The sequence below is a fragment of the Zootoca vivipara genome, chromosome 14 (genome assembly GCF_965207765.1).
Source record: "Zootoca vivipara chromosome 14, rZooViv2.hap1.1, whole genome shotgun sequence".
In the NCBI taxonomy this organism is placed as follows: Eukaryota; Metazoa; Chordata; class Lepidosauria; order Squamata; family Lacertidae; genus Zootoca; species Zootoca vivipara.
In genome coordinates, this window is record NC_142597.1 from 7517809 (window position 1) to 7573699 (window position 55891).

Consider the following 55891-nt stretch of genomic DNA (forward strand, 5'->3'; position numbering starts at 1 on the left):
GGGCAAAAAAGTCTTCCTAGGAGGTCTGAACTGGCAGTGACTGACCAGGAATGAGACCATGGCTTCATGGTGTATTGCTCAATGAAGATGTCAACCGGAAAAAGACGCATTCCATGCTGGAGATTATTGGGGGGGCAGGGCCAATTTAAGCATACCTGGCGCCGTGGTGCGGCGGATCCCTCCGGCGCGCCCCCGCCCCGTTTCCCAGAGGGGCGGGCGGGCGCAGCGCGGCTGCCACATGGAGGGCCAGCGCCCTGCGCCACCCAGCCTCGCCGTAGGGCCAGCCCTGGGCCAGGGGGCGCTACCCGCCCCCTGTTGTGACGCCCCTGCGCACAGCGGAGGCGGCCCAAGGATTGCGCGCACCTCTGGAGAGCGGCCTGAAGCCACTGAACAGCTGAGAGGCGCATCTGGGGCTGCATCCGGTGCGCCTGGGGCGGCCTCCGCCGCGCCTCTCAGCGAGCGCAGCGGGCACAGCGGCGCCCCGGTGGCCTGGCGGCCTGGTGCCCCGCGCCACCGGACCCGGGCCTAGAGACGGCCCTGTTGGGGGGGTTTGAAAATAAAACTCCTGATATCATAATACTGTTGTTCAATTTTACGATGCAATTACACATGGGATACCAAAATGATATTGTAGAGCTGGAAATGGTTCAGAAAAGGATGAGCAGAATGATCAAAGGTTGGGGCTTTTACTGTAAATTTAGAGGGCAGGGAGAGATGTGATAGAAGTGTGTAAAAAGTTTTACTCCGTATCATAGAATTGTGGAGTTCCCTTCTAAGGTCCCTTCTAATAACAGAAGAACTCAGAAACACCCAGCAAAGCTGAAGGTTGGAAGATTTGAGACGGACAAAAGAAAGCATTTCTTCACACAAAGCATACAGTAGTTAACCTATGGAACCCTCTTCTGCAGGAGGCAGTGATGGCTTTGAGAGAGGATTAGAGAAGTTCAGTGAGGAGAGGGTTGTTGATGGCTCCTAGCCTTGATGGCTGTGCTCTGCTTCATGGTTAGAGACTATCTCAGTTTCAGTTGCCAGAAACCACATGAAGGGAGAAGGCTCTTGTGCTCGAATTCTGCTTGTGGTTTTCCCACAGGCCTCTGGGAGGCATGATTTCTCCCGTTGCATTTAGGTAGAGTGTGTTTTTAATATTTTGTTGGAAGCTGCCCAGAGTGGCTGGGGCAACCCAGCCAGATGGGTGGCAAACAAACAAACAAACAAACAAACAAAAGTAGCTGCTAGACATGTCATAATTTGTTCACTTGTACTATATATTAATATATAGACGCGGGTGGCGCTGTGGGTTAAACCACAGAGCCTAGGGCTTGCCAATCAGAAGGTTGGCGGTTTGAATCCCCACAACGGGGTGAGCTCCCATTGCTCGGTCCCAGCTCCTGCCAACCTAGCAGTTCGAAAGCACGTCAAAGTGCAAGTAGATAAATAAATACAGCGGGAAAATAAACAGCGTTTCCGTGTGCTGCTCTGGTTCGTCAGAAGCGGCTTTGTCATGCTGGCCACATGACCTGGAAGCTGTACGCCGGCTCCCTCGGCCAATAACACGAGATGAGCGCCACAACCCCAGAGTCGGTCACGACTGGACCTAATGGTCAGGGGTCCCATTACCTTTACCTTACTATATATTAATATATATTAATAAAATTAAAATTGTCTCCCCCCAACTAAATCTTTTTTAGTCATTTTTGCATGGTAATACCACAACTTTTTGGTCTATTTCTTACCTGTGTTCTCCAAAAATAAGACACCGTCTTATATTTATTTTTCCTCAAAAAAAACACTATGGCTTATTTTCAGGGGGTGTCTTATTTTTTCCCTCCTCCTCCTCCTGCCGCGGCCGGCATTGCTGCTGCGCCTATCACTATGTCTTATTTTCGGGGTATGGCTTATATTCCTTGAATGCTTAAAAATCCTGCTATGGCTTATTTTATGGATATGTCTTAAAATATGAGAAACAGGGTAGTAGACATAAAATCCATGGCTTATTAGGGACTACGCCTAATTTTCTTCAAAAAATTGCTTTGCTCAGGTAACTACCATAGAGTTATCAAAAAATTTCAAAAGTAGGGGATCCGTGACCTGGCTTTTGAAAAACAGGGGGTCCTCAGTAATTAGTTAATTGGGAACCACTGATAATACAGTTTTGCAATGCACAGCTCAAATAACCAAATGGGCTATTCCATCTATCACCATTATCCTCTGCATAGTCCATCATGTTTCAATGGAAAGTGAATTAACCCCCAACATTTCAACTCTAAGCAAAGCATTTGGAACAGCTTTGTCTTTTTTTTTTTTTCATCATTTTTTATTTTATTTAAACATTTCTAAGTTAGGTACATACAGCAATAAAATTAATATACATACAGAAATAAAAACAAACATACAAATCTGTGTACCTCTCCAATAAACTTACATTTGTACAATCAAACTTTGGTTGTGTCATATTTATCTTTACTTCTCTTATAGCGTTCATCTTCTCCACTTATTCTTTCGAACTGGACTTCCTCCTGTTTTCTTTCTTGGTTTTATTTATAATTTCACCGTTTTCGGTGCCATACTCTTTCTTGCCTGTCCATTTCCCTTTATATATATATATATGTTCTTTCCATTTATTCTCATCTGTATTTAACACGTAGTTTTACTTATATTTTTTGTGGACAATGGCTTTATAATTCTTTGTTGTATTTTAAATGTAATTCTACTAGTGTTTTTAATCATCTGACATAATCCTTCAAATATTTCCTAAACTTATTCCATTCTTTTCGGTACCTTTGTTCTTTTTGGTCTCTTAAACTTCCTGTCATTTTGGCCAACTCTAAATATTCTGTCATTTTCTCTCTCCACTCGTCTACACTTGGGACCTCTGGTGTCTTCCACTTTTGGGCTAAGACGATTCTCGCAGCCGTAGTAGCATACATGAAGAGGTTTTGGTCTTCCTTCTTAATCTCCCTCCCCAGTATACCCAGCAGCATTTCTTCAGGTTTCTTTGGGAAAGTGTAACACAATAATCTTTTTAATTCATTGTAGATTAATTCCCAATAGATCTTTACCTTGTTGCACGTCCACCAAAGATGGTAGAAATCCCCATCTTTTATATTACATTTCCAACATTTCTTATTATTTGTTTTATATATTTTAGCCAGTTTGACGGGCGTGAGATGCCACCTGTACATCATTTTCATGATGTTTTCCTTCAATATTATACAGGCAGTGAACTTGAGGAACAGCTTTGTCATGAGCCAAAGATCCTGCCAGCCAAGCAAAGGCAAATTTTGTTTATGAGACACCTGCCCAGAGTTTACGTCCCTTTGTTCATCTAGCTTTGTGCTCATTTTTGCAGATCCTGTAGCACCGCAAAGAATGATTTCCCTCCGGTTTAAACAGCAGGGATGCGCGCTTTGAACAATTTGCTTGCATAGGAAATGAACCCCTTGATTTCTGTTGACATTTGCAGGCAAGGTGTAGGTGGTGCTCGTAACATTTTTCAAAGCTTCTTGGCTGTGTTTGTTCAGATACTTTCATGCAACTGTGAAACGCGATAATGCCAGGCAATGGGTTCAGGGAATGGCATTGATGTCCCTCTAGGAAGCAGCAGATTTTCAGAGTTCTCTGCATGTAACAGTGGTTTTTGTCATTACAAATCCCCACTCCCTTGCCAGAGCAGCTCTTGTACACATGGTGCCTTAATTGCCAAAGCACCGAGCAGCGTGCCTCTGCATTCCCCCATACTTTAAAACAACTTTAAAACAAGCAATGAAATGGCTGCCGTGGATTGTTATCGCAGGGAACTTCATAATATAAATGTGAAGAACGCTCCCCCAGTTATCACAACAGCAGGAGGCTTAGAAAAGTTTCAAAGCTTGTGCTTGGAACACTTCTGCCAGGCCCTGTCAGTGGTAAAAAGGATTGTGTTCTCAGAGATTAGGCAAACCCATGAAAAGCACCAGGCAGAGGAGAATGTGGAAGTCATTGCTCAAAGTGAAGCTCTCCTCTACCACAGGTGTAGGTGTGTGTGTGTGTGTGTAAAGGACCCCTGGATCAGGCATCGGCAACGTTTTCCAGCTATCGTCCGTGGGCCAGATATGTGCAGGGACATGCACAGAAGCCATTTCTGGTGTCCTGGAGATGGGCAATGCGGCACCAGAAAAGGCTTCTGCGCATGTCCGTGGCTGCGCGGAAGCAATTTCCAGCACCACACTGCCCATGTCTGGGACGCTGGAAATGGCTTCTGCACATGTCCACAGCTGCGCAGAAGCGATTTGCAGCGTCCCGGAGATGGGCAGCGCGGCACCGGAAATCACTTCTGCGCATGTCCGCGGCTGCACAAACGTGATTTCCAGCGTCTGCGCAGGTGCCATTTTTGGCGCCGCTCGACAAGTCCTCTAGCCGCGCTTTACTGTTTTAGCGCAGCGTGCGGGGGACTCGCCGAGCAGGCCGCTCGGTTCACGAGCAGTCCATGGGCCTGATAAATGGCCTTTGTGGGCCGGATGTTGCTGACCTATGCCCTGGATGGTTAAATCCAATCAAAGGCAACTATGGGGTTGCTGCGCTCATCTTGCTTTCAGGCCAAGGGAGCCAGCGTTTGTCCACAGACAGCTTTCCGGCCATGTGACCAGCATGACTAAACTGCTTCTGGCGCAACGGAACACTGTGACGGAAACCAAAGCACACAGAAATGCCGTTTACCTTCCCGCCACAGCGGTACCTATTTATCTACTTGCACTGGCATGCTTTTGAACTGCTAGGTTGGCAGAAGCTGGGACAGCAATGGAAGCTCACCCCGTCGCAGGGATTCAAACTGTCCATCTTCTGATTGGCAAGCCCAAGAGGCTCATTGGTTTAGACCACAGTGCCACCCGCCCTTCACAGACTTATATGCTCCAGCAGTTCTTATTCTTGGTTAATCAATGCCATCTCCACTTTTGCCTTTCAGTTAGATTTTGGAGATGGGTTTTACAGATTCCTCCAATGTGCACATTGGGAAGATGTCATAGTTTAGTGGCAAAGTTCCATGTCCAACCCCCAGAATCTCCACACAGTGCCCTCCAGCCCTGAAACCTTGGAGAGCTGCTTCCAGTCAATGTAATCAATAATGAACTCAGTTGAATCATAGAATTGTGGAGTTGGAAGGGACCCCCAAGGGTCATCTGGTCCAAGCCCCTGCAGTGCAGGGATGAGTGGACCAATGACCTGAGGCCATGTGAGGTATGCTGCAACAAACTGGAGTGGCTTGTCTCAACACACACAATGAATTGCATTTCTTGTCCCCACATGAATTGTATATATAGTACTGCAAGCCATCCTAATCTCTGAGCGGTGTGAGATTCTAGGGTTTCCTGGCACTTACCCAGGGTTTGTTCTTTGTTTTGGAAATGAGGCACAATGGAGACTGCAGTGTCTTTAGGATATATGGTTTATTTAAACATATATATATACAACCTGAGCCTACAATGGAGGAGTTCATAGCATCAGCATCCAAAGAGGGTCTTGTTTCTCCCATAACCACAGCCTTGGATTCAAGCAGAGATCTGGCATGGTGTTTGCCATCTCTCTCTCTCTCTGCTTGCTTCTTTGCTTCTAGGTCACATTCATAAAAACTATCATAGAACTGTAGAATTGGAAAGACCATGAGCGTCATCTAGTCCTGCAATGCAAGAATCTTCTGCCCAACGTGGGGCTCAAACTCATGGCCATGAGATTAGGAGTCTCATGCTCTACCAACTGAGCTATTGTGCAAACTCTCTAAATTCAACCTTTGTCCTTCTAACTATCTCTGAGTTAAGGGAGAGAGGGTGGACCCACCCATTTCCCATCTCACACCGAGCCCCCTTTCCTTTGTTCTCTTAATGGAAACTGTGCTGCTTGTGGTGAATATAGGTCATAATGGAAATTGCTGCCTTCTTACCTTAGTTGTGAATGAAGGGGAGGGCAGGGAATAAAAGCTTCTAGCTGTTACCTCTACTGCAACTCAGCACCCCTTGCTTACATACAACGTCAAATCTACACATTTTTCTCATCTCATTGTGTAGCTTCACTCAAAAGAGCCCCCCCTGCTCTGAAAACCTCACAGGTGATCCAGAGAGAGAGAGAAGAAGAAGAAGCTATGTCTTTATTAAGCAGGACTAAGGGGGAAGCATGTGTTTCTCATCACACTTTAAAATTTTATTTTTAAACCTTTCTCAGCATGTTATGACTCCACTGATAACGCATCCTAATTTTCCCCCTGCAGCCACACCATGGTTGTGAGGGAGCCAGTGTTATTACATTTCTACGCTTTGGAACAATGAAGTAGCATTCACCCTTTGACAGTCTTCCTTACTATTGAAATACAAGGGAATGCTGACATCTACAGGCCACCAGCTTCATTACAGAGTGCAAGGCAATTCTGATGTTTCTGTTTCTTGCCTCCCATGTCATTATAGGCACAACCAGCAAAGGCAGGTGAGGGACTTAAAATTTTAAGATCAGCAGCACCTGGGGGTAGCCAGGATTTTTCTTATGGGGGCCAGGACTTTTGTTAGAGGAGGCGGAACTGACCTAATTGGTCAGTTAGTTGAGTATTTCTATTGTTTTACAGTGGTACCTAGGTTTATGAACACAATTGGTTCCGGAAGTCTGTTCATAAACTGAAGTGTTCATAAACTGAAGCGAACTTTCCCATTGAAAGTAATGGAAAGTGAATTAATCCGTTCCAGATGGGTCCGCGGCATTCGTAAACCGAAAATTCGTAAACCGGGGTGTTCATAAACCGAGGTTCCACTGTACTTGATCTTGGGGGGCAGCTGCCCCCTGGCTATGCCTTTGGGGGGATGAGACCCACACACACACACCATTCCCCAAAATAAACTGATGAGTGCCCCCCAAAAAACCCATGATTTTCTGTGTGCCTTCAATTTGATTGCCAGATAAAGGTTGTCTTCTTTCTTAAAACAGTATTGCACATTTACACCATCTTGTGATGCTATAAGGAATATAACAAGTAGAAACTTCCTTATACTAAGTCAGATGGTGTGTTCCTCTTACCCAGTATCATTGGGCACTACAATTGGCAGGTGAGGTGGCAGTCCTTGGTGTTGATCCAGGACAGGGCCTTTTCAGTGGTGGTTTCCCCATTTCTGGAATGCCCTCCCTGGAAAGTTGCATCTGCCAGGAGGAGATAGAAAGCATTCCTGATTACCCAGGCATTTGATGGCTGAAAGACACTGTTCCTGGCAACCCTGAAAGCACTGGATGTGAAGATGTTTTTCATTGTGGGTGCATTTGGACGTGGCGATTGTTGCGCTAGTTTTCCTGATTATAATGCTGGCAATTCCAACCTGGATTCTAACACTCCTTGTATGCTGCGTTACCTGTTGCATATTGGAACTGCGGCTTTTCCATCAATATACTGCCATGTCACACTAAATTTTAAACGGCAGGAAATAACTGTATGGTGGGATACTGCCCCAAATTTCATCGTATGAAATTGCCATGAGAAACTCAAGTCAGCTGTAGTTTCCAGACAGTCTTCAACGCAGTCTTAGGCAATGTGGATAGGGTACCTTTCTCAGCCCACGGGCTGCATTTCCTCTCGGGCAGCCTTCCAGTGGCGGCCAGGGCCAGAGGCAAAAATGGATGGAACAACAAATGAAAACGTTTCCTTTACACAGTAGGCTAATTTCTACATGCATTCCAACTAGGTAAAAGCAACTGGAGTGTGCAAAGCCAGTGAGGGGTAGGTCCTGGGAAGAATATTGGAGGGCTGCATTCAGGCTCCAGACCTGAGGTTTTTGCTCACCTTTTAAGCATGAGCCTTCCTAATCCATATAGAAACTAATACATGAAGCAGAACACAGTTAATGTTTTTTTAAAAAAAATGCAATGCACATCTCCAACTAAAAGTGGGGAAAGTGTACAAATGCATACATTAGAGGAAATAAATATCAAAATGCATATAACCTCCAAATTAGATTACTGCAACATGTTATACATTGGGCTGCCTCTGAAGATGGTTCAGAAAGTTCAGCTGGAATTCAGCAGCCAGGTTGCTCACTGGGGCAAGGCGGTATGAGCACATAACGCCAATTCTGGCCCAACTACACTGGCTGCCAAATAGCTTCCGGGCCCAATTCAAAGTGCGGGACCGCAATACCTCATATGAACCGATTGGGACACTGAGATGAGGCCATTCCTCATGTGCCTCCACAAGAAGTCCGGAGGGTGGCAACATGAGAATGGTACTTTTCTGCAGTTGCTCCCTGCTTGTGGTATGCTCTCTTTAGGCGCCAGGCAAAAGCATTCCTCTTCTCTCTCTCTCTCTCTCTCTCTCTCGTGTGTGTGCGCGCTATTTGTATATATATTAGTAAAAATAACATACAAAACTGAATTATATCAGGGGAAATTGCTTGCCCTAATTACATCAGGGCAAACATGCAGCTTAGGGGAAATTGCGCACAAAACTAGGAGAAATCTATATAAATAAAAATGTAAAATGCCAGGTTGTGTGTGCTCAGCTTGCTCCGAAACCGCTTGACCGAATGAGTTGAAATTTTGACACAACGTTGCAGTCGAATACGGGAATGTTTGTATAAACTTCGATTGTACAGATGTCACACCTATCACAGGTAAAAACATGGTTTTTGGGGGGAGGGTGGAAAAACCAGAGAAACAGGAACAGGAAAAGTTGCAAAACATTGCCCTCTAGCGGCAACACCACTGGTACTGCAGCTAGAAAAGCTTCCCTCTCCAAAGCAGCTCAGCTCAGGTTTGCTGACTGGGCTGAGTGGAGGTGCAGGCTCGCCTGGGTGGGGGTGGGGGGAGGACGGGATCGGGATTGGGATAGGCCATGGGTTGGGACGGGGTGGGGGGAGTCACAGGGATGAGCCACAGCAATGCGTGGCTGGGTACTGATAGTGTGTAATAAAATGCTGACAAATTTCCATGAGAACATAAGAAGAGCCTGCTGGATCAGGCCAGTGTCCCATCTAATCCAGCATCCTGTTCTCCTAGTGCTGGACCTGAGCACAACAGCCTTCTCCCCCACCTCTTGGGTGTCCAGCAACTGATGTTCTGAAGCATGCTGCCTCCGACTGTTGACTTCTTATTTCAAAAACTTGCAAACTGATGTGATAATGTGGCAAACTTAATTTATCAATGGGGGGGATGTGAAACGCAGAAACAGACATTGTCAGATTCATCCATCCCTCGCAGCCACTGTGCAGCCTGTCCCCCCAGCATCCTCAGGCAGCTGCTCTCTCCCCACTCTTGCACCAGAACATGCAGCCTGCCTACACTCGGTTAAATGAAAACACAAACCTGGTCGCCCAGAGCAAGCGCTATTCCCTGTGCAGCCAATGCAATTCACTGCATGGTTACGTAAAAGTAAGCCCCATGTTTAATGGGGATTATTCCCTGGCAAGGATATTTAGAGTTGCCACTGAATGGAACATTCCCTTTGGACAACATGTAGATATATCAGAATATTAGCAACATACATTAATATTGCACAGGATGGAAAACACTGCTTGGAGCCTGCAAAGATTGATCATCTGGGAAACAGTTTAAGCACCAGTACAGAAGCCCCCATGTGCAGAATTAACTTCCCAATTACTGCCTACTACTCTGAACTTTATGTAGAGATACAAGAATTAATGTTATTGATTCAGCAGTTAATCATCAAGGTGAATCTCCGACATATTATTTCCAGGTTCCCTAATGGCTGAAACATTTGTGTGTGAACATTCATGCATGTATAAAGCCAACTTGTTGTGGGAAAAGAAGAACTCTGTTTCCTCAAGCTTGCTCACCTTGTTCCAGTAAGATCGTGTCCTGCTCTTTCCATGCACTATTAACATAGACTAGGCTAGAGAAGACTAGAATAGAATAGAAATTTTATTTAAGATGAAGTGCCCTAGTGGACTCTAGTGCAGAGCACCTATGGTCCTCCAGATATTGTTGTACTACAACTCTCTTGAGGTTGATAGAAGATGGAGTCCAATAACATATGGAGGGTCACAGGTTTCCCCACCCCTGCTCTGCTACTTCCGCCACAAAGGGATGCAGGTGGCACTGTGGTCTAAACCACTGAGCCCCTTGGGCTTGCTAATCGGAAGGTCGGCGGTTTGAATCCACATGACAGAGTGAGCTCCCATTGCTCTGTCCCAGTTTCTGCCAACCTAGCTGTCACAGTGGTCGGATGGGACTACTTCAGAGTAACGACTCTCCACCGCTCTGCATTTTATCTTTTTATTGGTGCTGCGTATTTACAGTGCTAAAGGTAGAGCTATTTACAGAGACACATCTTTTCAGCTTTCATCAGAACCTCCGAATGGCTTTTGGCGCGTCTTGCGCCAGCATAACAACTTGGGGAGCCCCATCCTCTTCCCCCGACGCTTTCTGCGAAGTTCCGGAGTTGGGGGGATGGGTCTCCCCCCCTCTTTCCTCCTTCCTGTCCCACCTGGGACGCTGGCTCTTCTACCCTGCCAGAGCCTTGGATCCCACTTCCTGTTTCCCCACTGGAGCTGGAGCTCTCCCTGCTCTCAGTCGTGCTCTGGGCTGGGCTGGAACTCAGGAGGGGAGTGGCTTCGCGATACCCCTTGCCCCTCACACTAGCAGTTCAAAAGCATACCAGTGCAAGTACATAAATAGGTATTGCTGCAGTGGGAAGGTAAACGGCATTACCGTACGCTCTGGCATTCATCACAGTGTGTCCCGTTGCACCAGAAGTGGTTTAGTCATGCTGGTCACATGGCTGGAATGCTGTCTGTGGACAAACGCCGGCTCCCTCGGCCTGAAAAGCGAGATGAACACTGCACCCCATAGTTGCCTTTGACTGGACTTAACCGTCCAGGGGTCCTTTACCTTTTACCTTACTCCTGCCACTATGAATCTGCTGTGGTGTTGTTGTTGTCTTTTAAAAAGTTATCTTGAAAATTCATCTGCATTTTGGGAGGATTAAAGACCAGCTCGACCCTCTCAACAATATGCACAACCAGCATCTAATTACCTTTTCTTCATAGCATTAAATAGCAAACAGAGTGGTCCTTGTGAATTAAATGCAGTAAGAGGACTGACCTCATTGTTTTATAAAGGTTTTGTCTGTCTTCATCCTGAGACACATGGACAGAACAGCTGTGGTTGTGAGTTGCAGATCTGTGCCAGCTGTATTCAGCTGGCAGCTTTAATTTATTCTAATTTTTGCAATGCCCATGCTTGTCTATAGATGTCAGCATTGCCACAGAAATGCACACTGTATTGGAAGGGAGGAACAGAAGGGAGACAGCAGACGTTCTCAGGGTACCATGGAATAGAGTAGTAGGCCCTTTCCAGACCTTTGGGTGCAGCATTCACAAAGCAATCCAATATGTCTACTCAAAAGGAAGACCCATTTGGGGCATTGTCCTCATTTAACTGAGCTTTTAACTGCGGCCTCACTTTTCCGGTTCCTCTCCAGTATCTACAGATTAAGAACTGAAGAGGGTACAAGGAGCAACTCTTTCAGCAGGATTCACCAAACAGCAATGTCCAATGGGAACACCAGGAATGTAGCCGATCTGTATAATGGGCATGGAGTTACTGAGACCACCCTTTGGAGGCAAAGCAGGGACAAACTCATGGTTTCATTGCCAAGCGGCTGAAGCACAGAGAGCAAATGACATATCTGGGGATGTTCGTTTCTAAGATTTCTTTCAGGCCTATCCCATTCCAGCAAAAACCGTGCAGGCAATTCATGCCAATAGCGGGCAATAAATAAAGCAATCCCAACAACAACCGTGAAGTAACTATAACAAAATATAATGAAAACGGTGCATAAAGCAGAGGCTGGGACACATTTTCGGCCTAAATGGCACATTTCTTTGTGGGCAACCGCTCAGGAGCCAAATGCTGGTGATGGGTGAGGCCAGAAGCAAATGTAGGTGAGGCAAAGTTTCGTTCCGTAGGCTGGTTTCTGTGCACACTTCGCTCTCTCCTCCCTCCAGGCAAGCAAGAGGCATTGCCACCACAGTTGAAGGAAACATCCCAGCCAGGCAAAATCACACAAGGAGGGTTCAAAGCAGGACCAGCAGTGTGTGTGGCCTGGGGAACAGGTGGGGTGGCTGTGGCCTGTGAGTCCCAGAAGAGAGGGCTGGAAGGCTGCCTTTGTCCCACTCCTGACAGAAAGTATCAAAGCAATAGAGTCACATTAAAGCAACAGATAAACCAAAAGCTCACTGATCCAACAAGCTACCAGCTGACTTTAAAAAATAAATAGCAAGGCAGCTGACCCAAACCTCCAAGAACAACAAGTTCCCCATCTTGTGTACCACTGCGGGGGGGGGGGAGAAAAAGAAGAAGTTCTCTCATATTTTTCTGCTTCAGAAGGTGATAGGGCACACAAAAACACACTATCAGCCAATATCAGCGGATAGGCAGCTTCATATGGGGATGATATTTTAATTACCCTAGTCATTAAATCAGTCAGGGATTTAACAATGATAATCAACACCTTAAATTGTGCTTGGGAACAGATAAAAAAAGTGAATTTGGTATAAGAATGGAACATTATGTGCCATTAAACCAGCATTGGTTAAAACGTACACATATGCATCACATGCCAGATGTAACATTTGAATGGTTGTCCAGGGCAGCCCCATAAAAATGCATTACAGTACCCAATCTAGATGTAGCACAGACATGAGTGACACCTGCAAAGTATGCCCTCCTCAGGATTAGGTGCAGCAGATACACCAGCCTAAAATTCAGCAACCACACTTACGGGCACAGGCGCCATCTGGGATTGCAAGAACAATTACATGTTCCAGAACTGTAAACCTAATATTTCAAGTGCAATTCCTAAAACCCTGTCACTCAGTGCTTAGAAGTTTCATTTTTAAAAGCAACTAGTTCTATGTCCTCCTCACCGAAACCCAGTCCAAAAAAGAACTAGTTTACATTCAAGTTCACGCTTTTACAAACGAAACTATTTCAGTTCCAGTTCATCCTCTGCACACACACGGTAAGTATTCAGAATGTTACAAGCTGCTGTACAGTCGTATAGGGTCCAAAGGTGAATCAGGGAACTAATAAGGTGTCTGACAGATAGAATGTCAACTGGTGAAGCTTTCTTGATAATTCTATTTCTACAACATAAAAGGCTTACCCTGTTTAATTTGCGCCTGCCACACACAGCTGTTAAAGGCACAAGACATCATTTGCTTTGTTCCTATACCTGTACTTCTTGCTGCAAGTTGTTCCTCCTGAATCTCTTCAGCAGAAAAGACGCAGGAAAAGCCTCACATTCCTTCATTCTGGTTGCTTAGCAAAAGTTATCAAGTGACTTGAGCATCCTTAGTGTTATGTACAGTACCTAAGCTTGGATCCTAGAACAATAGGCAAGTAGGATCCTAGAATGCAACAACTGATTGGCTTGCAGGAGAAGACCAATCAGGCTCCAGGAAGAAGTTAATCAGCCTATTAGGGTTGTAGAATGCAACAACTGATTGGCCTGCAGGAAAAGACCAATCAGGCTCCAGGAGGGAAGCAGAATGAGCCAATCAGACGGGACTCATTGTGTGAATAATGTATATAAAAGCCTGATGTTTGTGGGGCATTTCATTCACTGTTTTATAAGCTGCAATAAAGAGCATGAAGTCACTACAGGACTCTGAGTATATTTCACTTAGCAACAGCAGCACCTCTGTATTTACCTAATAAGGATTATAATTTTGCCTCCACATTTTGCTTTGTAATGTCCTCTGTGGGTGTCCTATTGGCTCACCTTTCCTATATAGAAAAAAATGAAGACGGGGGAAAAGAATGAACTATAAGATGAACTAAGAATCTACACCAAAATGAACTTAATTTGCCTTTAGTTCACCTGGCAATTAGGCAAACTATTACAAGTGTAGTTCAGAGATTTATTCAACTAAACTAGTTCATTCCAAGCACCACAATCACTGGCTAGAGGCAAGAACTGGGTAGTAGGCAGGGAAAACAGGGACTTTAGATATTAGAAGTGGAGAGCAGGAAGGCAGAAGAAACTGGTGGCCTGTAGACTAAAGGCTCAGATTCCACCTGTAGTGCAAACAGAGAAACTGGCCCTCTGTTGGAATCAATTGTGGCAAGCTTAACTGATGTGATTTTGAAAGCCCTTTGCCCAGTGATAGAGAACCTGTTGTCTCCATTGTCCTTGATGGCTGGAGCGAGAGGTGGGGAAGAAATTTGATTCAGTTTTCATTTAAAGGCTAACCTATCTAATTCACATGTGCAATACAGTTCTCCACCCAAGTAATATTTACATAAATGCATACAGCAGAGGAAATATGCACCAAAATGCATATATTAGTGAAAGTATCACACAATAACACTTTATATTAGGAAAATGCTTTACAGAAATGTGTATATTAGGGGAAATTGCATACAAAAATGTGTATATTAGAGGAAACAAGAACTAAAGTGCTCCTCGATCTTCCCGAGGACTGATGTGGAGGGCTGAACTTAAGACTGAGAAGCAGAGAAAAACTGAAATGAACAGATTCCCCCATCTCTAGCTGAGGCTGGTGAATGCGTCCAAGATTTATGATCTACCCGATCACCTTATCTCTTTTAGCTACTTCTGTTCATGAAAACAGAAACAAATAATGACTCTCGCAGCACCCAGCATATGAAGAAGCAGAGCATCTAAACTACAGCAGGATTTGTTGCATTTCTTAACCAATTCAACAGAAGAAAAAAAGTTAGTCTACATTATATGCATGAATCCAGTCAAATTATCCTGAAACCTGTCATTCCAAAAGGTAGCAAACATATAAATAATTCAGCAACTGGATCTTCTGGAATCTTATATGCTCAGGCACAGGCGCCAAGTTGCACCCAACATTGAGGGGGAGGTTGTCACGTGATGTCACAAGCACATGGCACATTGCGCTCCTCAGAGAATCATGCCAGAGTGCTTCGGTACTCTGGTGCGCCCCTGCTAATGAGCCCAGCGCACTTTCCCATTTGGCTCTGGCACTTGAGGCTGGGCAGAAGTCACACCAGAGTGCCAGACCTTTGGCAGACGTGTGTCACACGCACGACTGGAGGAGGTTGGCAGTTGGGAAGACTTGGCCATTGGGAGCCTCCTCCACCCCCTCAACATAGAGGGGACCTGACCCCCTTGCCCAGAGATTTTGAGGGGACAAGACACCTTGGCCCCCTGAATTGTTTTTTTTTAAATATAAATGTGTTTATTTGGTTTTTCAGATCAAATTTTTACAGATATATATCAAACATAAATCATAAAAACAAGATTTGAAGGCATCTCCTGGACTTCCATCCTCCCCTTTGTGGGTCCTATTTTAATTATTTCCTCCCACATCTTTTATAATGATCCAAATATTTTACTTCTCCATTGTGTCCAGAATTCACCCTTAAACTACAAGTGATACTCCAATCCTACTAACGATTTTAACTGTTTACAATGGTCTTTAAGATAAGTTACAATTTTCCTCCGTTATTAAAATTTTGGTCTTCCTGATTTCTGATTCTTCCGGTCATTTTAGCCATTTTGGCATAGTCCATCAACTTCATCTGCCATACTTCTCTGGTAGGAACTCTATCTTCTTTCCATCTCTGGGCCAATAACATCCGCGCAGCCATGGTCATATACATAAATAGTCATTTCTGCTCCCTTGGGATTTCAGCACCTGAAATTCCTAAAAGGAAGGCTTCAGGTTTTTAGCAAAGGTTATTTTAAACTTTTTTTCCAACTCATTACATATCATTTCCCAAAATCCTTTTTGTTGTTGTCATTTAGTCATGTCCGGCTCTTCATGACCCCATGGACCATAGCACGCCAGGCACTCCTGTCTTCCACTGCCTCCCGCAGTTTGGTCAAACTCATGTTCGTAGCTTCGAGAACACTGTCCAACCATCTCATCCTTGGTCGTCCCCTTCTCCTTGTGCCCTCCATGTTTCCCAACATCAGGGTCTTTTCCAGGGAGTCTTCTCTTCTCTCACTTCCATACATCACTACTGGGAAAACCATAGCTTTAACTATACAGACCTTTGTAGGCAAGGTGATGTCTCTACTTTTAAAGATGTTGTCTAGGTTTGTCATTGCTTTTCTCCCAAGAAGCAGGCGTCTTTTAATTTCGTGACTGCTGTCACCATCTGCAGTGATCAAGGAGCCCAAGAAAGTAAAATCTCTCACTGCCTCCATTTCTTTCTATTTGCCAGGAGGTGATGGGACCAGTGGCCATGATCTTGGTTTTTTTGATGTTGAGCTTCAGACCATATTTTGCGCTCTCCTCTTTCACCCTCATTAAAAGGTTCTTTAATTCCTCCTCACTTTCTGCCATCAAGGTTGTGTCATCTGCATATCTAAGGTTGTTGATATTTCTTCCGGCAATCTTAATTCCGGCTTGGGATTCATCTAGTCCAGCCTTTCGCATGATGAATTCTGCATATAAGTTAAATAAGCAGGGAGACAATATACAACCTTGTCGTACTCCTTTCCCAATTTTGAACCAATCAGTTGTTCCATATCCAGTTCCTTTTACTACCTTACAATTCCACCACATAGAATAAAAGGTGCTTGGCCCCCTGAAGTTGGCGTGCCTGCCCTGAGGAACAATAATAGCACTTTCCTGACACTGGCATCATTGCAGATCACAAGGATGATGTCATGTACCGATCTGATGCTGGAACCCACAGGTGAAAGTTGCAGGGTTGGAGGCAAGGATGGTTAAAGGGCTGGACCCAAAGAGGCCTGGTGGTCTGGGAGGTTCCTCTGGGAGTTCTTGTCACAATGTTCTCTCCTATCTTCTGCAGTCAGCTGTAAGCCCTCACCCAGCCTCTGGTTGTGTCCAGATCAGGGCAGCAATAAGGTTGGGGTGCAAAGATGCACTGGCAGAGCCAATCTAGTTCTTCTGCTTGTGTATCTGTGCACCCTCAATCTCACTGCCGCTCTTCCCCAGAGCCATCCGACTACACCTGTAGTGACACCAGAGTCAGGAAGACAGGGCTGCCCCACCAAAGCAAAGCATATTACTACTCATAATACGTGCAATATAAAACAGCACCGTCTCCCAGCATTTTTTCCCACTGAAAAAAATGCATGTATGATAGCAGCAGAGATATATAGTCAGAGAAATTCCATCCCATTTGCATTTAAAGGCCAGTCTTCAAAAATTGTGCTTGCCAAAATAATGCAGGAACCGAAACACAGCCAATTCTTCAAAACTCACATTTCTCTGAATTTTGAAATGCAGTTCTCCAGGCAAGTAAAGTGTACAAAAAATGCATTACAGCAAGGCAAAGTGTACCGGAAAAAGAAGAAGCATATACGAGGGGAAATAACATGCAAAATGCATTATGTAAGGAAATTTTGTTTTGCAAAAATGTGCATACTGGGCAAAATGGAATGCAAACGTGTATATTTAGGATGCTGGTGAACTTTCATAAGGACTTAAAAAAAATAAAGTCTCAAACTGACATAGAAATGTGGAAAACTGAAAACTGAGGCAAGTAAAAGTGTGGACGAATCCTAAAGCATAAAATGCTGCTTAAAAGTCGGGGGGGGGGGAGGCCTTCATTGTCTACCAAAGAGAGAAGAGTGTAGAGGCCAGGCGAGCTTCTTTGGGAAGAGCATTCAGTGTTCCTCCCCTAGAAGGCTCTCTCCCTGGTTGCCATCCACTCCTTGGTCAGTGAGGGCATTCACAGAAGAGCCTCTGAAGATGACCTCAGTGCATGGACAGGCCGATAGGGAAGCAGATGAGCCTTCAAGTACTGTATCCTGGTCCTGAGCTGTGAAGGGCTTTAAGGGATGATGCCAGAACTTTCCGTTGTGCCTGGAAATGGAGTGCAAGTGTTAAAGGACTTGTGAGCTATTTTCCCCAACACCTTGTCTCACCTAGCAACCTCATGGCTGCATTTTTTTCTGAACTAACTGAAATGGGATGAGGCCATCTCTCTGGGTTTCCTTAAGGACAGAGACGTGCAATAAGGAAAGTACAATTAAGTACAGCTTTACGGTAATGAATCCCAAAGTGATTTACAAGCTGATTACATAAATATACACAAAGGACTAATAAGCTTCTCTAGAGGATGAAATTGGGAGGCTGTTTGACACACAACGAGAGCTTGGAAGGAGAGATGAGAAAAGAAGTGGACATAAAACTGATGGTGATTATTATTGATTTCTTACATGCCCTTTACCATAAGGTCTTAGGAGGGTGGGTTACAGCCATTTTAAAATGCAATATTAAAATCAGTTAAAATAGTTAACTGCCCCACCCTGCAAGCTATGATCCTAATTGCAGTCCTCCACAATATCATTAACATTAATTTGTTATTCAAATGACTGCAGATATCTGAGCAGAGATGTTCTATGCCGGCAAGGTCTCACCACTGTCAACAACCGTGCTGCAACATTCTGCTCCAACTCAGCGGCGGAAGAAGCCTCTCGGGCACCTGGGGCGGTGCGCACCCATAGGGGCTAGGGCTGCGCTGCACCCATAGGGATGGGCAGAGGCGGAGCTAGCAGCAGCGCACGTCCCAGGGGGGTGCGCTGCCGGTGGGGAGCATCTCAGGGGGGTGCCACCTGTGGTGATGTCACCCCACCTCAGGGATGACACCCGCAGCGAGCCGCCCCCACCTTCCTCCACCTCTGCTCCAACTGCAGCTTCCGAATCAAGTGCAAGGGAAGCAAGTGCATTGCAGTGATCTAGTCTCAAAGTCACCAATACCAGAACTACAGTGGCCAAGCCCTCCCAGTGCAGGAATGCTCAGAGGAATGCACTGGGCCTCCAGTGACAGAGCTGGATCCAGAAGCGAGCCCGAACTATGGACCTTCTCCTTCGGGAAGAATACGACCCTGTCCATGTAAAGGTTTCATATATATGTATTTGTTGTTCAATCACTTGGAGCAGGGGTCTGCAACCTTTAAGACAAAAAGAGCCACTTGGACCCGTTTCCGAAGAAAAAAAATAAACTGGGAGCCGCAAAACGGGGACGTAATTGGAAATCAGAGGGCCCCATAGCAAAATTTGCTATGCCCAATAATCAATGCCCCAAAATGCCATAGAAAATTAATCAGGGCCCCAGTGTACCATAAATCATAATCAGTGCCTGATGTAAATAATAATTAATAATGAGGGCCCAATGTCATCCTCGTCATTATAAAAATAACTTTGAGTTTGGGCTGCCTTGATTACTGGGAATGGGCAAAACTCTGACTCCCTTATTAGGACACCTGTATGGTTTCATGCGTGTTGCTCCCATCAAGTGAACTTATAAAATTTCCTCATATTGAATCAACCCATTGATTAATACATCTACCTCAATCTCCTGACCAGGCCGGCAGGAGGCCACAGGCAGGAGCAGCAGCAGCAAACACGCGCTCCGAGCCCGCAAGCCTTTTCTGCTGCTGGGCGGGAAGAAGCACGCCCATTTAAAAAAATAAATGACTCCGCCCCCGCCCCCGTGAGCCTATTGGCTGCAGAAATGCGGCGGGGAGGGGCTGATGCAGGGAGGGGGCCGACCACGCTCCCCAGGCTGCTAACGTCACCTTGCGTCCTTTTTGCACAGCGCACGCACACAGCGGAGTTGTGGACTCCGGCGGGCGCCGTGCGGGGCGCAGGCGCACAGCGCGCCGCCGCAGCTGTGTGCTCCGGCGGCGGTGGGCACCGCGCGAGTGTCTGGCGGGCATGGCGGGCGCCGCCGCATGGCTCAGGCGGCGCATGGCTCGGACGCCTCCTCCCCTCGTATCTGCTCCGGAGCCGCAGCAAAGGTGTAAAAGAGCCACATGCGGCTCCAGAGCCGCAGGTTGCAGACCCCTGACTTGGAGGTATTTAATAAATGGAATGAAATATTCAATGTGAAAAAATCTGGAAGGGAATGGTTAAAAGTCTTTTTCAGTCAGGCTTTCATGTGAGGCTGAGAGAGCAGTAGAATATTCAAGTTTATTGCTGAAAAGAAAAGTAGCAGGGTTGTTTGAGCCTTCAGGAAGTGTTGCTAAGCAACCCGAAGAAGAAGAAGAGATGCTTGACTGTGGGGCTCTGTTTACATGAGTTTTATAGAGGGTGGGGCTTGGGAAAGAGTCTTAGGGCTTAGACAGACATTTGGTTTGCGGTGCACTGAGGCATCTACACAAACACTGTGCATCTTGAGGAACTGTGCTCACAATGAGTCAGATTCTTAGGCCACATCTGAATCAGACATTTAAGGCACTCTTATATTGCTGTATAACTGTACATTAAAGATGTTGAGGGGGGACCCTGGTTTCCCTCACAGCGCTACTTTTTATTATTACATTTCTATCCCACTTGGTCTTCAAGCAGTTCGACTACCACTTCTCCCCCTGTTTATAATGCTAGCACTTCTGTCCCAATTTCCAACACCCTTTTTACATGGCAGTAACTGCTGCATTAGGGGATGCGGGTGGTGCTGTGGTCTAAACCACAGAGCCTAGGGCTTGCCGATCAGAAGGTCAGCGGTTCAAATCCCCGCGATGGGGTGAGCTCCTGTTGCTTGGTCCCAGCTCCTGCCCACCTAGCAGTTCAAAAGCACGTCAAAGTGCAAGTAGATAAATGGGTACCTCTCCAGCGAGAAGGTAAACGGCGTTTCCGTGCGCTGCTCTGCTTCGCCAGAAGCGGCTTAGTCATGCTGGCCACATGACCTGGAAGCTGTCTGCAGACAAATGCCGGCTCCCGCGGCTTACAGAACGAGATGAGCGCCGCAACCCCAGAGTCGTCTGCGACTGGACCTAATGGTCAGGGGTCCCTTTACCTTTTTAACTGTTGCATTATGGAAATGTGGTGGGGTTTTTAATCACTACAGTATACCACTGTGGCATGCGAAATTTCATGCACACAAGTCTTTGTGGTGTGACACAACCAATGCCTTGTGGCGTGTTGCCACCCCATCTCTTTTGGCACATGTGTGCTTCTGTTCCCTGATTAGCCAGAATACCACCCAAAATGCTATTACATGAGCGATGGGGATATCATCTATGAAAACCACAGGAAATTTGCGCTAAACATGTGCTAGATTCTGTTAGATTCTGTGGCTTTTTTGTTGTTTAAAGATGACATGAAACTTTGAAATTAATGGGTAAGGAAATGTCAGGAAGATGATGTCAGGAAGATGGAATAAAATGCCATCTGAATGCAGCTTTTGTTTATGGTGATACCCCATATGTGTAACTCACTGGCCCAAAATGTTAAGTTTCTGTGCTCCCTCTGCCCAATGGATCTTAATTCCAGATAAGTGTGTATAGGATTGTGTCCTTATAGTGGAACCCTATGCATTAAGTATACGATTAATTAGATATAGGCCACCTTGATTTCATCATTTTTACTTTAAAAAGAAAGAAGTCAGCTGGCAACAGTCTGCTAAGCTGCTGCTTCCTGGAAACGGTCATGTGATAATGTACAATAAGCCATTCAATGTCTGAAATAGCAGCTTGGTCTCATGCTTCAATTCCCATAACACAAATCAAAATAAGGGACCCCAAAGCATTATAAAACAGTGTGTAACATTGTGATCTCCTTGCAGGGCTGGTTCCAGACGGTTGTAATGCTGAACATTTGCCACAATTCCAAGAGCAGAAGGACAGCCTGTCTCAACAGCACAGAGGTCGCCAATGTCTTCTTGGTGTCTCTTGAATGAATCATAAGCCCCAGATAAATAAAATGAAATAAAATCTGGGGTTGTTTTTTTTAAAAAAATGCTTGTAGTATTTTTAGAACCTGAGATATGAGACAAAACATAGATATCCTCAATTTTTGAAGAAATCAGCCAGTTCAGCCCTTTCAGTGCTTTATCTCCTCAAACACCTCCAGAAGAATTCCTGTGGATGCCCATCGGAACATAGGAAGTTGCCATATAATGAGACAAAGCATTACTCCATCTAGCTCAGTATTGTCTACACTGACTGGCAGGAGTTCTCCAAGATTTCAAACAAATTGAATATGCCAGGGATTGAACCTGAGAAGTTCTGCATGCAAAGCAGAGGCTTTATCCCTGAACTAAGGGCCTTCCTGAAAGATGCACTTGGTGAACTGAGGAAGAAGGGGGGGGGAGAGAGAGAGAGATGTGCTTGTGTGTCTGTGACCTGTATCTCTCACCTACCAGTCCAGTGCCAGATCCAACAGAAAAGATGGCAAGGCTGGAGGTGAAGCAAGGCAGGACCAGGTTGGAGGATGCCGCTGCCATGCGTCCTGTACAGGTGTTCTCTCTTATCCGACAGGGAGAACCAGGATTGAGCCAAGGTGAGGCTGGCCAGCATAGCTGCCAAGTTTTCCCTTTTCTCGCGAGGAAGCCTATTCAGCATAAGGGAAAATCCCTTAAAAAAAGGGATAACTTGGCAGCTATGCTGGCCAGAAGTTGCAAGAAAGACAACAGACAGCTGCAAGTGAATAAAGATTGGGAGCAGACTGAAGCCCTTTAAGCCTTTGTCCCCAGACTACCTCCTCCAGGCTCCACCCTCTCATGGAGAATGCCTTAAAGGGCCAACCCCCTGCCCTGAAGCCAGACCCCCCCCCCAACCTTCATTCCATAGCCTCCCTCTTGGTGCTTTCTCTGTCTGGTTCCTCAGGCTCAGGAGAAGGCATCCACAAAGGTCTGGGACGTCCCTCGGGTGGGGTGGGGGAGTTTCCATCTGTCATTCTCAGACACAGTGATCCCCTGATCTCCTGCAACCACCTCAAGAGCCCTGAGCTTAATCGGGCTGCTTAGCTGGTACCGCTACAGCCCCCAACTCTGTTTTTTATTATCATAATTATTTTTATAATTATTTTATGAATTATTTTATTTATGCTTTCCTGCATATTCCAAATGAACTTAATTTACTCATTTATTCATCTACTTTAAATATATACTCTTATAAAACTGCAGCCCCCAACTCTGGGTCTGGATTGCAGCTGGATTCAAGGGCCATGACCATTTGTGTGCATGACGAGGTGCATGTGCGTTATCGAATATGTTGGGCTGCTCATTTGTGCTTTGTAACAAGGCAACAGCCAATCGTTTCCCTCTTCCCTCCTGATCCTTTATTTCCTTTGTGTCATTTTAATTAAATTGCAAGCCACTGTGAGAGCCTTTCTGGATGAAGAACACTGTAGAAATGCTTTGACCAGATGAAGAATGAATGAATAGTTCACTATCACATACAGAAGCCGGCCTGCTTAGTTATTGATAAAACATGAACAATGTGTGTATATCATCCTGGTTTCCAGGAGTTCCTACAGGAAAGACAATTCACAGCAGAGCACTGCCTATTCCAATAGCAAGCTAATAAACACACCATGTGTTCATCAGCAGGACTCTGTTTCTAAGGCAGTTCCCATAGAAACATCAGCTGTGCAGGTTTGGGCAGCCATCCACAGAATTCTTATTGCATCATTGTTCCGTGACCTAAATGAAGACGATTTAAGCTGTATCCTTAAGAAGTTTATCTTCATTCCTGAAACAGCATATGACTCATGGCAGCACAGAAACACCGGCACACATAATCAGACGATGGAGTGGAACAAATGACTAAAAATCTTGTAGGTTAACTAGAAAGGGGAGTTAAAGCATGGATGAGACACCGACTCCACTGATCAAATGCTGCTCAGGGCATTTATTTATTATTTATTTAAACAAATTACTTGATTGTAAGATAACCTCTAATGAGTTTACAAAAATATAAATTTAAACTAAAAGTATCAATAAAAAACACACAGGTATTTTAAAATATTCAAGAGATCATGAAAATCAACAGTGCTTTAAAAAGAATTTCAAATGCATATAATCTCCACATGTTTGGATAGGTTTACAAAATGTTTTTAAGCAAGCACCAAAAATAGAACATTGAATGTGCCTGCAATAGGCAGGGAGTTCCAAAGTTTAGGTGCTGCCACACTAAAAGATTTATTTCCTACATGAGTACTATGTGGCACCTGTAATGGTGCCAGTTCTTTGCCCTTGTTCATATTCAGATATCTGGTTGACTTACTGCAACGTGATATACTTGGGGCTGCCTTGGAAGACTGTAGACACTTCAGCTAGTTCAGGTTGTGGCAGGCAAGTAATTCTCCTGGGGTCTGCTGGGTGGAACATATCTTGACAGTGTTAAATATCTTGCTCTCTGGGACTTTATGGTCCAAATCAGTCAAATACATGCAGACAGCAGCTCTGGACTCACTGAGTCAGTGGCTATGAATTTACTACTATTTCATAGGGCTTAGAAAAAACATTCTGAAAGCCGGTGACAATTAATCATGGTTTCCATAGTTAATACCTGTTGTTTCTGTGAGCAAAGTTTCTGAGTAATGATGATTTTCTTTGGCAATTCCCCCCTTCAAGAGCCAGGTGCTTTGCGGTGGTGAAAACAATCACTTCCTCAACAAACATTTCCTCCTCTCTGGGTTTCCATAATCTTTCATATCATGAATATGATACATTATTGTCCTCCATCAGCACCATGAAGAGGTTTCTGTGGTTGACCTCCTTTCCTATCTTCTATAATCAATACTGGAGTCCTGCATGCAACAAAAGAGAGCTGAATGCTTTGCAGACCACTTAGCATGCAGGCTAATGTACTATCTGAGCACTCTCGGGGGCTCTTTTTAGAGTGTTGCCATTTGTCCACAAGTTCAAAAGTTAAGGAACACTCCACTTCTATTGAAATAAAGGAAGTTTTGCTGCTGCATTCCTGGACATCAAATGTTTTGTTTCTGGGCAGTTCCAACTATACTATTCTAATGGATAGTTGAATATTACTTTATTTGATATTAGTTGCTTATTTTAAAGTTACATGTTTTACTATCACATTTTTGTATTGGATTAGATCAGGCATCCCCATACTTCGGCCCTCCAGATGTTTTGGACTACAATTCCCATCATCCCTGACCACTGGTCCTCTTAGGTAGAGATCATGGGAGTTGTAGGCCAAAACATCTGGAGGGCCGCAGTTTGGGGTTGCCTGGATTAGATTCTTATAAGGTGTACATTCTTTGTTTCTTCAGCTTGTAAACTGCTCTGGGTATAGAGTATAATAGAAAGGCGGTATAAAGATTAAATGTGAAATGAAAATGAAATGAAACTGTCCCTTGAGCTCAGTATTATCTGCACTGACTGGCAGCAGCCCTCCAGGGTTTTAGATCAGGGTCTCTCTCAGTCCTGTTGGGGATTGAGCAGATGCTCTTGCCAATGAGCTATGGCCCTTCCCCTGACCTTAGCGATGTTTACTTGGGAGGAATCCTGATTTATTACCACAGGATTTCTACCTCACCGTGCTAAGCGTAATGTGTCCTCACTGGGAAAGCACACATCTGTCTCATGGCAATCTTCCTTCAAGCAATTATCCACTCAGTTGGGGGGGGGCAGGGAACTGTACCCATCTCTCATCTTCTTGAATATACATTTCCCATCCAGTGTCTATAGGGAATCTAGAAAGCTCTCTTCCAGTCAAAGCTGCTTTGCTGGCAGTACATCAAAAAGCATCCATGCATCATACCTTGCAAAGAATTGCGGGAAATATTTGTGTTCAGTGTCGCAAAAGGGGAGGGAGATGCCTGGTGCTGTTGTGAATGTGATTTTCGTTCTAGATGATTTAAGAATGGGGCTTGCAGTTGGCTAAGTCCTTCTCAGAGTAGACCCATTAAAGGAAATGTGCCCTAACAGTTATGCCCATTAACTTCAGTGGGTCCATGCTAAGTAGGACTAGTATTGTTGTTGTTGTTGTTGTTTAGTCGTTTAGTCGTGTCCGACTCTTTGTGACCCCATGGACCAGAGCACGCCAGGCACTCCTGTCTTCCACTGCCTCCCGCAGTTTGGTCAAACTCATGTTCATAGCTTCGAGAACACTGTCCAACCATCTCGTCCTCTGTCGTCCCCTTCTCCTAGTGCCCTCAATCTTTCCCAACATCAGGGTCTTTTCCAAGGATTCTTCTCTTCTCATGAGGTGGCCAAAGTATTGGAGCCTCAGCTTCACGATCTGTCCTTCCAGTGAGCACTCAGGGCTGATTTCCTTCAGAATGGATAGGTTTGATCTTCTAGCAGTCCATGGGACTCTCAAGTGTCTCCTCCAGCACCATAATTCAAAAGCATCAATTCTTCGGCGATCAGCCTTCTTTATGGTCCAGCTCTCACTTCCATACATCACTACTGGGGAAACCATAGCTTTAACTATACGGACCTTTGTAGGCAAGGTGATGTCTCTGCTTTTTAAGATGAGAGGACTAGTATTGAATACCACTAAATATGTGGCACATGCAACATTCAGGGTGTCATGCCATGTTCTCCCAGTGGTCAGGACTTTGGGGGAGCTGTTTAGGGAATGAGCAGGAGGTTTACCCAAAACATCATTGCTGGCTTATCACAGCATAAAGTAGTACAGTGTGTGTTACTGTCTAAACAGGGGGTCCTTCCAACACAATTAAGTCCAAAGTAACTACAACATATTATTCTCCCTCTTGAACAGGGATGGGAAACATGTGACCTTTCAGGTGTTGCGGGACTACAACTCCCATCCTATAAACCCATATAAATTGACCCAGGCTTTGTGATGATCATCTGATGCCCTATTTCATGTGCCTCCTCCATAAGAGGTGTGGAGGGTGGCAACACCAGAACAGGCCTTTTCTGCAGCGGCTCCCTGTATGTGGAATGCTCTCCCCAGGGAGGTTTGCCTGACTCCTTCATTACATATTTTTAGAGGCCAGGTAAAAATGTTCCTCATCATATACTATATACAGTGGTACCTCGATTTATGAACACAATGGGTTCCGGAAGTCTGTTCATAAACTGAAGTGTTCATAAACTGAAGCGAACTTTCCCATTGAAAGTAATGGAAAGTGGATTAATCCATTCCAGACGGTCCGCGGAGTACTTAAACTGAAGCGTTCATAAACTGAAGCGAACTTTCCCATTGAAAGTAATGGAAAGTGGATTAATCCATTCCAGACGGGTCCACGGAGTTCTCAATGTGAAGCGTACTTAACCCGAAGCATGGGTGTAATTGGTTCCGGAAGCCTGTTCATAAACTGAAGCGTTCATAAACTGAAGCGAATTTTCCCATTGAAAGTAATGGAAAGTGAATTAATCCATTCCAGATGGGTCCGCGGTGTTCGTAAACCGAATATTTGTAAACCGAGGTGATCATAAATCGAGGTTCCACTGTAATGAATTTGAAAAAATCACTGTAAACAACTAAATTCATTAGCAGGATTCATTTAGAACTCATAGTTGAAATTTACACTAAGCAATATTAAGAGATTTAAGCATCCTTCAGAAACATATTTCAGAAACACCAGTGTTTAATCTCTGGCTTGGCAGAAGGAAAACATATAAGTGGAAGCAGTGAAAAGGTGACATGAAAGCATTCAGGAATCTGGAGGCAGCTTCCCCATTTCTTTAATTATGGCAATTACTCTGGTTCTGGCAGAGCTCCAGCACATAACAGGACAGCGTCCTTGAAGTCTCATAGCCTGCGAGCTGCACACGGATTTTAATTTAAACACACACAAAAGTAGGCTGTTCCATTAACCATTTATGGGGGGAATAGTTGTTATTATTGATGTTGGAGACAGAGGACTGGGCAGTGGTCTGGGCAGTCCCTTTGCCAGCCAGTAACTAGCCCCAAAGTGGGAGCAGAGAAAAGGCAAAGAAAAATGAAGCCAGGAGCAACCTCACCCTCCTGTCCTTGTAGTGAGGTGCTCTGGGCAACGCATGTTCCTCCAGCAGTGCTTCCCCACCTTCCTCTTCCCTCCTCCCTCCTCAGTTGGTGGCGGCAGCAGCAGAGCCCTCCCACTCCCCCCCTCTTGGCTGGCCCAGAGGCAGGATGCATGTGGGCAGCACAGCAGCCCATCAGAAATTTGTGCCAGAAGCCATGGCTCCCCTGCCCACCCTCCACACTACACCATTGGTAGGAGGGCATTAACATTTTCTGTTTCTTTTTGGGGGGGGAATTTGTTTTATTTACAAATACCAGGATATTGTCCTCGAGGTCTTACTTCACGGGAGGCATTTGAATACTGTTCTCATCACCTATATACATGAAATAAATATTTGCAATGTAGTTAAATATTGTTATTTTTTATCCTCGAGTTCTTGTTAGAATTCCTATGTCTCAAGAGACGATGGTGTGAGGCCTCCGGGGGTGACCTCCCCAGGGCACAAGCCTGGGCAGGGAGCATGGAGGTCCTGGGCTGCCCAGACAACAAGCAAGTCTGTTAAATCTGCTACCACCTTTGCTCTCACCCAAAACAGATACCAACACAGACTTTCAGCTTTAACACCAAGCCCTCAGTTTTACCTTCCCATCTCCCTGCTTTGTTTAACACCCAGCCTGATGAAGAATTCTGGAAAGAGTAGAAACCTTGCTTACTATTGTGTGGGCATTTCATCTTTTCCAATAAGGATTTTGGTCTCCTGTTGATTTTTTTTCTTCTTCATATGGAGCCATGAAACACATCTGCCTCTGTTTTTTCCTCTACCTCACAGGATTGTCGTCAAGGCGGGGGGTGAACTATGTTGGCCAGCTTGAGCTCCAAGAAAGAAAGTTTGAATTATAAATGTAATAACTATGTGTTTTTAAATGAATCTGCATTCTACTCACGTTGCTCTAGGACTGCAGAACCAGACAGAGTTCATAAGGTCAAGAGCGAAAACCAACCTTGTTCCTCTCCCTGCTTCTTTCCTCTTTATATTGTGCCTTTTTGATTGTGAGCCTATGGTCTTTTAATATAATATGTACATCACTTAGGGGGAAAATAGGTGTATTATAAGTGCTAAATTAAGGAGGAGATGTGACTTTTAGAAGACATCTGAAGGCAGCCCTGTATAGGGAAGTTTTTAATGTTTGATGTTTCACTGTGCTTAAAACCACCCAACCACCCATTATTATAGGAGCCAATTCCTAGGGGCCAAGGTCTCTTCAGCCCTCCTCCAATAAAATATTTGAGGAGGCCAGGCCCCCAAAGTTGATGGACATTGCCATCCTTGTGCACCACAACAAGTGATCAGTTATGCAGGGCGGTGCTTACCTGCCCCCCCATTATTTTATTCAAGTTGGCACCCCTGTTCTAATGCTAGTCCTACTCAGAGCAGACCCATGACTAAGACTGTGTACACACTCCAGTGTATTCTGCATCCAGTCCACCCCTGCCACTGGTTTGAGAAATGGCATATACACATCAACCGCAACCTGTGTCTAGCCTCTCTCTCTCTCTCTCTCTCTCCCTCTCTCTTTTACAAAAAAACTACACTTTGATACATCCCCCCCCAAAAAAACCCAGCTTCAATCCAAATTAAGAAAAGTAATAAACCAGCTGCGTTTTAAGCCAGTGAAGTGTTCAGTCCACTCTGAACCGAACTTAAGTTGGCTGCAAACCATCATCATCAATGTCAAGTGCCACATGGCTCTTAAGCCACTATCTTAAGAGCCAGGGGGAGCAAGACCAGCGTCCAGGAGGTTGAGTAATACTAAACCACCTTGGCTATGAGTCCTGAAAGACCCGCTCCCTGCCTTACAAGCCTTTTCCCACCTGGCCTGGGAGGGCAGGGCTTGACTGACTCCAACTGCAAAAGCTGAGGCTGCTGGACAGACTCTTCCACTGGGCTTTGGGGGGGGGGGTTGTTTCTGGTTTTGATAGTAATTTCTGGTGCCTTATTTTAAATCTTATTATGATTTCTGTGGAAATTGTTCATGTTGGTTGTGTACATCCTGGTGTTTTATTGATTTTTGTTGCATTTGCAACTACAATTTCCCCATGTTTTTGTGCCGCCTTGAGCATGCTCTTCATTATGTCAAAGTGGTATACAAACATGGGCGTACCCAGGATCAAATCTAGGGGGGGCAAGCCATGGTCATCCAGGTTGTGACATTTCAGCACGGAAAAGGCGAATGAAACCAAAATTTTATTATATATAATTATAACAGTGCTTTATTACGGTAGTTATTACAATTATTTGCTTGAATTTTTAAAAATTTCTATTCTAATTATATGTCTTATACTAATATCATTTTTATTAACCCCCACACATATCTTCTAAATGTAAATAACTGGAATAAATTCGAACAATTGGTTGTCTTAAAACATTTATAGTAAACATCAACAGTGAATACTAACTAACGCCTCACATTCAACTAAAATACTGATCAACTAGCGGTGGGCGGCTCAGTATAGTGATGCAGAACTCACTAGACCCCTCCATGGGCGTACCATTTTGCCTTAAGCAAAAGCAAACTGAACAGTACAGTCTGATAAACACCCTAATGACTTAGCAAAAGCAAAAACTTGTAAAAAAATGTGTCTCAATTGAACCCCCCAGAACAATAAGAATTTGAGAACTTCCAGGCAAATCAAGCACCAAAATTTCCTGCAACCATCAAATAAATAGCCACCTAAATAAAACTATGTGCGATGCAATACTGTGCTGTGCATGTTTTTTTAGCCTTTCTCTAATTGACCGTATCTGTAAGCGGCTTGGAATTCCCGATCTGGGGGAAAGGCGAACAAAACAACAACAACAACAACAACAACAACAACAACAACAACAACAACAACAACAACAACAACAACAACAACAACAACAACAACAACAACAACAACAACAACAACAACAACAACAACAGATGAAGAACCCCTGGGGATCAGCAGATGGATGGGTGCGGGCGAAGATGAGCGGCTTTTCGCCGTAGCTCATAGCTGCCAAGTTATCCCTTTTTTTAAGGGATTTTCCCTTATGCTGAATAGGCTTCCTCGTGAGAAAAGGGAAAACTTGGCAGCTATGCCGTAGCTCCGCCCTCCCTCCGCGTTTTCTCTGCCAAGCCACGCGGGCGCGGTGGCCAATCTCTGCCTCGCCAGCGCGGAGGCGAGCGCAAGTCCGCCGCCCTGGAAGCGCGTGCGCGGGTGTCTCATTGCGTACGCGGAGCTGGAGAGCGAGACAAGCAGAAAGCGAGAGAGCGAGAGAGCCCCTGGCCGTTAGGATCCTCGGAGGAGGAGGCGCGCAGGTGGGTTCAGCGCTTGGGGATGTGGGCGCGATGGGGGGGAGAGAGCGCAGGGAGGGCTCCGGGCTCCAGAAGCGGCGGTTTGTTGGCCCAGCTAGCCGCTCTCTAGCCCGGAGAAGCGGGTTGGGGCACCGGAATTGCCGGGCTTCGGCGGCACCCCGACTCAATGCTCTCATTGTCCAGGTGTCCCTCCCATAGGCAGGCCGCGCTGGCCGGGGGGCTTTGGTGTGCGCTTTTAAATGGAGAGGACGCGGAGGGGGCCCGGAAAGCAAGGGGACGGTTGCAGCCTTCTGGAAGGGAGGGCTCGCTGGCGGCCGTGCGAGGAGGGGAGGTGGGATGCGCCCCCTCCTCCGCGTGGAGAATTCTGCCTTGCCACCAGCTTTCCTCTCCGCCCCTCCTTCCCCCCCCCCCAAAAAAACCCCACACCTGCCTCTCCCCTCGCCAGGTTAGCAAAAGATGCGGGAGATGCTGCTTTAACGGCCGAACGATGGGCCTAAAGATTGCTGTGGCGTAGGGAGGAAAGCTGCCCCACACATTCTGGGTCTCTAGACCAAGGCCGGATTTACTTATAAGCTAAACAAGCTCCTCTAGCTTAGGGCCCCACTCTCTTGGGGGCCCCAAAACAATTTAAAGGCGGGGGGGGTGAAACCTGGATGTACATTTCCAAAATACAAGATAAAAAAACAAATACTGTATAATAAAACCTACATACAGCAACAGTGTTTTGTGTTGTGTAGGCTCCTAGGATGTAAGCCTACTAGCCTGCTCCCTCAAATATCACAGGTTTGCTCTTTTTCATATAGAGTGCCTACATTCTGCATGGACTGGTTGCATTACTTTGATAAAATACATATTTTTGTTATGTGCAAATGGCTTTAGATACCTATTGTTGTTGTTGTTTAGTCGTTTAGTCGTGTCCGACTCTTTGTGACCCCATGGACCATAGCACGCCAGGCACTCCTGTCTTGCACTGTCTCCCGCAGTTTGGTCAAACTCATGTTCTCATGTCCGTAGCTTCGAGAAGATACCTATTAGGTCCATAAATTACCATCTAGCACAGGGGTCCCCAACTAAGGCCTGGGGGTCGGATGCGGCCCAATCGCCTTCTAAATCCGGCCCGCGGACAGTCCAGGAATCAGCATGTTTTTACATGAGTAGAGTGTGTCCTTTTATTTAAAATGCATCTCTGGGTTATTTGTGGGGCATAAGAATTCGCTCATATTTTTTCCCAAAATATAGCCCGGCCCCCCACAAGGTCTGAGGGACAGTGGACCGGCCCCCTGCTGAAAAAGTTTGCTGACCCCTGATCTAGCATATATTCAACAACAAAAAACAACGACAATTTGTTGTTGACAAAGGACAGCTGGACATACCTTCAGTAGCTTACGGTTTCATCAAACCTAAATCCAGCCGTGGGTCAGACAGTTTGTCCATCTGCCCTGGCATTTTGCTGTACACACGCCATACATTTAAAGTGCACAGCCAGCAATCCTGGGAACTGTAGTTTGTTAAGGCTGCTGGGGGTAAACTACAGGTCCCAGGTTTCTTATGGTTTCTTATGGTGCGGGTGCTTCAAGGGTTTGTACACAGCCAATGTCTGCTTGGGTTGGCAGTGGTTTTGCTAAGGTCTTAAGCAGTCTCCTTTCCCAGCATCTATTTTACAGTCTTGTATGTTCCTTACTACTGAATCACTGAAGCAAGGTGTCTGCTTTGCCACTGAACTGTGGTAGTCCCCCTTCCATTGTGGTCCCTTTTCTGGATAACATACCATGGAATTGCCCCCTTTCCCCACCTACCAGGCTTATTTTCTAATGTTTCATTTCTGCATTTTAGCTTCTCTCTCTCATGGCAAGAAATCTTTGCTTGCTTATAACATGTCAGCCATGCTTCTGGGTATTACATAACAACCCTTGACACCAAGAACACCCTGGTTGGTTGTACAGTCCTCTTGGAGCAAAGAATGTTGCTTTTTGATCATTTTGCATTGCTCCCAGAGATGGCTCGTAGGAGGAATGAGAAAGATCCCCTAAAGGTTACCGGTAGGCATTTTCCTGCGAAGGATTATGCCACAGCAAGCTTTAAGGTGCCACACACATTTGCTTTATGAAAATGTTTTGTTAGGATCATCTCAGAAATTTGCAAGGGATGAAATGTGCATTGAACATTTTGCAATCCTTCTTCAGCTCTCTGGGCATCAGAAGTGAGTCCTGCTCACGCACCAGCAGTTACAGGGTTAAAAAGACATGCAGTTCCAAGCCAGCAGTTTTGCCTGTCTTCTGGCTCCACAGAAACCCTGATTTGTAAAGGGAGCTCCTCTCACTCTGCCAATGCCTGGTGATTCCCCTGAGCAGCATTCCCAGTAGGTTTCCCACCATTGCACATTGGTTGCCATCCTCACTCAAAGCAACTCCCTGTATGAGCACCTTGTGGAGAAACTGTCACTAGATCTGCTGCCATGATTATCTGATAGTTAAGATGAGGATGATTTGAAGTTTGCTTAGTCAAAATAAGAAATAATGTATTTATGTTGTGTATCAATGATGATCTCAGAGTGCAGGGGGGGGGGGAACCCAACCAGGTAGCACCTTTGCAAAGCTAAGCAGGGTCCATTATGGTTTCTGTGACAACCATCGAATCCTGCACTTACTTACTCATTAGCAAAATGCAAGCTCAGCCACACCGCTAATGGACTTTACGATTAGAAAAGTCATAGTTTGTTATATCTAACAATGCTCATGTGTTTTTTAAATAGCTTTATGAAGCAATATCCTGCAATCAGGTGGTTGGTTTTTTTATATTTGCATAGCAAAACTGAATAACTTTGTGAGTACGATAAATACTTTAACAGATTCCACATTGATAGGGGCATTGAGTAAATTTTTGTTTGGTTGCCTCAAATAAAAGGTATAAAACACTCAAACCTGCAGTTAAAATGCATGCAGGAGATAGCTGCCAGAGGCCTAAGGTCCAAAATTCATGTGACAGTAAAATGATGATAATAATAATATAAAAATAATAATTTATTATTTATACCCTGCCCATCTGGCTGGGTTTCCCCAGCCACTCTGGGCAGCTTCCAACCGAATATTAAAAAACAGTACAGCATGCGTCCCCATACCAAATAAAGTTGGACTTGTAGGTCACCGTACCAAAAAGGTTGGAAGCCACTGCCCTAGAGAGCATCCCCCAGGGCTTTGCCAAAACACTCTCTTGCTATCATAACTGTGCCATGCTTAAAATGAGGTCAGAAAAGCTTTGCTCAGATTGATCTGTCAAGTAATAACATTCACCACAGATTTAAAAACATGAGCTTTTGGTGAGAGCAGTCCACGTTAAAGAGGTTGTTCTGCAATTTTCTATGAATATTTCTTTGCAGTTGTTCCAAATCATAAGTTTAGTAGAGACAGAAGTGGTGGTTAGAGCTACAGAGGGGTAGCCAACATGCAATAATGTGTATACAGCCTAAGTTTGTGCATAACATTAGCACATAGCATTGATGCAGGCTGAAAGGGCGATGGTTCTCCTGTAACAATAAGAGGCATAAGTAACTTGGTAGCAGCACTAATGTTCTAAAACATCTTCCTCACTTTGAGCTTTCACAATACTGGTGGGAATTGAGCTTTTATATTCTGCTCTGTAATTTGGCAGCCCTGTGTGGTCAAGGCCTTAATGCAGCCTTTGGGCCCAGTGAGACTTCTGTCTGAGTAAACATTCATGGGATTGCTCTGTAATTGTGATGGCAAAGGAAATGTGAAAGGCTGGCAACTTCATTTATTAAATATTAAGTTCCCTTGTGCCAGAAGGAAACAAGCGGCCCCAGCGAAAAATGTCGCAGTAGGGTTTGATCTTGTGCAGGGTGCCAGCCAGCCATGCCCTTTCCCAAGACACTCCATTCCACGCCACGCCACCCACCCTTCATGGTCGCTGAGCATACTTGATTCTCACGGGACAGTTGGGTTCTTTCCAGAACTCCTTGAGAGCTTTTGCCCCCTTAAAGCCCCCCCCCTTTTTGGCAAGGACAGTTGCACTTCCTCCAAGCTTGCTGGTCACTGGCGTAGGGATATGGGGGCGGGGGGGCGCTCTGCCACGGGATTTCATGCCTAAGGAGGGTGACAAGATCCCCACCCCACCCCGGGCGGATCACAGATGCTCCAATCGGCCGTGTGGCGATCTGCTCAGGGAGCGATCTTGTCATCCCCATGCAGATTGCCGATGCATCGATCCGTTCGGGGGGGGGGCGCCATGGGTGGGTTGTTCCGCCCAGCCGTACTGGGTACCAAAGGAGCTAGCTACACCCCTGTTGCTGGTGCCTTTCTCTTGCATGTGGATGATGCTGTTTTCGCTTCATAAGGATCCACAGAGAATGTACATGATTCTCAGCAATGCCCCGTAGTTGAGGTTTTTGGGGAAGCATGTTTGTATACAGGGCAGTCTCGAGCAGGTCGGGCGCCCTGGCGCTGAGGGGCGGAGATCGCTCCGGCGCCCCCGCCCTCGCAGGGCTCAGCATGGTTTCCGCGCGACTTCGCCGCGCAGCGCCCCGCCTACCGGCCCAGCGCCCTGGCACACCGCGCCACTGGGAGTCTACCTAGAGGCAGCCCTGTTTGTATAAATCAGTTATCAGTGCAATCCAATGCATGAATACTCAGAAGTAAGTCCTTTTGAGTCCAGTAGGCCCTTTTCCCAGGTCTGTGCGTAGTCATTAGGGATGGGTGCATCTGCCAATTTCCATTTCTTGGTTTATCATTTTTCCTATCTTACGTTCAGTTCTCCACATTTCCACATCACTTTGTTATTCCCCCCCCCCTTAAACCCTCCTCGTGAAAATTCAGCATTCTGGTGCACGTTTCTCCTAATACACACATGGTGTGTGCAGTTTTGCCTAATACACACATTTTTGCAAAGTAGTTTTTCTTAAGACAATTTTTGTGTATTGTTTTACACATTTTAACGCATGTTTCACCTGCGTATAAAGATAACTCCCACGTGTGGCTGACGTGCGGTTTCAGCTTTACACAGTTGAAGGCCCGCCAGCTGAGATCGCACAAATTAAATTCCTGAGAGGTGGAGAGCTTAAAAGCTCACAGACTTGCTTACTGGGCTCTTACAAGATCTTGGAAGGCCCTGATAGATCCCTCAAGAGCAGGCATAGGCAACCTTGGCTCTCCAGATGTTTTGGAACTACAACTCCCATGATCCCTGACCACTGGCCCTGTTAGCTAAGGATCATGGGAGTTGTAGTTCCAAAGCATCTGGAGAGCCAAGGTTGCCTATGCCTGCTCAAGAGCCTCCCAGAGACTGGTAAGCAAGTCTGGGAGCTTAAAAGCAGTTAGCATGTACCATTGTGGGTTCTTTACAGGCCGTTTCCCAGTTTTAAAAGGGTTGTTTTGACCACATTGAGATTTCAGCTATGGCCATACATGGGTGTACCCAGCATGGGGCAGGGGGGTGCAGCTGCCCCTCCCTAGAGAAGCAAAAAAAGGGGGGAAGCTCCCACGCAGCAAAAAAAAAAAACAGCCGGCAGCGGAGAGCGGAGTTGCAGTGTTCATCCTCAGTGTGGACCATTCCCTGGGACAGGGAAGGATTGCTGGGTCACCTCTGTTGGTTTTTGCATCGTAAAGGTTCCCTCTAAGTCCCTTTCTAGCCAGCAGCTAAATCACTCTAATCCTAGTTTCTTTGTTTCCCTGATCGCCGTGCAGTCCTGTGTTGGGCTGAACTGCTGCTTAAGGGCTTGGCAGTTTGTAGCCAGCAGCTAAATTACCCTAATCCTACCCTACCCTACCCCCTCTTTGTGCATAGCCTCGGGCCCCTTTTATCAGATTTGTTTTGGCAATTGCTCTTTCACCATATGAGAAAGCTGCATATTATTGTGGTACAGGGGGTTGGACTAGATGACCCCCAGGTTCCCATCAAAACTTTGAGGTACTATTCCTGGGTTGACAGGATAATAGTGCTGATAACCCCTATGATGCAGGTTCAATCCCCGTTTGGGCAAGCTGCATATTATTGGTTGGCAGGATAGTAGTGCTGATAAAGCCAAATTTTTGCAGGCCCAATCCCCATATGGGATAGGTGCATGTTCTTGCATTACAGGGGGTGGGACTAGATGACCACCAGGAGGAGATGTAGCTTGGGGGGTCGCTTTACACCATAATCTTCAACATTTTCTGAGGGAAAGAGGGGCACCCTACCATACTCTCTTCTGGTGAGAGTACTCCTTAATTTTCCTACATCTTTAAAAGATGTGGTTATTGAATTCAGTTTTGTTCCCAGTGAAGAGTTTGTGTAGCACAGTAGTCTGCCTTAACCAGTGTACATGGTGGCAGGACTGTATATGCATTACTATAACCACACAACTGCCGGTTTGTTTAGTCCAGGTACGTAAAAAGGCCGCACCAAACAAACCTCAACATTTTCTTCAAACCCAAGAAAAATGTTATTAGTATAAGACATGTAACTAGAATAGATATTTAAAAAAATTCAAGCAAATAATTGTAATAACTACCGTAATAAAACACTGCTATAATTATATATAATAAAATTTTGGTTTCATTCGCCTTTTCCGTGCTGAAATGTCACAACCTGGACGACCATGGCTTGCCCCCCCCCCCCTAGATTTGTTCCTGGGTACGCCCATGTGGCCATACAAGCTATCCCTGAAACACAACACCTGCGTAAGATATGAGTCACCAGTAAGCATACTCATTACTTGACTGGAGAGCTGCCTTGCAAAATTGGAAGTGTGCCTGTGTTTTGGCTCACATATTACCATCCTGGAAAATGTGAATCAGGTAGGATCTCCTTTAAATTAAAACAGAATCGAGGTTCCACTCCATCCCTAATACTAGCAGTAGCCTAAATAAATTAATATTATAAAAGCCTGCTTTTTCATTAAAAACATTGCTATGAATTGTTGGCACTCCTGATTAGTAGAAATGTATTTCTCTGTTAAGGCCCTCTCTGGATCTCCTGACCCTTAATTCTGCTGCCATCTTTACAGCTCATGTCACAATCTCTGATCTTCCCACACCCGACCTTACAGAGATATTAAGGTCAACGTAAGCCCTCCAACAAGGGATTACTGGCCTTCTAAACTCTGCATAGTGTTAACTCTAAATAGATGCTGCTTAATATTGTAGTAGAAGCAGCAGTAAAATAAACTCTGCCCTGATACAATACAGCTAAAATTAACAAAAGTTAAAAGCAAACTTCAGCTAAAATAACTTTTACACTACAAAGCTATGCCTGAGACGAGTAAGGCTGTGCACAAACCATACATTTAAAGCACACACAGAATCCTGGGAACTGTAGTTTGTTAAGGCTGCTGGGGATTGTAGTTCATGAGGGGTAAATTGCAGTTCTCAATTTACTGGTGTGGGGGGTACTTTAAATGTATGGTATGTACACAGCCTAAAGCTCATTGAATTCAGTGGGACTCATTCTGAGTAGAAAGGTAGGATTGTGCTGTCAATCAATTTTGGACATATACAGGATTCTCTTCTATAAGCTTCAAAAGCTGCTTTCAACAGGGCTGTGCTTTATGATCTTTCAGATTCAATGCCAGCAGTATTTACATATTGGATTCCGTGTGGTTTGTTCTTGTTTTTAACTGGCTTGCCCTGCCATTTTAATCTGCAAACCACTTTGGCATTTCCTTTTTAACTGAAAATCAGTATTAAAACATTTTTGGAGAAAAAAGTTTTTTTCTTGGACGCTCCCGAGTTTTGCAGCCCACAAATGCTAAGTTCTAAATACTACCTATTAATTGCATTTAATGTGGTGGATATATTTTAAGAAACTAGCATAGCTGCCCAAGGGAGATCTGATCAGGATCGTGTTGGGCAGGGAGAAGGGAGATTAACCCCTCCTCCCCCACAGCAGTCCTGTTGAAAATCATGTCTACCCTCCCTTCCTGCTACTTGTACAGTGGTACCTCCTGTTAAGTACTTAATTGGTTCCGGAAGTTCGTACTTAACCTGAAGCAAACTTTCCCATTGAAAGTAATGGAAAGTAGATTAATCCGTTCCAGACGATGAAAAACACCCCCTAAAACAGCAATTTAACACGGATTTTACTGTCTAACGAGACCATTGATCCATAAAATGAAGGCAATAAGCAATGTACTGTACTATAAAATAAATAAGACAGTATTTTAGATGAAAAAAATAACATTTACAGTATAGTACAGTGGTACCTCGGGTTAAGTACTTAATTGGTTCCGGATGCCATTTGCACCCCGAAAAGTACTTAATCCGGGGGGCGATAGCATGCGTGAAGCGCCGATAGAGCGCTTCTGCACATGCGCACGTGGCGGAACCTGGAAGTAAACACTTCTGGGTCCGCGGAGTACTTAAACTGAAAGTACTCAAACTAAAGCGTACTTAACCCGAGGTATGACTGTATTGGGGGCGAAACTGTCATTGGTACCAAAATGGACCATACTAAGGGCCAGGCGTTAATTAAACTCACTGTCCATCCTGCTCTCCTTTGTTTAACAGGATTTGTATATGGTGTAATCAACAAAAACCTCTGAAGCAGTTTATCACAGCCTGCATGTGGGTCATGTAGCCTGTGCGAGTGGAACTCAGGCTCTTATAAGTAAATCCAAATACCAGTAGCTTTTGTTTTTAATCCTCCATTAGTATGGTGAATGGCTCCTGCAATTATTTTGATTCATTGGCATGTTTTAATGCTATGTTTGCACTTGTAACCAAACACCAGAAAGGCTCAAGTCTTTTAACATTTGGGAACTTTTAGGGGCCAATTCAGTGACAGTTTGCACAAGGGGCTCACCATCCCAGGCGAGCTGTAATATGAGCACCTTGGGGCAAACGGTCACTGGATCTGCTGGCAGGTTTAGTTAACAGTTAAGCCAAGGGTGGTCTGAAGTTTGCTTCATCAACATAAAATATATTTACTCTATGTATCTATAATGATCTGTGACTGTGTCTGACAACTGTCAACCCATGAGCAAAATGCAAGCTCAGCCACCTCACTGATACTTGCCATAATGTTCCTGGTTCATTATATCCAGCTCTGCTTAGGAAACCAAATGTTTTTAGAATGGATTTTTATAGCCTATGAAGCAATATTCTGGAATCAGGTGGGTGGTGATCTTGCATCCCATAAACGTAATGTTAACTAACTTTTAAGTACTATAAATATTTCAACAAATTCCACTTTAATAGGAGCATTAAGCAAAATTTTGCTTGGGTGTCTCAAGTAGCGGCTATAATGTAGGCAGGCTTGCAGTTTAAATGCACAAAACAGATGGCTGCCAAAAATCTAAGGTTCAAAATTCATCACGATACCAAGTACATTTGGACTTGTGGGTTGTCATAAAAAAATCAGCATTTTAAAATTATATATGCATAATAATATTGCATGATAAAATCACATATCTGGGGTGGCTTTCTTTTTCCTTTTTTGAAGGGGGGTTAGTTTTAAAATACAGTCCCATTAAATGCATTAAAACATTTAACATAACTCATAGTTCTTCTTTTCCATTTTAAACAAAGAAAATGGCACTCATTGATTGAAAACAAAGACACTACTAAAAGGGTTCATTCTTCAGTTAAATGCCGTGCATACTAAAGCTGCAGTTAGATAAAAGCATTGTTGTTTTTTAGAAATGGCCCTGCTAGCACACATTTGATTTGCCATCTGCTTTGGGCCTGTCGCAAAATCCAGCAAGTCATGAGAGCTATTTTTAAAATCCCTGCCCTCCCTTGGCAGAGGGGATGATGGTGAAATCTAGCTGCCCATTCTATACGTCAAGGCTTTCAACCAGCTACCAGATGTGTTTATACATGCTCTGCTGTACATGGTGTGCTGTAGAGTTGCATTAAGAACATTTTGCCCTGTAGTTTTTTGCATGAGGTGATATCTGCACAGCCACCCTGCTCAGTTATGCAACTGAATTATCCAACCAACTCCTGAGAAATAATAATCCACTTTGAAAGGATTGTGTGGTGGTCTATTTAGGTGATGTATTCATGTTACAGGCGTTTACTGACACCGTTTCACAGAGTAGTACCTATTTAGGCCCTTTAGCCTTTGGTGTTCATGCAGTTTTCCGTTTCGTGTGCTGTTTAATAGCATACCATGTAACGGGGTAAGGTTCTTCCTTTCGCCATGGCTGTTACTCAAAGGAAGAGTGAGCTTCTGCTTTATGCTCAGAAGGTCCCAGATTCAGTTCTTGGCACTTTCTCCTCAGAGTTCCCTGGGAAGAGGGATTGACTATTAAACCGCTCTGTAGCTCTGTGAGGGGAACAGGGGTCTCCTAGCAGCTTTTAGCGCATTACAGTTCTTAGGATTTCTTGTGGGAAACCTTGACTGTTAAAGTGGTATGATGATGCTTTAAATCAGGCATTGGCAAAGTCAGCCCTCCAGCTGTTTGGGGACTACAACTCCCATGATCCCTAGCTAACGGGACCAGTGGTCAGGGATGATGGGAATTGTAGTCCCAAAACAGCTGGAGGGCCAAGTTTGCCTATGCCTGCTTTAAATGTCTAGTGCAGATGAGACCTTGTTTCCTTCTGAAGAAATGACCCGTTTAAAAAAATAAGGTGCCTCAGCTCTTTCATAGATCCAAAACTGAATGACTGGACGAGATGCAAATTTAGAAGCAATTACTACCATTTGAATAGAAATGCAATTCCTCTCAATATAGTGAGAAAGAGATGACCAGGTGACTGTGTACCAGCTCAGTCTGTTGTCCAGTGCAGATGGGTCACTTCAAGGCCCTTGGTCTCCATTTGGTCTTTACTCTTAAAAGGATTTGGACTGGGCAGCTCTTCAAGTCGAGTCCTCTCCTCTGTAAAGCAGGACACAAGGCCACCCTGTCTTGGCCCAGGAGGAGCCTATATGCTGGTAACAGGAGGGGCATCAACAGAAATGGAGATTTTAGAAGCCAGACACTATGTGCATGGAAGCCAAGAAGCCATGTTGGCAAAGAGTAGCATCTGAGAGGGTTCATGTGCCTTTCAGAACCGCTTAAAGGAAAGTTCTCCAAGTTACAACCTCTCTTATCATTAGGGCCCTGTGAGTTCACAACGCTAAGTGAGAGCCAAGCAGAGTGGCTGAAATCTGCCTGTTGATCTGAATTACCTGGGAGGTTCACTGCCAGCAGAGTTTTGATCTTACCTCCGTGTTTTCAAGGGACTGTATCTCTCTTCGTAATTCTGCAGCCTAGTGATAGCATTGTTCCAATAGCTCAGGTTGTTTTCTGGATGTCAGGGGGACTCCCTACAGGGAGCCTCCCCCCGTCATCCTGACCAGCACTTCGCCCAGCGACAGCAGTAGCAGTGGGTCAGGCGGGGGGAATGTTGAATGGACGGAGGGCTCAGTGAGGCATCTGACCCCTTGCACCGCCCCAGCCATCTAGTGGAGCGATGTATCAGAGCCCCTGCACTGCCCTAGCCAACAGGTGGAAGAGGGAGCGCAGCCGCTTCTGGCGCCCAAACACAGGTTTAGGGGGCGGCGTTTCGGGGTCCCCAAGCTATTATGCTGGCCCCGAAGCAGAAGGGTGCCATTGCCAGATTCTGCAAGTGACTGGGAGGTCATGTTTTCTGCTATCTCTGCACTGTAAATAGTATGCACAATAAAACCTTAAAAGACAGATCGGACTGGAGCGTTTTTACTCAGGAGTAGCCGCAACAATCCCATGACACTGGGTTTGATGTCTTCTGCTTTCTCTGCATGCAGCTGCCAGTGAGCAGAACACAAACATGTTTGAGAATAGTGTGTGTGTGCAACAATGGGAAATGAGTTGGTGGCTGTTTGCATAATAGATTATATATTGTAATAGATTGCCACCTGCTGTCTGTGGGCTGCATGCACAGATCTATGGAAAGTTCACATTGTGGTTCATGTACCACTGGAAGATCCGGGATTTGATGAATTAAGAATCAATTTAAAATAGTAAGGTCTCTCAGCTCTTTCATAGATCCCAAACTGGGGATGAAAAATGGATTTCTACCTTAGCCATTCCAAGACAATATCTCATATATATCCTCTTTCTGGCACCTGTGCCACCAACTTTTTGGAGGGGGGGGGAGGTGGATACAGTAGTACCTCGGGTTAAGAACTTAATTAGTTCTGGAGGTCCGTTCTTAACCTGAAACTGTTCTTAACCTGAGGTACCACTTTAGCTATTGGGGCCTTGCACTGCCGCTGCACGATTTCTGTTCTCATCCTGAAGCAAAGTTCTTAACCCGAGGTACTATTTCTGGGTTAGTGGACTTTGAAGCCTGAAGCGTCTGTAACCTGAAGCGTCTGTAACCCAAGGTACCACTGTAGTTTGATAATACAATTGCATTTATAAAAGGAAGTGCCTTTTGTTACCTTGCAACTTCTTCCTTTATACAGAAGTCACATACAGTGGTACCTCTGGATACGTACCTGATCCGTTCCGGGGTGCCATTCACACCCCGAAAAGTACGTATCCAGAGCGGCAAAGCGCAGAGAACACTTCTGCGCATGCACGCACAGCGGAACCCGGAATTAAACACTTCCGGGTCCGCCGCGTTCTTATCCTGAAAGTACACAACCCGCAGCGTACTTAACCCGAGGTATGACTGTAGTCTATTTAGAAAGTTACTGCTGTATGTTGTTTACAAATAGATAAAGTGCAGTTAAACTTAGTATTACTGCTCTCAATGGCCACTCAGGAGTCTGGGGATATGGTGGGCAGCCATACATCTTAATCTCTGTAGAGGATCAGTTTTCTGTGCAGCCATATTCTTCAGCCTTAGATCCCAAGGAGTTGGAGTACAATCCAGATAAGACTGAGGCACTGTTAGGAGGTTGTTCCCTAGACCGGACGGTTGCCTGCTTTTGATGGGGTTACACTCCCTCTGAAGGAGCAAGCACGCAGCTCGGGCCCATTGCTGTCACTTGGGGCTCCGGTGGCCTTGGTGCTACAGAGTGCCTTCCATCCGCTTTGGCTGGTGGCCCAGCTGCGCCCCATCTGGACAGGGATAGCCTAACTTCCGTTGCTTATGCTCTGGTACCTCTAGGTTAGATTACGGCAACATGCTATATGTAGGGCAGAAGATGGTTTGGAAACTTCAGTTGGTGCAGAATTCAGCAGGCAAGGGGCAAGATGGTTTAAGCATATAATGCCATTCCAGGCCCGACCGCACTGGCTGGCAATTAATTTCGGGGCCCAAATCAAAGTGCTGGTTTTGACCTCTAAATCCTTAAATGGCTCTGGACTGCAATGCCTCAATAAGAACCTACCTGGGCTCTTTGTTCATCATCTGAGGCCCTTCTTCATGTGCCTCCTCCCGTGAGGTCCAGAGGGCAGCAACATGTAAAGAAGCCTTTTCTGTAGCAGCAATTAAGATGAACATTTTACCTAAAATGTTATTCTTATTTCAAACTATACCGGTGGTGAAGGGTACAAGGCAATTTCAAGAATGGCAAAAGATTTTGTCAAGATTCCTCTGGCAGGGGAAAAAACCCAGAATAAAACATAAAATCTTGGTAGATAGAAAAGAAAGAGGTGGTTTCTCCCTACCAGATTTAAGACTTTATTATGAAGCATCTTGTATCTGTTGGATCAAAGAGTGGATAACGTTAAAAAATACTGATCTGCTAGATTTGGAAGGTTTTAACAACAGATTTGGGTGGCATGCATATTTATGCTATGACAAAAAGAAATCTCATACTGGGTTTACTAATCATGTGATAAGAAGATCTCTGTATGAGGTGTGGGAAAGAAATAAAATGCTGTTAGAGACCAAAAAACCATGGTGGGTCTCACCAGCAGAAGTATTAACAGTGAAGAAAGTAAATATGGAGGGGAGGTGGGCCACTTATGAAGAAATCCTGATAAAGACTGATAAAGGATGGAGACTTAAACCCTATGAAGAAATTAAAGGAGTTTTAACAGGATGGATACAATACCATCAAATAAATGATGTTCTTAGGGAAGATAGGAAAATTGGATTTGAGGACAAAAGGTCTAAATTCCAAATAGAAGTGCTAGAAGGCAAAACAAAGCTTCTGTCAAAAACGTATAATTTGTTATTAGAATGGTATACGAAAGATGAGTTGACAAAAGAAGTAATGATTAAGTGGGCAAAAGATTTTGGGCATAATATTGATTATGATGCGTGGTTGAAATTATGGACTCAAACTTTGAGATTTACAGCATGTACTGCTTTGAAAGAAAATGTGTATAAGATGATGTATAGATGGTATTTAACACCAGTTAAATTAGCCAAAATGTATAGAATGAGTGACAAAACTTGCTGGAAATGTAAAGAGAGAGATGGCGAATTTTATCATATGTGGTGGACATGCGATAAGGTAAAAAGATTTTGGGAGATGTTATATAATGAGTTGAAAAAGATGTTTAAATATACTTTCCCAAAAAAACCTGAAGCATTTTTACTAGGAATAATGGGAGGAGAGATTAGAAAAGAAGATCAAGTATTGTTTATGTATGCGACAACCGCGGCTAGGACTTTGTTAGCCCAAAAATGGAAATTACAAGAACTTCCAACGATTGAGGAGTGGCAGACTAAAATGATGGATTATGCTGAACTCGCAAGGATGACTTGCAGGATACGCGACCAGGGGGAGACAAGGTTTCAAACAGACTGGAGTAAATATGTGGAGTATATGGAGAAAAACTGTAGATCTTTAAAAACACTTGCAGGATTGAAATAAATCCTACGAATTGACCAAACAGTTAAAAAAGGAACTGCAAAAATGTAGTCAATAAGAAACCCGCATGAAGGGGGGGGGGAGTCGTAGCTCGGCAGAGTAAAATGTTAGATGAAAATTTATAATGTTTTGTATAAAAGAATGTTTTTTTCTTTAATTGGTTGAATTAGAAATTGAATAAAAATTTATTTTAAAAAAAAAAGTAAAGAAGCCTTTTCTTTGATGGCTTCTTGCTTGTGGAATGTTCTCACCTGGTGTCTTTCATTACATATCAAAAGGTACCGGACAAAAACATTCTTCTTCTCCCATGCCTCTGGCAGTCTATGGCCTTTAAAACTGTACATTTGGGGGGAAGGGGGTATTGTTTAGTTTGTTACTATGGTATGTTTGTGTTTTTATATTGTAAACTGCCCTGTGATCCTTGGTTGAAGGGAGATACAGAAATGTAATAATAAATAAATAAAAACTCCCATCATCTCCAGCCAGCTTCACACAATGGTCAAATATTAGAAATGGGGGAGAAATTAGATTCAGTCTTCATTTAAAGATGAACCTAACCAGATTTGTACTTTGTGAACAATACATGGACAGAAACACAGGGATCCTTTGAAACGTGAACTTCTCCAAATTTTGCAGTGCAGTATTCCAGCCAAGTAAAATGTGCAAACATGCATAAACTAGGGTAAAATATACATAGAAGTGTATATATTAATGAAAATAGCATACAAACATGCATTATATAGGGGGAAATTGCTTTGTAAATATGTAAAGAACTGGAATCAGGAACCTCAAGCCCAGGGGCCAAATGCCCTCTCTGTCTGGCCCTAGGGACACCCCCCCACACACACATTAGGCTACTCCCCTCCCCAGGCTACCCCACTCAGTGGTCTAGCTGCATACCCACTGTTATGTACTGAGCTGAATCCTAGAACAATAGGATCCAGAATCAGCAGTCTGATTGGTCCGCAGGAGCCACCCAATCCAACTCCAGGTAGAAGTGAATCAGCAACCTGATTGGCCTGCAGGAGCAGCCAATCAGGCTGCTGGCAGAAGTGAATCCACAACCTGATTGGCCCACAGATGTAGCCCTGAAGTAGCCAATCACGCAAGGCCCATTGTGTAAATAATTTATATAAGCGGATGTTTTTGGGAAAAGAGCCATTTTTCTCTTCTTCTCCTTTGACGACTATGAGCTGAATAAAGAACATGAAATTCACCTTGAGTGTTTTTGCCTGGCTGGAATGTGCCTTTGAACTCTGGTAATGCCTCTTGCTTACCTGGAGGGAGGAGTGGGGGTGTGTGTGAGTATTTGTAAAGCTAGGGTACAGCACAGAGGTAAAATCTGCATGTGGCTCCTGGAAGGCTGCTCAGAAAGGAGGGTGTATCTTGCTCTAGAAAAGGTTCTCACACCCTGCTATAGAGAACCATTTCACTTTGTGCCAGAAACATTGTTCTTTATCTAATGAGATTTCCTCCTTTTTGGCTTGCAGAATGACCGTCATGGGGAAGTACCTGGTGACCTGCTGGGTAGCGATTCTCTTGATCCTGCTGCAGAGCGATGTCTCCGTTTCCAAAAAAAGGCCCAAACCCAGCGGTGGTGGCTGGAACACAGGAGGCCAACGTCAGCCTGGATACCCGCAGAACCCCGGCTATCCGCAGAACCCTGCCTACCCGCCACCACGCAACCCAGGCTATCCTCAAAACCCTGGTTACCCCCAACAGAACCCTGGCTACCCGCCACGCAACCCTGGTTACCCACAGCAGAACCCTGGCTATCCTCAACGCAACCCTGGTTACCCTCAGCAGAACCCTGGCTACGGTGGGGGCTATGGTGGGGGCTACGGAGGCAAACCGTGGAAGCCTAAGCCGGCCAAGCCCCCCAGTATGAAGCATGTGGCCGGAGCAGCTGTCGCAGGGGTGGCAGCAGGAGCCCTGGGCGGCTACCTCTTGGGCAGTGCCATGTCCAACATGAACTTTGGTTTCCGCAACCCCAACGAGGAGCGGTGGTGGCATGAAAACCGCGACCGCTATTCCGACAGAGTCTACTACCCAGAGTACAAGGACCGTGTTTCGAAGGATGTCTTTATGAGAGACTGTGTGAACGTCACACTGACGGAGTATATCACTCCTCAGGGGAACCAAACTGCAGATGAGATGGAAGTGAAAGTCGTGACACATGTGGTGCGCGAAATGTGCACAGAGCAGTACCGCTTGATATCAGGGGCAGCTCTACTTCTCGCCAGCCCTTCCATGCTTTTCATCCTCATGTTGGCCACGTATTTCCTTATCCCCTGAGGTCTTCTCAGGCCTGCACCTGGTTGTTCATTGAGCAAATGTCCAGAAGGAATGAGAGATCTATACAGAGCGACGGCTTGGGGGGAGATTACATTCTCGCTAATGCACCTGTTTGGTGGAGTGTCTTTCAAAGCTGTTACATCTGCTACGTATTAATGAACACCCAGGCTTCTGCCAAGCACACATTCCTTTTGCAGCCATCTTTGATTTCTGTCGTTCGTGGTACGAAATAGTTTGTGGGGGGGAGAGCATAAGGGCTTATTTTGTAATGAAGGGAGGGCAGGGAGAACCCGTCATAAATCAAACCCCTCCCTCCTTCAGTCGAGCCTAATGTAATGCAAACTGTAAGTAGCAACTCCACACAGAAAAATGAATTGTTTGCTAGGGCCAACATTAAGGGTTGATGTGGCTGGGTTTCTGCCGGAGAGCCTACAATTGAGAAGGGCTCCCACTTTCCTCCTCTTGAATGTTGATACTTGCCTGTTCACCTGCCTCTAGCTCTGGTGCAGACAGCGGTGGAGGTGAGGTCTGTGCCACAGCCTTCTTGCTTGTTGGCTCTCTGGCAAACAAGCAGATGGGAGCTCTAATGGGGAAGAGGAGAAGTTGGTGATAACGGCAGTGAGGTGGAGGCCTGAGGCCTGTGGAGGATGTCTTTGTCCACGGGCTCTGTGAAATCTTCAGCTGCCACAGTCCTTTGCTTGCCTACCCTCATTACGCTGGCTCTTCGCAGAAACCAAATTGACACGTTCTATAATGCAGCAATCCAGGGGTCCCCAAATCATTGTCCGCAGACCACCAGTGATCTGCAAACTTCACTCAGGTGGTCTACGGTGTGTCGGTGGAACTATTGTCCTATTGGTCTTTAATTGTGTTTCTGCTGCTGCGGCTTTAATTTTTTTATATACCAGTATTGCATTTTTATTCTTGTCGTGGAATTCAAATTGTAATGCAATATATAAGAAAGAAAAGAAGCAATAGAAAGACAGTAAAAAAATTTTACAGCTTGTACCCCTGCATATTACAATTGCGATAGCTGGCAGAAAAAATAATCTAAGTGGCCTGCAAAGACCTTCAGCAGTTTTCAAGTGGCCCTTTGTGGGTGAAGGGGGGCATTTGGGGACCCCTGTGGTAAACTGTTCCTGCCTTTAAGAGAAGGAAATATTTCCAACTGTTATTTGAAAATACGTTATATGACGAGAGGCAGGAAGCTGAAGTGAATCGGGTTTTAAGTTCTCCACTATACATTGTTTAAAAATAAAAAAAATCCCACCCCATCGTGCAGTAAGATTCTCATTCTAGACCCACATACATACTGATATATTAATCTCAGTATATTGGAGGAAATCTATGGAAATCCCACTGTAAAAAACACAGAAAACACTTTTTTATATTATAAACTGTCCTGAGGGTGTGGTTGGAGTTAAAAACAACAACACCAGGGTGTTAAATCTATTAATACAAGCAAAAGAGGAAAGGCCATGCGCATCCCTTCCTACATTATTGCAAGGTGAGAAGACTCTGGTGTGTCTTATTGGACACAATTCCAGGAACCAAGTCATGTTAAGCTCACAACAAAGAAGATGGATACTGCCTGGAATTTCACGAAGCAAGACGACACAACCACAAAGAATTACCCTGCATTCCTGATTTAGTGCTGGCCATGTGGAAAGTTGTAGGGCCTTGTGGGCTCTTTTGCACATTATCTGGGGTTTGTGGCCATTAAGCGAACATGCCCTTCATTATCCATTGTACCATGAGCATACTGTAGGTACTTGTCTGCGCAGTAATAAACCTGTTTGCCTATGAACCACAGTTATTGCCTACACAGGCTCATTACTGCTGATGACACCAAAATCTCTTGCTTTTTTCTTTTTTTTAATGAAAGACGAACCTCAGTGAAGTATCCTTTTCATGGAGAAATAATGGCTTATTACTGGAACTGATAAATCTGGGGCAGGTCTTCTGACATTGTGTTGGCTGTCTCAACAGCACTTAGAATTTCTAGGCTGCAAAGGAAAGCATTCAGTTTTGCAGCATGGGAACATGAGTGCACCATTCATCAGGAATTTTTAACCCTCTGTGATCCACAGGCATTTATTTTCTGGTGACTTAGCAATTGCATATTTTCTTACAAGAGTAGAAGTTCCTGATCATTGTCTGAGCTAACCTTAACAATTACGCTGCTGCTGTTGAGCATCTTCACTTGTTTGATCTCTTCCGTCCTCAAAATTATGGGGCATTAATTGTATTGACCCTGCTGAATTTTGGAACTAACTTTAAGGGTCAACTGCAGACACCAGAGTTATTCCAAAGTTACATCTGTGAGGAAACCTATTGGGTGAACTGGTGGCAAATGTGACTTGAAGGCAGTCATAAAATTCAGAGCAGGTTCTCAGTCTGTTGGGAGACTCAAGTTGTGTGCCAATAACTCACAAAATATTCAGACATGAAAGCCATGTTGTCAAAGCCAATGGTACTCTCCATAAAGCGGTTAAGCATCCCTCTATCTTAAACTGGATTCCAGCCTGTAGACCAGGCATCCCCAGACTTCGGCCCTCCAGATGTTTTGGACTATAACTCCCATCTTCCCCGACCACTGGTCCTGTTAGCTAGGGATCATGGGAGTTGTAGGCCAAAACATCTGGAGGGCCGCAGTTTGGGGATGCCTGCTGTAGACTAATGGCAAGTCCCTAGAATTTGAGGGACTTGCTTCCAAGTAAGTCAGTGCAGAATTCCAGTCCTATCCTATGAGTTGCTGCGAAGAGCCAATTCTTGGCAGTTGGGGAGGGATGCCATACACATCCTGTTTCTGCCACACCCTCCCCTTGCTCACTTTGGGCTTCTGCAAGGCCTTTTCTCCTTCCAGAGATGCTGTGTTAGTGTGCAAGAACAAGGGTGCAATGCCACACCACCAGTTGCGATACTCTTCTGGTTAAGCAAGCTCATGTGCTTCATTTTCTTGGTTTCAATGTATGCAGCAGGCAGTGTGGTTGGGCTGATGGGAGACACACGAACAGTCACTAGGATTTATGCATTCCAGTAATGTAGCTGGCTTTGAAAATGCCATATTTAACCTTAAGGCAGACATTATAATTGAGGACTACATTTTGGGTGGTACTAATTCTGTCTGTTCTACTGCTTTTGGCCTGCAGCATTTGTAATGGCTACATTTTTGCTAACCTGTATTTCAGTTGACTTGCTGACAACTCCATGTTTGTTCAAGGGTATAGATATATTTTTAAGTGTAGTCAAAATGTAAAGAGTACACAATTATCCTTCTGAGTATATCTTAATATATTCTGTGGATTTTGCTAGAAGATGATTATTGTACAGATGCACTTTTAAATATTGGTGACTTGGTCCAAGTAGAAAGCACACAACAGTAGTAAAAATACAGGGACATTGGAGAGACAAGCACGTTTGTTAGGGAGTACACCTTGTACTTTGCAATTTTGTTTGTGCTTTTTAAAAAAATAAGTGTTTGATATCTAGTAGAAATAAAATATGGCCAAAGGCCCCAGCTTTTGTCGTATGAGCTTCTTTTTTGATGATGTAACTTTGTGTATGTATGTGTACACACAGACAGACACGACACTTCCAACATGACGCCCTCCAGACTATAACTCCCATCTAAGCATGGCCAGCGGTCGGGGAGTGGCAGATGTAGTTCAGCAACAACTGGAACACCCCAGGCTCCCCACCCCAGGATTAATATGTTGGACTAGGACCAGGGAATCCAAACTTCAACTCCGCTCCTCAGTCATATTTAAGTGACCATGGTAGAGAACTGGCTCAGTTTACCTTGCAGTGTTGGGAGAATAAAATCTTGTCCCATCTGCACTATACATGTAAAGCTGTATCATACCACAGTCACGAGTTCCCCCCCAAAAAACTAGGAAGCATACTGTAGTTTGTTAAGGGTACTGGCAGTTGTTAGGAAATCCCTATGGTCACATAGCTGCATACAGTGGTGCCTCGCTAGACGAATTTAATTCGTTCCACAGGTCTTTTCTTATAACGAAAAATTCGTCTAGAGAATCCCATAGGAATGCATTGATTTTTTTTCCCCATAGGAACGCATTAATTGAATTTCAATGCATTCCTATGGGAAACCGCGATTCGCTAGACAAATTTTTCATAAAACGAATTCGTCTAGCGAGGCAACCTCCGCTCGAAAAATCCTTTCATTAAGCGGAAATTTCGTTAAGCAGGGCATTTGTTAAGCGAGGCACCACTGTATTTCAGAGTGCTTTAACAATCATTCCTCCTTCCCCCAAAAAACCTCTGGGAACTGTAATTCTGGGAGGGGAATCGGGGCTTCCTAACAGTTCTCAACAACCCTAAGCCGCAGTTCCTGAGATTCTTTGAGGGGTGGGAAGCAGGAGCCATGACTTTAAAAGTTGTATAATATTGTTTTCAGTGTGCAGTGCAGATATGGCCTAATTGTGGGGAGTGGAGAGTTAAAACTCAGAGAAAAGACTGGATACTGTATAAATAAATAGCGCATTTGCAAGCTGACATGGATCAATTCACTCAATCGGTGCTGCCAGTCATGGGGTGGAGGAGAAATGTGATTCAGTTCACATTTAAAAGTGCACCTACCTAGTTTGCCTACTTCCCAAAGCAATATGCAAATTGAAACGCATCCTTCAAAATGTGCACTTCTGCCAAGTAATGTGTACAGGAAAGCTTAATACTGGGTTATAATGTGCAGTACTGAAAATAACCTACAAAAATGCATTTTATTTGGCAAAATTGCTTTGCAAAAATGTTTAGGAGAAATTCATACTAAAATGGTGAATTTCCATGTGGACTTTAAAAAAAAAATGCAAACTGGTGGAAACGTGGAGAACTAAACCTAAGATTAGAAGAAATGAGAAACACAGAAACCAAAATTGTCACATTCGTCCCTTTCTAATCAGGACAGAACTTTGGAACAGAAGTCCAGGACCCTGCTCTAAGGAGTAGGTGGAAGAGTCCTCAAATTTTAATGGACAGAAATAGTCTTGCAAGCAGAGGGGTGGAAGTGCAAGCACACTTTTGGACCTGGGGTAAACTATCAGGTTTGAGAATTAAACCAGCCAGAGATGATCAGTCAAAGTGCAGGGGGCCAGAATGAATGCAGTTGCTAGCCTATTAGGATGACTTTACACATCCCACACACTGTGGTTGCCATTATATCTGACATTCCTCTGGGCCCAAGTGCACCATCAGCCACACCTATTAACATCCTTTATTTAAAAAGATAAAGTGGGGAGTGGGGAGCTGTCTGCCTATGTGAGTGACAGACCAGTTCACAATATTTCTCTGATGAAAATAGGGACATCCTATTCCATAATAATATTAATACATTTATTGTTTCTACTCCACCCATCTGACCGGCTTGCCCTAATCACTCTGGGTGGCTTCCAACATATATAAAAACTTAGTAAAATGTTAAACATTTTTTTTAAAAAAAACTTCCCTATACGGGGCTGCCTTCAGCTGTCTTCTAAGGCAGTGGTTCCCAACAGGTGGTCCGCGGACCCCCAGGGATCCGCGAGCTATGCCAGAGGGGTCCGCAAGATGCTATTAGAATAAAAAATATATTAAATACATTTTGTATGATAACAGATTTTTTGTTTTGGCCGCTTCCTGCATGAGCAGAGTCTAGTGCAAAACTAGAATTAGATGAGGCAGTAGTTCTGCTGTATGCTGTTAGGTGGCGCTTTACAAACACTACTGTTTTGCAAAGAGGCAGCGCGCGCATTCTACTAATGCTCACCTCCCCAAGATGCTTTGCGCGCGTCGGCTTCATTTGTGCGCTACTGCGCAGATATCCTTCTCCATTCCCCTCCCTCCTCCCTGGCGCGCGCTGCCTCTTTGCAAAACAGTAGTGTTTGTAAACAAAGCGTTTTTCGCGGAAGCTACAGTTCGCGTAGTTAAAAATGGACCGTTGGTTAAAAAGTGGTTCATCTCATTAAGAACTGAAAATTAAAACTAACTGTATACTGATGGAGTACTCTGTTGTAACTGTAAAAAACGTATAAATATAAAATACAAAAAGACTCTTAATTTGGCTCTCACTTTTTAATTTTAGGATTAGGAATTAATGGGGGTCCTTGTCACAATAGTGGCACGATGAGGGGTCCTCGAGAAAATTTTGTTGGGAACCCCTGTTCTAAGGGTTGTATCATATCTCCTTGGCTCGGGGATCACATAATTCTATACCCTCCAACAGTTATCTGATGAAATTGGGGACGTCCTAAGGAAAAGTGGGACATTCCTGATCAAATCAGAAACTGGGTCGGCTTCTGTAAATCAGGGGCTGTCCCTGGGAAACGGGGACGCTTTGGAGGGTTTGAAAGTACATGTGGCACAAGTCCAAGCAAAAACGCTGTTTGCACTGAGGTTGTTTTAGGCCTCAGAAGCACGGAGCTGGTCAGGGTAGTAGGCCAAACTACATGTCTGGCTAGTCTGCAGGACAGGAAAGGAAGACCACTGTACATGGTTTTTGTGTTAAACAGGCCACAGCTTTATTTGAAGCTTTCGCAGGAGCATCAGGGTTCAAGGTGTACAGGTTAGCAAGTCAGGAGCAATAACTGGTTATTCAACCAACAATTTCCCCCTGTTCCCCAGATGCCATTAGCAACAACTTGTAAGACAATGCATATGCAACAGGTGGGTTTTTGTAGAATTTGCACTGATCTAAGAGGATAGCTGCATATGACCGTCACTTCAGAAATGGAGAAATGCAAACTCTTAAGTGGGTTTCCCAAGAGCTGGAGTGGATCCATCCGCCCTCCACATTAGAACTGCTGAGAAAAGGACCCCCGCTTCTGGGATCAGCATGCCGATTCTGGTGCTTCGGTTTCCACATTCAAACCCGGCTTCCCTTCTCTTCCCATCTCTCCTTGTCTCTAGGCCCATAGTGTGTCAAGGCACAGAACAGCTTGGCAGAGAGCAAGCATCAGCAGCTGCGTCAAACTCACAGTGCATTCGTTAAGCTTAAAGAGATGACGGGAGGCGAAGTGAGGAAGGCCAAATAGGCTGACACCACAAGAATGACACCAAATATCTGCTGGGAGCCAGGGGTCGGGAATCCTTCCCATTCCCGTGAATCAGAAGTGACCTCCCAAAGCATGCCAGGCCGTGTTGAAGGGTCGAAATGAGTACGGGAGGACCTGCCTCCCCGCCCATCCACTGCTCTAGTAGGATTGCCATATGTCTGGAATACTGCAGTTGGCAGCAGTGTCCAGGTGGATACCGGAGAAATGTCTGGGAAAATCGGGGCATATGGCAGCAGGGCCGTTTTTGCCCTTTCTCCATAAAAATAGCTCAAAAACGTTTTGGTTTTTTTGCGATTTTGCTCAAAAAGCTGAACAACTTTGCCCCCCCCCCAAAAAAAAACTCAACAACTTTCGCTGTTTGACATATGGCAACCCTAGACTGGCCAATAAGTTATTGGTGTATGGTTTGATATCGCCTCCCCCCCCCCAATTGATTTTTATTTTCGTCTCCTACAAAATCTCTCTCTGCTCACCCAACAAGGCCACCAGGCTCCCAATTTCCTGCACACACAAGCCCTGCATCCACACATATACAAACCCGCGTCCCCAAATCACATTGCCACACATATTAAAATTTTTAGGAGGAAGGTTCTAGCTTTAGAATGTGCTTCTGGAAGCAGCACCGATGTGCAGGGGGGGAGGCAGGGGCAATAGAAATACAAAATCTGCTACAAAATTGGGGCTGCAGCCGGAGCTAATCCATCTGCTCACTGCGCACACCGGCAGCTGGTTTTAACCTGTTTATTAGAAAAGGGAAGAGCCAATCATGGTTTGGTCATCAGTCTTTTAGATTTAGAATATGTCAGTGCCACAGTCCAGAATGGATTGGCAAAAACATACTAAAAAGAAGCACTGCAGGAAATGTTAAGAATTGTTTGTTGATGCTACATGACCACCTCCAGCTGTTGTTCCTTCTGTAGTGCTATTT

General features: G+C 44.8%; 1 protein-coding gene across 1 annotated transcript; it reads left to right on the forward strand.

The window, feature by feature from the left end:
- Positions 1–30858: 30858 nt before the first annotated feature.
- Positions 30859–51434, forward strand: PRNP (prion protein (Kanno blood group)). Its single transcript, XM_035139717.3, has 2 exons — positions 30859–30949; positions 47110–51434. The coding sequence occupies exon 2, from the start codon at positions 47111–47113 to the stop codon at positions 47912–47914; it is 804 nt and encodes a 267-aa protein (XP_034995608.1). The 5' UTR covers positions 30859–30949; position 47110; the 3' UTR covers positions 47915–51434.
- The last annotated feature ends 4457 nt before the right edge of the window (positions 51435–55891 follow it).

What these genes read in the sequence shown, in the direction of transcription:
- PRNP (XM_035139717.3), top strand. Translation starts at nt 47,111, where the DNA reads ATGACCGTCATGGGGAAGTACCTGGTGACCTGCTGGGTAGCGATTCTC.